The sequence below is a fragment of the Aspergillus pseudodeflectus genome (assembly GCF_044049435.1).
Source record: "Aspergillus pseudodeflectus strain CBS 756.74 chromosome Unknown BJX68scaffold_87, whole genome shotgun sequence".
Lineage (NCBI taxonomy): Eukaryota > Fungi > Ascomycota > Eurotiomycetes > Eurotiales > Aspergillaceae > Aspergillus > Aspergillus pseudodeflectus.
Genome location: NW_027263863.1, coordinates 1 through 56,853, shown reverse-complemented (window position 1 = coordinate 56,853; position 56,853 = coordinate 1). Strand labels below are relative to the sequence as shown.

Here is a 56,853-nt window from a genome sequence, read left to right as displayed (position 1 = left end):
AGGCCGAACATCTCTCTCAACTTGATAGCTGGGTCTCAGGAGATACTACCAAGGATAACTCAATCCTACGAGCCACACCAAGAGCCGCCTGGCGGCTGCGGCAGCAAATTGAGGACTTCTTGTCTCTTCCCACTGCTTACAATAAACCAGGACAGGTCGTTTATCTGAGTGTTGCCCCCAGCAACGTCGACAACGATAGCGCCACTGCATGTGAAGGCTCCACAGCGTCCGCTGGCTGGCTGCTATGTGAAACGCAGGAATCGGTACTTATCTCTCACCGGGGATCACCAATCTTACTGCTTCCCCCAGAATACTTGGAACTCAGGAGCTCATGCTGGTCTGTCTGCACGAGGAGGTCTACCTGCATCGTCAATGCTATCGACATCGACAAGGAGACGACCATGAACGTGCTTAAGAAGATTACCACCGCGAACCACGAAAATGTAGAGGAGATCGTCAACTCTTTTGTCCTTGACTACCCCCGCGCCGTAAACTCTCAGTTTTGCCAATTCGTGACACTATTCGCTTTATTGTAGCACTAATTGAAACGAGAACAGGGAGCATCGCATTCTTCAATATGCACAGATCCCAGCGAGCCTCCAACTGAATACCACACTAACTGACCAAACAAGTTCTCACGACAACTCTCGTAGTCAAAGTCACTGTTAATTGTGCTTAGTATGATCTGGATGACCTTCTATAATGGAGATAGATTAAAATGGCTTTTAATATGTAGACCTCATTATTCTGAATACAAGAAAGAAATTAGTTCCAAGATTGTCCGTAATATTCTTCATCTATTCACCACTGCATACATAATCGCTGGTCCAAGCCAAGAACGATAGTGCTCTACGAGGCTGCGCAGCTCTCGAGTGCTAGCGAGAAGTTGTGTGATAACCTTGCCAGTGACACGTGATGCCTCTAAATTGAGAAGGTTGACATGAAGGCCTCGCCGGACTCGCGCCTGCCCATGCTCTTTCCACTCTTCGCCGACTTCCAGGTTTTGCTTTTGTCTCCTTTTGCCATCAGCTTTGTGTCTCTCATTACTTGCGTCCCGTCCGTTTCTTCTCATCTTTCTCATGCCCTGCGTCTTGTCTTTGCTTCTATACAGCTTCTAAGCATCGTGCTACTTTTCTTTCGCATCCCGAGTTTTGTGTTACTTCCCCATATCTCCATCGGATCGTCTCTTTTCTCCCCCCGTGGGAGTTGCATTTCCTCTCCATAAGTGCCTACGACTGGATGAATCTCATCTCTCTATATCACGTTATCTGCCTACCGTGTTAGCTGTACTACGCGGCTAACACGACCGATTAGCGGATACAACATGGAGCAGACTTCTTCTTCAAACTCGAAGCGACTGAGCACTCACTCCAAGGCACTCGCCGGCAGCCCAAAACGTCAAAGGACCAACGTGGCATCAATGGACCTTATTGCTGATTCAATGTTCGTTAACATTGATGCGTCTGACGACCTTGACTACGTCCCGGGCGAAAGCTCTAATAATGATGAGCTGAGCAGCATTCCCACGGATGAGGTAGATGATCTTGATCATCCCTCACCAAAGCGAAGGGTCTCCTCAAAGGTTAGTCACAACACAATCCTACCTCAGAGACCGTTGATACTAATTATTTATAGTCGAGTAGTAAAACTGCCAAGGCTTCCGAGACTCACCGCGGTACCTCGAAGTTAAATGCCCCCTCGAAGGCTAGTCACCTCAAGATTATGGTTGAATCTTTGCTAATATCCGTCATTTGTAGCCTAGCAATGGACGTCTCAATGCGCCTAGTGTCCGCCCGGCTGGCTCAAAACAGACCACCAGACGTCTCTACGCACCGACTGTTCGCCCTCGTGCCTCAAAGCAGGCAACAGTTTCAGAAGTCTGTCTTGACCCTTTTCCATCTCCAACGTTACTAATACTTGTGTGGTTTATAGCGCTCGACTGAACATTATGACATCCCGAGAACTCCTATCCGCCACACAAAAGACAATACCCTCCCCTCCATTTCTTCTCATTCACATCGAGAAACCACTCGGAATATCGTCACAAAGGTTGGTTATGACCCACAGTGTGCCAAGATATGCTAACAATAAATGTTTATATAGGCAACGGACCAACAGTTGGTCGCTGTGACGAACAATAATAGGGATCATGCGAGTGACGTTTCTACTCTGATTAGGGGTCAACCGAATCCCTCGCATGTGACTATCACGGTGCCGGCAATCCAACAACCCCCTGTCTGCTTCTTGAGCCCATACTACCTGGGTTCCTCAGTATACCCCCCCGCGCATCTCGACGTCGCCAATACTTGGCCGAAGTGCATCACTCTGGAGGACATTCCGACTCGAAATGTGACCCTAGAGATTAGTGGAGGTGTCAGCATCCAGAACATCTGGGCACATTACCCGGAACTACGTGACAATGCAGCCAAGCTTATAGTGAATCAAATCAACATACTGATCGTGTTCTGGATCCGGTCCGGTACGATTGATCAGCAACTTGACTCGTGCGCTACGATAAAAATGTGGTTCGACTTACTCGGGCAACTGGGTAGACCTGTTGATATTCCTGAGGTTATCTGGCATCCTGAAGGACAGCTCGGCTGGGTGAAATGCGGAACGGCCTTGTTTAAATATGGCAACACCTTGATGCAGCTTTATGCAGTATAAGGCTCCCTCAGCGTGACACAAGATGAGTCAAATTCGATCCTATTGCCTCTAAAGTTGTTTCCTTCATTCGAATGAGTTGATCAAGCTGTAGAATTAAACTATAGCAAACTAATGTAGTCTCATGTCCCCTGCTCTCCTCACGGGTGCCTCACCTCTGGTTGCTCCGGTATCCTGGATAGCTTCACAACTAGATCCATCTTCAGCCCCAATAGCAAGTTCATCACTGTCTCATCCCGTCAAGATCCGCTGACAGCTTATGAGCAACTTCATTTCTTCATTTTCAATCTTTTTTTTTTGAGGCTCTTCTAAAGGACCGCATCACCGATGACAGCGGTGAAGACCAACGTCAAGCGCAGTGACACATCTTCCTCTTTGCTATCCAAATAACCTGCAAAGGCTCTAATTTCTCTATTACTTCGAATCCCACGACAGCAACGTCAATTTTTATCTCAATTACCGCGATTGGCTCAAATACTCGTTAATTTTGCCCCACGTCTTTTGATTGTGTCGCTTCATAATGCCTCCGTCGCCCCTTTGGATCGCTTCGGTCGTTTGACCTCTTTCACCTCACGCCCGTTGCTGTCGTTAAATCTCAAAAATCCACATAGGATTATTCTTGCTGCTATTTTCTCTTTGATCTAGGCTCTAATCGAACATCGCTGCCGTTCATCTATGATTTCCTCATTCAGAGATCTGTCGATACGCTTTACAACAACATCAACCGCTGTCAAGTTATTTCAGCAAGCTACCGGATTCGTGTAATCACTTCAAGCTTCATATATCATTGACAACATATCTGCCTGCTTTTAAAAGCTTATGGGACTCCCCGGATCCTAGTAATCTCGAGTATGTGGATCTCTTTTTCCCGTGGCTATCCTGAATCACTATACTGTCTAATTTCCCTATCAATGTCTTTACGACGAACCCACTGTCTTTGTCCAGGACAAAGACCGATAGCGTGAGCTGCGACTCGACCGCATCTGTAATGTGTAGATCTTTCCCAAGAGATGTAAGGGCCGGCGCCACCATAGACGAGCGGGGCCGAGGAGGGGGGCAAGACTGTAGATTGCAATGCTTTTGCCTCGCTCTTCGGGTTTGAAGCAGTCTGATAAGACCGCACCACCGACCTGGTCACGTTAGACTGGGCTCATTGTGAGAGTTGAGTGTACATACCGCTAGCGGAGCACTACCACCCAGCCCCGCAAAGAATCGAAACACAATCATCTGCGCCTTGGTTTGCGAGACACCGCACGCAATGTTAAACACCAAGTAGAACAAGTTTGCCAGCTGGAGAATGATCACTCTCCCGTAGATTTCAGAAAGGGGGCCAAGGAAAAGAGGGCCAACAGCGTACGCCAGGACAAAGACCGATAGCGTGAGCTGCGACTCGACCGCATCTGTAATGTGTAGATCTTTCGCAAGAGATGTAAGGGCCGGCGCCACCATAGACGATGAGACTGGAGAGATAAAGGTAAAGCACGACACCATCAGAACAATCGACCACTTCCTGCGCATCGGCCAATTTTTGGGGTTATCAGGATCATCCGGCCCGTTCCATGTAACCTGCGAAACTTTAGCGAATGCAATCCGGAGAGGTCAGGTCACAACGTACGAGTTTAGGATCTGGTGTAGGCCGCGAACCAGCTGTCTGGGATTTCTCAAGGTCAGTTGGACCAGCCCTGTTCGCCTCCAAATCGAGATCCCGCTCGTTCACAATCCCATCTCGGACTTCGAGCGCCGCATTTACATCCTTCTCGTCGACATCGTCCTGTGACATGCCGATACTGTCATCTTCACCGTGGTAAACGGAGTGGTCATCGAGATGGCGCCCAGAATAGATCCTGCGAATCTCAGTAGATCTCGGTCGAGAGCTCGACCTCGCGCGAAGCGAACTGGCAATCGAGCCAAACCGGGATCGACGGCCAGAGTGTGTCGAGTCCGAATCCGTGCTCAAGGAAGAGAGGGACTCGGGTCTAGCAACTTCGGGTGCATGTTCGTGTTCATGAGGATTGGACATGACCGTGCGATTTCAGGAAAATATTGCCGCTTATCACTTTCGGCGGGGTAAAACACTGGGAGGATCCAAGAGGAGGGGCAACATCTTTATATCAAGGCAAGTCTTGGTGTAGATCGCATAACGCCGACACACACTGACGCATTGCTCGCATAAAAACTGGAAAAGATTCCGGCGATAGAGCCATCTTAACACCGATCAGACTTCAAAGTGGGAATCAAGATGTGGCTCCTGTTTCGATTGGCCAAAGCGAAAGCTTGACTCCTCAAACTGGGTCTTTTCTCCACGCTGGACTAGGTGGACAAGCGGAAAATTCTGTCTGCTGGGCTCTGGCCGCACGCCTGGCCGCTGGCGTGCGGCGGTTTGAGCCGTCATCAGTTGCAGCGCCCCCAGGGTGAATATCGGATTTTAGCATTCTATTGGACAGTTGGGAATGTTGAGGATAAAAAGTTGAAAAGGACCGGATCTTCGGCACAGTGGGATGTGGTCACGTGAGCATATCTGCTGCCATGTGTTTATGTATCTCTCAAGCGTCTACATAGTGGTGATGAGTGAGATTTTTCTATTTCTATCATGGATATGATTCTTGGGTTGTTGCCCCAAAAACTACCCACTTTCGCCGTGAAGAATATACCTAGTAGCAGTTGAAGCCTGCTGAATGCATTGTGTCGCGTGCCGATATCCGGCCCTCGTTTATGTTCGATTTCCAGACAAAGGTCGCTTACGAGTAAAGTTATGCACGGCTTCAACTAAGTGGAGGCGATATGCCAATCGCTTGACATGAACAAGTGTGCCGAGCAACACCAGAAAAGATGCAGGGCCAAGGCATCGCCACCCGACACGGCATAAATGATGCGATCCAGATCCTGCGATACTAATGATCCCACTCCCGAGCTCTTCTGTGTGTTAGGCGAATATCGGCAATCTGATCTCCAGGGTTAGAGTTCTCGAAAGCCGGTTCTTGAGAGTTGGGTTCGGGTATCTTGTTACAGAGGATAGTCAGTAGTTGTAAAAGATCATTGCTCTGATCGGCACTATGTGCCGAGTTGAGATAGGCTGAAGTCCCTGCCTACAAGCACGTTATGCAATAACTAGAGCTTCAGACACATCCAGCACAAGATTGGGGATGGTATCTCGAGGCACAATCGGGTTTTACCATCGTTTTGGACCCGATAGCCCCGGAAGGTGCTTACGCATCCTTGACACATGGCTTACAGTACTCAGATCTACACACAGTTGTGCAGCGAACGGGTAGTACCGATTACCGAGCCTATGAATCATCGGGATTCGGAAGGGGCTGAGGAATATTTATACCCAGGCTCCATCATAAGCTCAAGATGAAAAGGCTTATCTTTAAGCAGACCCACAGTTGGCTTACTCTACGCTGGTGGAGGAACCGAGATTAGATTGCCTTATTGCTGAGTAGTTACCACTAGGTATTATGTGGCTGTAGAGTGACCTGCTATATCCATTTGCAAGTCTATAGATACACCATCTATGCAAATCGACCTAGACGGTCCGAATACACTTTCTCAAATACCCTTCAACCCTCACTACATCATCCAGTGCCGCAATCGTCCCAATATACCCATCAGGCCGTACGACAGCAATCGCACCCTTGCTCTCATCAACACCATAAATCTTATACACATCGTCAGATAACGCGTAGCCGCTGTAAAACCGCATTTCCGATTGCTGTTTCAGTTCGTGCGGGAGGTCTCGCCACATGAAGTTCGTTGTTTCGAGACGCGGGTGGATGACGACTTGTTCTACGACTGTGGGTGGGAATTTGGGGATTATTGAAGAGCCGAGGGTTTTTAGTGTTTGTGCGGAGGTGCCTTGGGGGTTGAGGAGGTCGGAGGATGTGAGGACGAGGATACGGAAGCGGCCGGTTGAGAGGAAGTCTGGACATCGTTAGTGATGGTTGGGTTACAAGGGAGGCGAAGCGTACCATCTTGTAGGTCTCGCCTGTTCCCATCTGCGAATCTCTTGACCCGCACGTTAAGCAAGCGTCTTCCCGGATGGAGGATTCCTTGGAGGTAATCTGTTCCTGTGATGGGGTTTTCTGCTGCGGTCTTGTCGACGGTGATGTTCTCCGGGTACTCGATTCCGCAGCCGCTGGTGAAGCCGTTGCCTGTGCTGAAAACTTCGAGGAACTGCTCGTGCGTCAAGGCCTTGCCGATTCCGTCCTCTGATCCGATCTTGCCAGAGAACATGGATGAAAAGGCGCGGTCGAAGTCGATGAGTTGTTGGGCGATTGTGTGACGTTCTTGATGGTATGTGTCGAGAACCGGGTCGGACTTTGCGGTCTCTAGTGGACCGGGGGTGAGCCCGTGGAGGGAGTATACGAGCTTCCAGGCGAGGTTGTACGAATCCATCATTGAGACGTTCATTCCTTGGCCGGCCTGCGAACTTTGTTAGCATCACTTCGAGAGCCTTTGAAGACGGACATACCTTGGGACTGTGCGTATGGCACGCATCACCGGATATGAACACCCGGTTAATGCCCTTTGAGTCCTTGACAGTAAATTGCCCGGAAACCCGCTGCCCAATCTGGTAAGCCGCCCACCAGTCCACCGCACCATCTTGCTTGGGCTTGATATAGTACGGCTTGAAGGCTTCGGCTGCATGCTGAAAGATCCCATCCAGCGTAACTTGCGCTCTGCGCGCCTTTGCACCCTCCTTCGTCTTCTGGTCTTCACCAGCCTCAATCTCGTCCTCCGGCACTTGAACATACAACCTCGTCAAGTAGTCCCCAGTCACAATCCTCTCGCGCGGAATAACCATAACGGACCCAGCGGGTGAATGAATCGCGCACCGCCGTCGAATATCCGGGAAATCAGTATCGATAACCAGATCGACAACGCCCCAGATGTGATCCGTCGACTCGCCCTCGAGTTCCAGCCCCATACACCGACGGACGTTGGAATGCGCACCATCCGCCCCAACCAGGTATTTTGAACGCACTGAGTACCGCACCTTCCCCCCACGTTCATTCTGAACCTCGACATGCGCAACAACCGGAAACTCTGGATCCCCCTCCTCATCAATCTTCACATCAAGCAGCTTCGTATTCCTCTGCACGCCACGCTTCGAATACCTCAGCAAATCCGTCTCGAGAATCCGCTCAATCCTTCCCTGATGAATCGTAACCTCGTGCTGAAACCGCGCAGGCACACTGACATCCGGCACAATCGACGTCCGCTCAATAACATCGCCCTCGGTCTTCCCCGTCGGATTCCAAAACGCGACCTCCTCCATGTGGCACCCATCATTCAGTATCTCGTCCGCGAGACCCAGCGATTTCAGGACCTCGAGCGTTCGCGGCTGCAGCCCGTCGGCCTGCCCCGATTTCAGTGTTCCTGGCTTCGCGTCGACGCAGAGGAGGGAGGAGTCGTCGAGGCCGTAACGCGCGAGGAGGAGGTTGAGCATGAGTCCGGCGGGGCCGGCGCCCACGATGACGACCTCATATTTCGTTTGTGCCGGCGCGTCGGGGTGTGTGTCGTGTTTTGGGAAGGCGGGGGAAAGGCGGGGTAGAGGGGGTGCGAAGGAAGGCAGGACGCGAAGTTCGCGCGAGGAGGCGGAGAATTCGGTGAAGACGGGCATGCTAAGTAGATAACGGGCAGCCGCCGCGAACCAGACAAAGCTAAGATCGAAGGTTAAAGTTGGAAAAAACAATGATTGTTTGCTCAGGTAATTGATCCTAAATATTTGAAGAGGCTGATATAAGAATAATTATATGGTGATCGACCGGGGCCGGAAAAACCCCCATATATATCCGTAGGGAGGAATTATTGAGGCCTGGCTCGTGAATTCCGCATTTTTATATCCGAATCCGAATCCAAGAATTGCCCAGGTGTTTCCAATGAATCTGCCTTGGTGATTCGGTCTGTTGGGGCTGCATTGCGACTGCCCAGGGGCGCTAGTTGATACTTGCAGGACGGCTAGGAAAGCAATTTCCGGGGTTGGGGCTGCAATGAGCCGCCTATGAGTGTGGAATATCAGCAGTATTCGATGGCTCAGGGTTTCAAAGGATTTGAACTTGGAGTGCATAATTTGCTCAATCAACTCGAATTTGACCTATGTAGATGAACTGTGATTTAAGAATCAATTTCGCCACGGTCTTTATAGCGACCCCTTGCAGCGAAGGGGAACTGTAGATCTCGCCATGTCACTGATATTGAAAACTCGCCTGCATCTCTCAATCGTGGCCTCCATGCCCAGTTCAGGGCTCCATAGGCCTGCAGCTCTGCTCTCGCCAGTTTCAAATACCCTGTGGATCATTTTCGAATGATGATGTTGATTCTGATTCGAAGAATGCCGGATATACGGATATAGTCGGATACTGTGGAACTGCCGGGGAAGGATTGGACAACCCCAGGCCACCTTAGCGAATGCGGGGAGGAGTATAACGTTGTACAACGAGAGCAAAAAAGCCTGACAAGACTGAAATTGTACTTTTTGTTTGGAATAAATAATCCCAGGAAATGTATATCACAATATCTACTAACCCTTTGCCCATCACAGCCAAGGACTACACCTTTCTTCCTTTTTTTGGGTCTCTAGCACATCTGGCTGTGCCTTGTAGACTATATATAGGGAGCTTCCAAGTTTCCCGACGTATACGTGTAGTAGGGTCTTGGACGAGAATATCACATTTACCCAGAATAAACCATGGAAGTAAAGCCACCCCCCCAACGATTCATACTACCATTTTCAAGTCTCTCCCTGAATCGTGATGGGCACTACAGGGTTTCTTCTCCCCTTTGAGGTCATAGTAACTCCCGTCTACCCAACTAACCAACCTCCAACCTCCAACCTCAGCGCATCATACGCACACACGTAGTCCTCGGCAACTCCGCCTCCTCAACACTTGCCGCATCCATCGGTAAACGAAGAACAAATAGATTCTCAGCTAGATGCAGCCTCTCCGCCGTGAACTAAACTTGTGCTCAAAGTTCAAGTAACTTACCGCGCTGCATATCCCGCACGAGGTACCGACGCTCCAGGGGATAACCCACGTCTCTACGCTGTCACCGTTGACTTTGGGTGTATAGGGTAGGTTGACCCAGTCCAGTCCGACTGCCTGTCTTTGCGCCTGCAAAGGAGATTGTTAGAGTGGCGGTCTTGCCCTTTAGGTTCGCTTGGCCGTGCGCGAGCTGGTGGGCGTCGAGGTCGAAGAGGATCGTCCAGTTGTTGATGCTGTAGACGGTCTCGTTGCGGGAGGTGTTTCCGACGTGAGAGAAGACACTCCAGTGGATGTAGTTCCAATCTTGGGATGGGTCGCTTTTGCCGATTCTGTATGTGACGCCGTTGGGGAATTCGGTTGGGAAAGCCCATATTGCCTGCATTGATGATAAGTACTCGTACATGTAGCGGGGGCTTTATGGCTTTCTCTTGTGCTAGGATATCTGAAGGAAGAAATACCCACCCAATACATCCGATACTCCTCGGGTCCCAGAATCTTGCTGGTATACGGCGCCCGCCCGTGCCTGAACTCTGCCGCTGACCTACCTGGAATTCCAATCCTCCATATCTCCTTCCCAACGCTCTCTGCTTGCCAATGGAATCTCAAGAGCTGTCCCCGCCCCTTGTTGTTCCGACGATACAACTCCACATCATCCTCAACAAACGTCCCAAACACCCGGTCCGTACAGACCGCAAGCCGATAAACGTCCTCCTTGACCTTCGGAATCGCCACCAGGCCAGTACTGCAGCGCATCCATCCTCTCGACATTGGATTCGGATAGACTGCCGCCTTTGGTGAAGTGGTGGTATTGTGGCCGTAGGTGCGGTCGAAGCCGTGCGTGACGTTGGGGCGGGTGCTGCTCTGGTGACCGCTGGATATGTAATTGTACTGCTGACGCGTTAGTTGATGGCATCGAACCGGAGAAGATAAGTAATAGGCAGCTCACCAGAATCACATCAACCATGATATCAAAATGAAGCGGCCCGCCATGATACATGACAGTATTATGCACAGGCCCGTACGAATCACCGTCCTGGCTCGTGACCCATCAGAGTACAGCCCATGCGCTTTATGATCGCGGCACTGATCAGTCCTTGACACATCCGCGTTGGAATGCAGGTACGTACCTGAGATTTCCGGCAAAGTCGACCACATCCGAGTACTCGACGAACTGCGCGAGATAGTTGTTGGGCACATATTGAACGTCTTGAGGGGGGGAGGCAGCATTCCCTGCGCCGGAATCATAATGCAGGACACATACACCTCAACCAACCAGTCAATTGAGCAATACTGGTTTCTGCGCGAGGGCGAGGCGAGCCTGCACATGTTCACCCGCGTCTACTACAACAGCGAGTCCCAGCCATTCCTCAACGGAATGGGCGAGACGAGGACTCTATTCCGGCCGAACTTTGCGCTGTGGACGCGTGAATGGCGCGAGTACTCGGATGTAGTCAGCGAGACAATGTCTGAACACACTCCGTGGTTGCAGCAGCCACTGTTTCAGGGCTGCTCGTCCCTAGCACCGGAGGAGATCGGAAAGAACCTCTGGTAGTGGAATGTGGAATCCGCACTGAAGCTGGGGATGGCCGTCGGCGGTAAACTCAAGGCGATTGCTGACTGTAAGGTACGCTTTGCCTTGATGAGATGTCTGCATGACATACTCGTGCATGCTAACTCGACTCGTTCACGAGTATATGGGTTCCGTTTGCTTCGACAGCGACGGAGCACCGCCTACCATAGCCTTCAATCTCCTGAGCCTCACTCATACAGAAGACTTTCTATCCTGCACGACCATATGGGGAACTACGCCTCGTCACAGGGGATTCAGTATGTGCTAGGCGAGACCGGATCCGTATCGGTATGTCTTGATCCCATAGAAACCTTTATACCTCTGCACTCCCGTTTCCTATCATTTCCGGGTCAGACTTTTTAAAGCTCAGCTTGGTTCAGTGCCACGGAGCCGGAGACGTCTCCGACACATACGCCGCCGCCGTCTGGGCAGTCGACTACCTCTTGTACCTCGCAACCCTCAAGGTGTCGCGCGTCTACTTCCACCAGGGAACAGGCTTCCTCTACTCCTCCTGGATGCCAATCACAAGCGAGACGGACGGGACACCGGGATTCCTCCACCCGCAATACTACGGTAACCTGCTGACCGCGCACGCGCTCGCAAGCACTACACAACAGGTTGTCATGCTAGCGAGCGAAACCTCTTTAACGGCATATGGGATCTACACCGCGGACGAGTCTAGCGCGATACAACATCGCACGGCTCATCCGCCTCCGACGCGTCGTCATCGTCAATCTCCAAGAATTCAACGTCACGCAGGGCGCCGATTCGAGACCGTACGTCGAGGTTAACTTGGAGAATCTGATGGGTCCAGCTTGTCGCGCGAGGAACGTCCAGGTCCGTCGGTTGACGGGGCCAGGTGCTGATGCTAAAGGCGGAGCTAGCTTTGCGGGCTTGACGGTGGATAGCAATGGGGCGCTGGCTGGGTGCGAGATAGTTGAGAGGTTAGGACGTGGTGTGAAGATGTTTGTTGGTGACATGGAGGCGGTTCCTATTTCGATTGAGGAGTAGTCTGGGATATTGATATCACGCACGTATATAAAGAGCGAAGGTCTCATTTCTGGAGGCAGGCAAGTGAGCAGTCAGAGTCCTTGGACATTGTTCTGAGTGATTCCAGTATTTTAAACTCTGGTAATAGAAATCCTGGAACATGGGGTTTGCCAACTTGTGACGAGCGCTCAAATCATCCCCGGTAAAGACGGCCTTCGAAAGTTGCTCTCGATGGATAATAACAAAGGTGAGAGTTGGTGTTGACGAGGTGGTGTCTCAGGCTGGTTATTGACCACCACGTGCCCGCTTGCTTGGAGCTTGTGTGGCTATTGTCATAACCACCTTCCGACACGATGTCTCCTTTTTCGCCTGGCCAACGCCTACACTGACAGTGAATCTCTCATTACTCTTAATATGACCACACTCGATCCTTGAATTGACTTTGGTCCTGGAAAGCTCACCGGGAACTGAAGGTCGCCACTTCGTAAGGCTTAAGCGAAAAACGTTTGGTGTGTTTGTGGCGGGGCCCCTCGAGAAAATCAACCAATAAAAGCCGATGAGAGGCATTTTTTTTTCGCAGCGATGGTACTGGCCGACTTCAAGTTGGAGCGACGATAAGGGGTGAGGAAATGCTCGGTTCTCATGACAGTCAGACTTGTTCTCAGCAGCCAATCATTCGTGCTTTCTCCGACTCCAAGCCCTGAAGGATTGTGCACCCCGCCTTTTGCCTCTGGGGTTGGGGGATTTCCGGGTCAGCACCCAATCTGGAAGTCCAAGACAACCGGCAAACTCGATCGAAGTCGTCAATTCTGACATCAAGACTCGGCTGTCATTCCCCTCGCTCATGATAAGCACTAGTCGAATTCGGATGTGAGCTCAAACGTTCATGCTGGGGTTTATCCGGCTGACATTGTGGCTTCGGCGTAATTCCGCGCTTCTGATTACAGTTTGACACCCAGATGAGGTAACCCGAGGTGCAATTCAGTCGATACGTGTCACAAGGTCCTCGTTCTGTCTGGCTTGCCATACGTATCGTATGCTGGGTACGTTTGACAGAAGCACGTTGCCTTCAAACAGGTTCTGCCCTATCACATCAATCGGATTGGGCAGACTTTCGATAGATGTAGCACCGCAGCAGTACCACCCCGTTGGCACGCATATACCCCTCTTTGCTGAAGGACCCGACTGGTCAGTCTTCTTTCACGGATTCCTCCAGCGAGGCAGTTGTTCAATGCCCATCCCTTCCGGAGTACGATTTCAAGTCCAAGCTTCCATCCCTTTTCCCCGCAATGGAGGCAAAAGGGGGATTTCCTGACCTCGGAGCCCTCAAGTTTGGAACCGAGGGTCCACCCTTCAAACCTTCTCAATCGCAGATTCGCATTTCCTTGCGCCTGCTTGACAAGACTCCCCTTCCATCGCTGATAACACTCCAATACATATCCCGCGTAATCGCAGTGGATCGCGCATCCCCCAGACCCAGCTTGCTCTCGGGGAGGTTACCCCTAAGACTCACGGGGAGGAGATTAAAAGGACTTTTGGTGATTTTGGTGCTTGGAAACCCGGAGACTCCGCACTTTTAGCTGGTCCAGGGGTCCACTGTCTCCAGCGAGGGCGCCATTTCGGGACTAGGGGGCAGACTTCGCCATATCTTTCTCGGGGAGGACGCTTCTCTCCGGGGTTCCCAGTTTTTCAACGACATCTCCTGATCCATCTCTCTTCAACACTCTTCCGTTATTTATAACGGGGCTCTTCTTTCGTCGGGACGCTTGTGTTTTGAGTTTGAGCCTTCGTCCACCAACCTTACTCAAGTTTCAAATCGCATATTGCGTACCAGCACAGCCATGATGAAGCGTCTATCTCGCGTTCTGGGCCGAAGCACCTTGGACCCAAAAGTCGAACAGCTGTCTGCAGTGCAGCCCCCTGTCGTATTGAACGGTGTGGAAGTCGCGACAGTGCAAACAGCACCTGCTGAGCCGTGGATTCTGGAGGAGCGCTCCATTGACGCAACTCGCCCCATGAGGGTCGTTGTCATCGGTTCTGGCATTTCAGGAATCATCGCCTCTATCCGTCTCCGACAGAGAATCGGCAAGCTTGATCTATGTGTCTATGAGAAGAATGCCGATATTGGAGGGACGTGGCTTGAGAATAGGTATCCAGGATGCGCTTGTGGTACGTGCTGTCCTTAATCATAGCACGACTGTTAGGAGACTAATTTTCGCAGATATTCCGGCCCACACATACCAGGCTACATTCGAGCCAAACAAGGACTGGTCAACCTTTTATGCCGCCGCGCCAGAAATTCACAAGTATTGGAAGCGCGTGTCGGACAAGTACGGCTGCGAAAAGCACATCCAGTTCAAGCGCCAAGTTGTGGGCGCGACTTGGGATGCCGCAGCATGCAAGTGGAAATTGCAGGTCAAGAACATTGACACTGGAAAGATCCTTGAGGACACCTGCGATGTCGTTGTCTCGGCTAGCGGTGCGCTGAATGAGTGGAAGTGGCCTTCTATCGAGGGTCTGCATGATTTCAAGGGGAAGCTTTTGCACAGTGCATGCTGGGATGAGAGTTATGATTATAGCGTATGTTGCAAGTTATCTATGTGATCACTGATGAGTGCGCTAATACTTGAAATAGGGCAAGCGAGTTGCTGTTATTGGAAATGGGTCCAGTGGAATTCAGATTGTGCCTGGGATGTTGCCCAAGGTCACACATTTGGACCACTATATTCGAGGGAAGACGTGGCTTTCGCCTACCTTTGCGCGCGAGCAGATCGATAAGCGTAATTCGGAGCTTGAGAACTGTGAGTTCCACACTCGGATTTTAACGGACATCTGCGCTAATTCTGTTCAGTCTCATTTACGCCAGAGGAGATCGAAGCGTTCAAGAAAGATCACTCAGTATACCAGAAATTCAGAAAAGGTACGACCCTCATCCAAATCGCAAGCTCGACATTCACTGATCCGATACAGAAATTGAGAAAGAGCTACAATCCGTGCACGGTGCCACGCTTGTGGGAACTCCAGAACAGCTGGGAACCACGGAATTCTTCACAGAGAACATGAAGCGCCGACTACGACGGAAGCCCGAGCTCGCCGACGACCTCATGCCCGCATTCCCACCAATCTGCCGTCGGCTGACTCCCGGCCCTGGCTACCTCGAGGCTCTGACTGACGACAAAGTCGACGTCATCTCAAGCCCCATCGTCAAGATCGTCGAAGATGGCGTCGTCACTGCCGACGGAAAGCACCATCCCACCGATGCTATCGTCTGTGCCACTGGCTTCGACACCACATTCACACCACGATTCCCCATCACCGGTGAGAATGGTCTGTCCCTCGCGAAGCGATGGGAGGAAACGCCGGAGAACTACCTCTCGCTTGCTGTGGATGGGTTCCCCAACTATTTTATCTGTCTTGGACCCAATGCGGCCCTGGGTGAGGGGAACCTGTTGCTTCTTATTGAGAAGGAGATCGACTACGTCACCTTCTGTCTACAGAAGATGCAGCGCGATAACATCCGGGCGATGCAGGTTCGCAAGGAGGCTGTGGAGCGGTTCAGAAGGCACTGCGACCAGTACTTCTCGCGAACGGTGTTTAGCATGGAGTGCCGCAGCTGGTACAAGGGCGGTTCCTTGAATGGGCGAATCACAGCATTGTGGCCTGGTAAGCTGCCCCTGCTGATCTGATTATCGAATTTAAATACTAACAAGGGAACAGGCTCTTCTCTCCATGCAATGAAAGCCCTCGCTTATCCTCGGTGGGAAGACTACACTTATGAGTATGTCAATGACAACCCCAACGGCTGGATTGGTGACGGATGGGCCGAGGACGAGCGGAATAAGATCATCAACGTCGACTACCTGGACGACGACCAGATTGACTTTCCCACGGCTGTGATTGCAAAGGCGAAGGAGAGCGTCATGGAGCATGTCAACGGGGTCAATGGTGTCAACGGTGTCAACGGCGTGGCGCATTGAGTGTGTTTGTCTTTTAGCGTGTATATAAATGTGCTTGGATCTCAATATCAACTATTACCCTGAATGCCAGAGGTGTGAACTTGCAAAGAACTCCCAAACTTCAGTTCAAGTTGGTACGTTGGCCAGATTGAGGCATCCGGTGTGCTGGGCATCAATTACATAATACATACGGTAAAATACCTGACTGTGGGTAACGGGAGTTCGTCCTCCGCAGTGCAGAACCCCTCGGACTCCACCTCCACGCCCCCAATTACGAGTCCGTTACCGCACCCAATGAATAATAATATGCTAGACTGCAGACTTCTGGCGTTTTCTTCCAACTCCGTCGCCAAAGAATCCCCGAGTCGCCACTGACCTGAAGCAGACAACGAGTCGAGTTGGGTCCCATGGATGAAGCACAAGTGTGACAGGCTCAGAGCAAGCCACGGTTCTCCCCCGCTTCCCGACAAGAGACTCGCTCACGTTCCCTCGAGTCTTAATTAATTCCCCCTCCCCGTGGTGGTGTCGGGTTCCCCCTTCTTTACCCCAGAATTTCCGACTCCCCCCAAAAAAGCTCCTCCCCGATGCATCATCTCAGACCCTCATCATGAAGCCAACCAAGCACTTTTGCTGCACAATCTGCCAGCGGGGTTTCACCCGCATTGATCATCTGAAACGGCATCACCTCCGGCGTATGTGGCTGCCGGCTATTGCTTGTCTCGCTCGCGCCCAGGCTAACTCCGAATGCCATCCCGATAGACTCTGGCTTGAAGCCTTATTCATGTGTTTTCTGCAACGAGTCTTTTGCTCGGTGGTATGTTGCCTCGCTGGTGGTTACTTCAAGTAGTGATGTGCTGATGGCTGTAGTGATAATCTTCGCGATCACTATACAGACTGCGCCAAACGTGGCGACCGGGAGATCCCCGAGACCGGCCAACGGGGCCGCAGACGACATGCTTGCCAATCAGTGGGTGTACTCATCCTCGCTCGGATCGCTTACAGACTACTTACTGTCTTAGTGTACGTCGATGAAGCTTCGCTGCGACGGCCAAAGTCCATGCGGTTCATGCGTCAAGAGGAATCTCGACTGTAACAAAGAACGGCAGAAGCCGACCGCGAGTCCTGAAATCGGCTCCGGTAAGTATTTCTTGTCAGTTTTCGGACTCGGTCTGACCCTGCGTAGATACTGCTTCTTCAAAGCATGAAGGATATGATCGTCCTTCGGATCGAGGCTCGATCAAGTTTCTCCTCAATGGAGGTACAGATAGCTTTACGGAGGACTTCCTCCTGCCTCCGCGTAGTGATCGCACTCGTGGACTTGAGTACCATCAGCAGAAAGAAGAGGCCGAGAATTCACTGATGGCGTACCCCGCCGAGGGAGATCCCAATGCTTTCGCGCCGGCATTCGTTGAGCTAGATCCCAACAGTCTGACTTTCTTCCATGATACCTTCCTCGACTTCTTCAACGGGCCTTTTGGGGAAATGCACAAATCAATCGTCGACCCTTACGGTGGGATGATGGACTACCCGACAGTTCCTACTCCTAACACTGATCCCGCTCTCGCCTTCCCCGGACAACAACCGTTCGAGCAGGAAAGGCCGTACGCGACCGCCATGATCCAGGCGATCTTATCGAGGGCATGGTCGGTGCCTCTCGACCCCAAGGTCCACGAAGAAATATCTACCAACCTGACCTTCCTTCTTACAACAGCGCGAATCCAGAAATTCATCAATCTCTACTTCAAATACTGGCACTCGAATTGCTCAATCATACATATGCCGTCTTTCAACCCCGAAGTGGTTGCTCTGCCCTTATTGACGTCGGTCGTGTTCATGGGGGCAATGTACACGAAAGACGAGCGCGAGCTATACGCCGCCAAACGACTTCTTGACTTTGCCGAGCTCTACATTTTTTCTAGCGATATCTTTTCCTGCGAATATGAAGTGGCGGCGACGATCTGCGGGAGCCGGAATGTTGAGAATGAAGCTCACGACTGGCTGCAGTTTCAGAACTTCCAGGCTGGCTTTTTGATGGTCGTGGTGCAGTACTGGGCTGGCGGTCGGAAGTCGACTAGTCGTGCTATGGAGAATCGGTTTAGTGAAGTTGTCAAGGTAACTTCCTCCTTGAACTCGAGTTTTGCTTTTACTGACTAGTTTAGGTCGCACGTCGGATAGGACTCGTCCAGTATCAGCACACCCCCGAGGATGGAATTGACGAAACACTATGGATTCAGAACGAGTGCCGCATTCGGTAAGTAGACCCAACTCCATGTCTTTGATTGTCACCCTGACTATCTAGCAACATGAATATCATCTCTCTCCTCGACTGCGCCTTTTCATTCTACCAAAACTACCCTTGCCGCCTCTCCCATACAGAATTACAATGGGACTTTCCCTGCCAGGAGTCCGTCTTCGCCTCCGAACACCCATTCGCAGAACCCGGGTTCCAAGTCTCACGAGGCCTCACACTAGGCGAGGCATTCAGCAGCCTATTTGAAGAAAACAGCGGTGCTGAATCGTCCGCTGTCCCAGATACAATCGCAAACCTCACAGTACTCGACATGTTTGTCTTAATCCACGGTATCTACTATCCCATTATCCTCTCCCACCTCCAGAAAGCTAATAAATCCAGTATTATACGCCTTTATCAACACGCACATGACTTGCCTCGCTCCTCTCCTCCGCAACACCGTAAGAAAACAATTCCCAACCTCGACCGGCTCAGGGAAACGACGACAGTCTGTCAATCAAGAAGACTCCACATTAATCCCAATCCGCATGGCCTTAACACGGTGGCGAGACCACTGGCTAACACTGCGCAACACAGTATCATCGCATGAATGGGCGTCCATGGGCTTCTTCAAGAACGGGTACAATTTCTGGCTCGTCTCGCAGCTCCTAATTACGAAGAAGGAGAGCGTGGATGTTGTGATGAAGATGGAGGTGCGGTGCGAGGATAAGCTGGAGAAGCTCAAGGTCCTGCTGCAGGATGAGAATGATTGATGATCTATGTATAATGCGTATATCCACTGCGTGACCTTTCTATCTTTCGTCTCTATTTCTTTGTTTCCTTCCTCCTCATCTTTCTTTGCCATTTTGCGAGCGGAATTGAATAGAGTAAGATGGGTTGGCTGGTTATATCACTATTATTGTACGGTATCATATCATTTCAAATCAGACCAAACCCACACATAGACTATGTATACCGCAATACATTGCAGAGTCATCCAAACCTCGTACTTTCAATTTCATACACATTTCATTCATATCCATTCAAGCATACCCCAAGCTCCAAAAATTCTCAATATTCCTCCCCGTATCCTCATCCACGTACGCCGGTGGCTCCGCAAAGGTTACATGCTCCCCATGCAGCTCCGCAATCTTCCCCGTAAGCGAAGGGTCGTCGACAAACTGCTGGGCGGCCCGCTGAGCCGTCGACATGGGCGTCAGCACCATTGTCTTGAAGAGGTCGGAGCTGGGGGCGATGTTTGTCTCAATAACAGCAGGCGCGAACCCGTTGATCTGGATCTGTTCCCTTTCTAGCGGTCGAGCGAGGGAGCGGACGAGTCCGATGACGCCGTGCTTTGTTGCCGAGTAGATGGGTGCCATTGGGAACGGGTAGACGCCGGCGTTTGAGGCGGTGCAGATGACGCTGCCCTTTGAGTTGTTGACCGGGGTGTTTTTTGATATGTAGTGGAGGGCGAGTTTTACACCTGTACTCGGTCAGTCATAATTACCCTCAAGATCACCGATAGTTACTCGTAGTAATGAAAAGAGCAGGAGGAGGAAAGGGAAACCTGGGGAGGAGAAGACATACTATAAACAACCCCGACAAAATTCACATTGATTGTCGCAAGCTCCGGCTTGGTCAACTTCCCATCATTCTCCGGCAAAAGCGATCCCTTCTCCGTAATCCCCGCATTCGCAAAGACGACGTCGACGCGGCCCTGCTGTGCGAACACACGCTCAAATGCCGCCGCCTGGCTCTCCCAGCTCGACACGTCGACTTGCTCGAAACTGAACCCTGTCGAGGGAAACTCGGTCTGCAGTTGCGAGACGATGGCGTCGCCGGTTGTGCTGTTGATGTCGAAGATGGTGATGTGTGTGTTGGGTTGCGGGGCGAATTGGCGCGTGATGCCCAGGCCGATTCCTGAGGCGCCGCCTAGAGAGGGGATTAATTTTCTTTGTCCTTTTGCACATTCCTCTGCTTCTTCCTCCTCACTTTGTTGAGTTTGAGGGTGGAATTACCTGTGACAATGATGCTTCGCTTGGTGGACATTCTGATTGCTCCGATACCGGTACTGACTCGTTTACTTCTAGTAGTGTTACCTGGGCAAGAGTGTTCCCCCAGCAAATGTTATGTATGCAGGACGTGCGCGAAACTGCGGAAATCCTCCGAGTCCGAAGCCCCTCTTCGCTTTTTCAGCAAAATGTGGGATGGGGGAATCCCGATATTGAGTCAGAGCCTTACGAATTGGAGTCGAGGGCAGCAGGAATCATACGGAGGAATGGTCATGCAGCGATTGGATCGACGATTTGCAGCAGGGATCCTGAATAATGGACGCTCGCTTGTTTTCGCTAGATTCATGTCGTCGCCACTTGTCTAGCTGAGTTTGTGGTTTGGCTCGGTCTGTGGAGATGCAGCTGGCGAGTCTGGCTGGGTCCGAGTCTGAGTCCGGGGAGATGAGGGCAGCCCGCGCTCTGGGTCCGGTGGGCCTCGCCGTCCACGTTTTCGAGTCAGAGGTGGCGATGCTGGATTATCTTGAATGATGGATGCAAGTACGTACTCGTCGATAATCGCCAGGGTGGTCAGCGGATTGCATCTCTGATCATCACATCGTCGACGGCTCCCACATCACCCCGGAAATCCTCCTCCCCGTGGGGAATCGGAATCCCCGGGTGTGCTTCTCCGCAGCCCTGTCTCCTATCTTGTCCTGTTCTGGCTCCTCTCCTTAACACTGGGTGAGCTAAAAAGGCAAAAGGGTTTGGAGTCGAGGCTTGACGTTCCCACCTGAGCTCCCCGACCCCCGGCGATCCTATTTTATCCGCCCTCCACCCACCCCGGCCTGTCACTTTCTCCAGCTTGCTGATTTGATTTTTCTTTCTCTATCGATTGGCTTTGCTTGTACAGCTTGGTACAATTCAGAGCAAAATGCCTCTGGGAATCCTCGAAGACACCAAGCTGGAGAACGTTCCGGGCACTGCGCCCCTGAACGAACTCGGCCACGACACCACCTACACCGGCATCGACCCTGCCTTCCTCAAACATGACAAGACCGGCGAGATCGTCCTCGTCCCTCAGCCGTCGGACTCGCCCAATGATCCCTACAACTGGCCGCGCCTGAAGAAGGAGCTCTTCACCATCACCTTTGGCTGGGGCTGCGGTTGTACAGGAGGTGAGCATGACACCAGCATTCGACGCGTCAGCGCGTCCCAACACAAAATCTAACATTCACAGCCGTTGGCCCTCTTCTTGGTGCAGCCTTTGTCCCCCTCGCCGCAGACTTTGGCGTCCCCCTCAACACCTTCGTCTCCGGCGTGCAAGGCGGCATGATCGCCGCCATCGCCGTGGGCAGTCTGATCTTCAACTGCCTGGCCGTCAAGTACGGCAAGCGGCCCGTGTACCTGATCACGACGCTGGGCATGATGGTCTCGTGCTTCTGGGCCGCGGCGGCCAAGAGCTTTGCCTCGCTGGTTGCGGCGCGTGTCGTCTGTGGCCTGTGCATGGGGCCGTTTGAGGCGCTGGTCCCGGCGTCCATTGCGGACGTCTGGTTTGTGCATGAACGTGGGTTTCGCACTGCGGTTTTTAATTTGGGCGTGCTTGGTGGGATTAATCTTGCTACGCCGATTGGTATGTACTTGACTTTCTTGCGCTTGGGGGTGGTTGGTTGACTGACTGCTTGTAGCTGGTGCGGTTATCGAGTACGGAGACTACCAAACCTGCCTCTACGGCATGGGCGGTGCTTTTGGCCTGGCTTTGATCATGGTCATCTTCTGGATGCCTGAGACGGCTTACGAGCGGACAGACGCCCTGAGCATCGACACTGGCCACGATCTGGTACTGTCCTACCTCATACCCATATCAAACTCAGTCACTAACGATTGCAGACAAACCTCGAAAACAAAACCGACACAAAGCACCTCGAAGCAACCAGTCCTCCCATCGTCAACTCCAGCGCCGAAGAACCAATCTCCTACACACGCTCCCTCCTCCCCTACAGCGGCTACGTCAACCACATCTCCTTCTGGAACACGCTCATCCGCCCCTTCTACCTCATCGCCTCCCCCGCCGTCTGCTGGGCCGTCGTCCTCTTCACAACCTGCATCTCCTGGCTCGTCCTCATCTCCCTTACAATCTCGCAAATCTTCTCGGCGCCACCGTACAACTTTTCCGTCGGCGCCGTGGGCGCCACAAACGTTGCCTCGTTTGTTGCTTCATTGATCGGAACCCTCGTCGCAGGGCCCCTCGTCGACGGCGTTGCAACCCGCCTCGCAAAAATGAACAAAGGAATCTTCGAGCCCGAGTTCCGCCTCCCCATCATGATCACCTACCTCCTCTTCACCGCAACCGGCTTCTTCGCCTGGGGCCAGTCCCTCTACAACCTGGACCCCTGGCCCATCCCCGTAATCGTCTGCCAGGGCCTCATCAACCTCGGCGTGCAACTGGGGACCACAGGTGTGGTGACGTACGTCGTCGACTGCCACCGCGAAAAGGCGGGCGAGGCCTTTGCGACGATGAACTTTATCAAGAACCTGTTTGCGTTTGGGCTGACGTTTTATGTTAATGGGTGGATTGAGAGTCAGGGGGTGCGCAATTGCTTCTATACCATTGGTGGCATTACCATTGGGGTCACGCTGCTCACTGTGCCCATGTATATCTGGGGGAAGAGGGCGAGGAGCTGGGTGCATCGGCATCGGATCGCGGACAGGCTGTAGTTTCTCCCTTTGCTCTGGTCCTTGCTTGCTGGCTGTCTATCTGGCCTTGGTAGGTATGTACCTTGGCTTTGGCTTGGCTTTGGCTTTGGCTTGCAAATGGTCGTGGATAGCTAGTTGTCTTGTCCTGATACTTCTACTTTTGGTTTCGGTGGCGTGGAGGGTTGGGTGGTTACTTTCTTTTTCTTCCCTTCTTGTACCTCGCTTACCAGTCTCTGGTATACTAATCAATATAAATACAATTACAACCTGCGAAGCATTGTATCGAAACCTCATCTTCTTGGATTATAGTTCAAGTTGTCGCTATCCTAGCCCTATATAACCACCACCTCCTCCTCCTCCACACCAAAAAAACAACTCTCGCTCCCACTTTCCAACTACCCAGATGTACAGTTCACCTGCAACAAACTCTCATCAACCTATCCCAGCATCATACTCGTTAGCATCAATCCCACGAACCAGTCGGATCAGAATCAGAGAGGAAACCACTTACATTCGTACAAACAAACTCATTCGTCCCACTGGGACTAAGCACATCGATGTTCTCAGCATAGATATTCGAGCAGACCTAGAGTTGTCGGTTAGTGATCTGGCCCTTTTGTTTGCCTCGCTTCCAATGTTGTTCAAGGAAGCGCGACATAATAGGGAACGGACGGGGAAGACATACATCCGGACTCGAACAGACAATTGTTCCCACATTCGGATCATGCTTATCCGAGGTCGTCCCAAAGAGGTTCCGGAAGTGCACGTCGGAGATTGTGAGGTTGCTCTATACGGTTCCATTAGCACGTCACCACTCCACGACGGCTATCCAAAAGCAAAATTGAGGGTGAGGGTGAGGCAACGAACCGGATACTCGTTACACAGCGTCAAATTCTTCTGCCCATAGCACTGCGTGACCTCGATCGCCCAGTCGACGTTCTCGACATACATGGTGTCGTACGTGATGTTGGAGACGGAGCCTGAGCCGCCGCCGCCCTGCAGGTCCTCGGACATGGCGGACGAGACGCCGGGCCAGACCTTGATACGGGCCATGTCCTGTACTCGCTTGTTAGTTGTGGTTCTGGAGGGAAGGAGGGAAGAGAAGGGTTGGGAAAGGAAAGGGAGGTGTGGCGACGTACAGAAGCATTGTACATGGAGATATTGTAGACAAGGATGTTCTTGACGATGTCGACCTCGCCGACGTACTGGCCCAGCGAACCAACAGAGATACCGTGGGAGCCGTTGCAGTGCAGGTTCTGGACGAGGATGTCGGTGCTGTTTGGTTTGAAGGAGACGCAGTCTGTTCATCGCTTCATCAGTCCACTTTCACCACCCAAGAAATAACAGGATAGGGAGAGGAGGAGGAGGAGGACGGAAAGGGCAACGCACCATCCCCATTGTTGATAACCGAATTCTGAATAACAATATTCCTCGACCGATACGTATCCCACCCATCCGTATTCTTCGCCTCATGCTCACTACTGCTATACCCGGAGATATCAATCCCGTCAAAGAGGACATCCGACGAGTTCGCAACGAGCTGGTACCACTGCGGCGAGTACCGCAGCTTCAAGGGCCCAATCGTCCCGCCATGCAATCCAATAACCCCGAACAGGATTGGGCGAAGGATGAGCGGGTCCTCCGCGTACAGGTCGTACCACACCTGCCCGTTCCCGTCGAGGGTGCCCCCGCCGTAGACGTTGACGTCTTCGCCGCCGAGGTTGAAGAAGGTCGTGGCGTTTTGGAATGTGTGCTTGAACGAGTTGGCTTGCCAGTAGTCTGTGTCTGGGGTGAAGGTTATGCGGCCGAGGATTTCTTGTTCCAAGTATTAGCTTGTCCATCCCTACCACATATTCAAGGGAAAAGTCATACCCAAATCAACATTCTTGAGAAAAGTAAGATCCAGCGCCGTGCCAATGGTATACTCCTTATCGGCATCGAAGACGACCTTGCCGCCCCGGTTACACTTGTTCAATGCTGAGAGGATGAACTTCGAGTCGTCGCGCGAGCTGTCGCCGTGGCTGCGAACGTGGCAGACTTTCTTCCTCGGGTGGCTGTGGGGGAGAGGTCGGAAGGGAGGCTTGGGGCCCACGGCGTCGTTGCGCGCGCGTGTGAAGTGGCCGTCGACTGCTGTGCCTAGACTGAGTAGGCTCACCGTCGAGGTGAGGATGTGGGAGAACTTCATTGTTCGGCAGGGCGGGAATTGACACGGCCTGAAGCTGGAATGTTGAGCTGCGCTGCTGGATGGAAAGTGTGGGGATGCAATGCGCCTTTTATATTGCTTCTGCTGGTGCTCCTCCTCTTCCTCCTAGTCAATTGTGCTGCAGCTGCACCATCTCGCAGTACGTAACCGGCGGAGAAATCACCCCCTCATCCGTACTCATTTTATCCGGGGAAAATAGCCAAATCCTCCTCGGTGCCAAAGAGTGTGGGGATTCAAGCTCAGAAGGAAGCTTGGAATTGGTTGTCAAGAAAATGGGGATGGGTTGTAGGAGCTTAGCTGGTCTTTGCTGGACTGTGATAGGAGGGATAATTATGCTCGAAATACCCCGGACGCAGCGGAGAATTCCCCAATGTGTACGCTTTGGGTAGAGAATTGGATGATCGGCGCGCTGAATGTCCGGTTGGTTGGTAATCTACCTGCGACTGCTAACTAGTGTTGGTGCTGCTGTTGGTATGAGTAGGTACGTTGGCCGGGTGGGCCGCCCTATACGGAGTACAATCTAGATGGCTGATAGATACTATGGGTACTCAAGAACAGCTCGCAAAGAGTTATATCACCGCACAAGTCGCAGATAAAGATGGTGAATATATTGACATTGTATACCTCGCACTCTACATCGTACATCTAAGTGTGCTTCTTCACAGCCTCCACAGCATCCTTAGCAACAGCCTTTGCCGAGTCCGCAATCTCGTGCTCTAGATCCTTAGCGGCCTCTTTTGCCGAGCCGCCTTCCAGGCTGCGGCGGTAGTTGAAGATACGCGTGACCTGGACGACACCAACGCATCCGAGGAAGAAGTTTACGGCGGCGAGGCTGACACGATTAGTAACATGCCCGCGAGGGGGGGGGTTGAGGTCGAATAGCACGTACAGGTAGTTCTTGGGCTTGATGATCAAGCACCAGCGGGTCCAGATGGCGCCGGTGGCCGTGAGAGCACCGTTTTGCGTCAGGGAGAGCTTCTCGGCGGGGCGCTGGAAGTCGGAGATACCGGCGATGACGAGAGCCCACTATCCGTTCATCAGTATTGTCCAGGTGGTCTTGTATTCATTCCAATTTGTTGTCCACGCGGTCCATCCAATCGATATCTTCGAGCGTGTTTAATCGGAGTCTGGCAAACGTACCTTCATAACGGGGGCCCTAAGAGTCGGTCGTTAGCACATATCCCCACCAAACGATCAATTGAATCTCGAGAGCATACCAGAAATGCACCGTCTTCAGCCCAACAGGGCTGTTCCACATGCGCTGGAAGGTGCTCTGCTGCTCAGCAGCAGCGGCATCCGAACTCTGAAAGCGGCGACCGTATCCCCCCGGCCGGCGGAAAGCGCTGCGGAAGGCCGCGCGCGAGTTTTGGAAGAAGCGAAGACCAACGCGAGACGTCGACATGGTGAGTGGAGTGGAGAGAGGGACGAGACAAAGTCGGAGTTGTGACGACGGTGACGAAGCAAGCTTTCTTGTTATCAGTCAGAGCCGACGTCGGCGGCTTTGTTCCTCCGCCCGGAGTTTGTCGAGGCGGCGCGGCTGTTGCCGGCTGAGGTAAGCGGTGAACCGCGACTGACAATCCCGCTTGACCACATTGGTTCGTTGCTGCAAAACGACGGGACTTGACCTCGACTGAACCACCAAGCTTCACGCTGCGATCCCAATAAAGTGGCATTGAGTGCCTGGGCTGTTGATTCTTCTTTCTGTGTGCTTTTTGAATTCGGTTGAGATCCCGCCGCCATGTCCTCCAAATACGTTTTCACAAAGGGCCTCAAGGAGCTGCGGTTCCTCTTTTGCCAGACCTCTGAGCACAGCGCTGCGACACGGTGAGTTATTCTTTTTCTTGCTTCGAAAGAAGGCTGGCTAATTGATTTGTTTAGGTCCTTCCTCCTCCGCGCCTATCCCACCATGAAGAAGCACAACCCGCACACCCCGATCCTCGTCCGCGAGGCCTCCGGCACCCTTCCACGTGTCTACGCTCGATACGGTACGTCTGACAAAGCAATTCGAGTTATACGTGTAAAGGAGGCTAATAAGCGACTGCGATAGGTTTCGGAAAGGAAACGGAGGAGGCTCTGAGCGGTAAATGCCCCTCCCCCGATCGGACACAACGTGAGAAATGCATCGCTAATCATCGGTTAGGCCTTTCGGATCAGCAGATTGAAGAAAAGATTACGCAATTGGTCAAGGCATCCTCATAAATAGAATCGACGCGTCGTCTGTCATGTACCGCACCGGCTGTCGCCACTGTATCTATACTATATCCGAATGAATCCGTTGGCCGTCTTTACAAGGGAATGATAATATGATGCGATACCTTGAATATTTACATTGCTATGCTATATATGGATCAAATGGTTGACAGGAGATGGTCGGTTGTTGATGGCTAACGGTCACAGCGCGCTGGCATTGGCGACCTCGCCGAATCTAAACTGCGCCCAGCTCATGCTCCCCTCTTTCAGCGTGAACAGCCGCTTCCCTAGATCATCCCCGGCAGCGCCCGCCCCCACGTGGATAGGCAGGAGGTGGTCAAAGGTCGGGTGCGCCTGTCGGGCATCTCCGCGCTTCAGCAACTCGGTAAGAGCCTGCGCCCTCTCCGTCGGCGAAGTCGTCACAGCATCCTTTAGCGCCTCGTCGAAACTGACGGTATACGGCATCGGCCGTGGGTTCCCAAAGGTGAATCGCAGATCCCGCAGGTTGTGCACGGCCATGCCGGATACGATGATAAGGATGTTTTCCTCGCGGAGTTTCTGGACCGCCTTTCCGAGTCGGAAATGCTGCATGGGATCTTCGCTGTTGAACAGGGAGACCTGCACGATCGGGACATTTAACGGATTGGACTCGGGTTCAAATGCTGCGTGGTCGAGGTTAGCAATCATTCTCGTTCTGTTGCATCTGAACAGGTTGGCGACATACCGCACTTGAAACTGGCCCAGACACCATGGTCCAGCCCCCTCTTGACACCCTCAGCCTTGATCCCCGCCTCCTTGAACGCATCAAGCACCTTGGTCGCAACCTCTTTGCTGCCGACGTTGGGATACTTTTCCTCGTAGTAATGGCTTGGGAAGCCGTAGAAGCTGGCAATGGCAATCGTCAATAAACTGTCTTTCACAGCCACCCTACCCCGAAACCAAAACTCAATTTCGCGAATGTTTTTTACTCACTCGTAAATCAACTCGGTCATCTCCGCCGTATTCACCTGCACCGTATCGCGGCCCGCCTGCCAATGCGCCGAAAACACCACGACGGCCCGCGGCTTGACCTTGGTCGTGATCTCGCGCCCGATCTTGCCCAGCTCCTTGTAAGCCGGGTGATCGACGTCGTACATGATGTTTGGCTAGAAAGCAGTAACAACAAAGTCAGTCGGGTATCTCTAACATGCATAACCAGATCATGGGCCGAGCAATACGTACCCCACCATGGCTGAGGAAATACACCGGGGTCCTCATATTATCTCCCTGAATCCGTACGTCTCGCGCGCTACGCGTAGTATCAAGCCCAGCAACGGAACCCAGCTGCCGACGGGCCCAGGACGTGGGGACGAAGCGTCGAAGCCCGAACAGATTGGCGGTAGGGGTGCTGTGCTCGCTGTCGGTCGCTGTAACCCCGAAGCCGAAGATGAGAGCTAGCGAGATTGCGACTGCTAGGGTTAGGATAGAGAGCAGGGGTATAGACGATCTCTCGGTGTCGGTGTCGCGGTGTGGTGGTGGTGGTGTTGGTGTTGGTGCAGAAGAAGGCATATATATGGTAACCTTGAAGCCGTCACAGGTGAGAGGGAAAGCGAAGGATCTACTAAATACATATATGTACCTCCCGTCCTGGATGCCGAAAAACGTCCAATGTGATTGGTGGACAGTGACTCTGGGAGGAAAAGCTGCAGCCGGAACCACATATATAGTTCCAGTTCCTGAAGTTTCTTCTCTAGCAGGGAATTGTCATCAATTGTCAGACGATTCGGATTTGGCTGGTTCGTGGATTCCTGGACGGCTTCACATTTGTCACAGAGCGGAATGTGCGGAATTGCTCCCTGCATTAGTCATCTGATCCATGAGCCTCAACAGTCAACTTTCGACATCCCCACAACAACCACTTGAACGATCCTGTGATTAGTAGTTGCTTGGGAGCATCAGGCCTCACGACGGAGAAAATCCTCGTCAATGCGCTCATGTCATTGATAGAGCCTTCAAGGCCTGGGAAGCTAGAATCCTGCCTGCTCTCACGGGGCGGACCACACTCGACGTCCAGAGCTCCGTCCACGTTGTCAACCACCGTGCAAACAAACAAGCATCCACGACACCAGCACCAGCAAGAGCACCAGAAACTGGAGTCCACTTGCCCCAAGACCCAGAGCAATCCTGCCAGCTGCGACTGCACGCCTCGGCTTCACCCGCAGATGTTACCCCCGGCGGAGTAGGTATGCATCCCATACTATACGGCGGGGCCATGGCATCGATGGTGTGGCATGGTGTTAACCACCTGCAACACGCTAATTCTGCGGTTTCGGACTCGGGCGGGTGTGCATGTCACAGGTTCTGGTCGAGAGCCCCCTCTCTTTTCGCCGGGGAAGAGGTTAGTTAGGTCTTTCCATATATGACCTGAGCACCTGCCATTGAAACGTCGCGGGATGAAGCCTTTTGGGGTTCCGTTTCAATCTGGGTTATACCCCGTGCTGTCACTGCTGGTTGAGACAGTGCTAGACAGATCAATCCCGTGCCAATCGTGGCAGAGACTGTTCTACTACGTGGTAGAATTGAGGTGGTTCGGTTATTGCACCACCTCGTTTAGGCATTGAAGCAGTTCAGACCTTTCGAGGAGAACCACGGTAGTAGCTATGTTGAACCCGTCGGGGGCTTTCCTCTCAATGATAGCAAGTCTCGTCCCCTCTCGTCTCGGATCAAGATGCGGATGAGGATGAGGATGAGACCGCGACGCGTGCACGGCGCAAATCACTAGAGCCTTCACCCCGGCAAACCAACGTATATAAAGATTGCCTACCAGGCCCCGGGCCTGCCGGGACATATCTTTGCAAGGGATAGCTAGACCAGGAGAGCAGCCCCTGGCCGTTTACGCAAGGAGATCCCTGCTTGCAGGCATCTGTCAACTAGAGCAATACTAGGCAGTACTGACTGTGCAGAGGATCAACAGGTCGCAAATCAATGCGTGTCCTGCCCTACCATATATGCGTACCAACCAGACCAGACCAAAGCAGACCCGTCTTACCCGTCTGCGCGAGACAAGGACATCGTAATGGATAGATAGATAGGGGCATGAGGTGGTACATAGGCAGGCCGGTGCTTGGTTCTTCGAGCGATCGATCGATCCCTCACCGAAATTGCTCCTGCGCACAATGTATGGATATCTATTTGTTTATCAGCATCCGAGTGGGCTCGGTTTCAGCCCTGTACATTAGAAGGGCTCTAAACCGCCTCTCGACCTTGTATACCCTCCCTCGGCTTCGCTATCCCATCCCATCCGCAGCCGCCTGGCCACCGAGGCAGACTCGCAAGCTCTGCCGTCCTATACAGTAACCTGGTTGGACGCCCGTTCCACCACTCCACAAAGGCACGTCATCTTCCGAATAAACGGTGCTAGCTCTGTGGCTCGTGTGTGGCACGGACAAGTCTTTGACTAGATGTGCTTATACTGACAGGGCGCGAAGCAAGATGGCTTCAGTTGGTGTCCTGGACTTGGTCTGTGCCTTGTAAATGATGCATGGCAAGAAAATCAAGGTCTGCAGCAAGGCCTTTAGACTCTATCACCATGGCCAATGGCAATTGCTGGATCGTATTGATTTTGGCTGTGCAGAGTTTAGAAAGAAGACCAGTCAAACCAATGCGATGGTGGGTACGTCAAGACATTAAGGTTCTACCAGGACATCTACCGCGACACGAAGAGTCTACTGGACAAAAGATTTACCAAGATGGAATAGAGTATAAATTAATTCATTCAGCATGAAGCATCAGCATGGTCAGACATGATGGACATGATACATGGCTATGGTATATGTGATATCCTGATAGGTGAAATCAAGACTGTATTAAACTAAAAACCACATTCGACGCGCGAATGGGACAGGTAATTGTCCGGACATCTAAACCTTGTCGGCAACGTCCTCGACGTTGGTGGCAACGCTCTTGTCCGTGAGGCCCATCTCGGCAGCAAAGGTGCCGTGAGGCTTCCACTTGGCAGAAGTGCGGGGGGTGGTCTCCTCCATCATCTTGTCGACCTGCTCGAGGGTGAGACCCTTGGTCTCGGGGATCAGGAAGTAGGTGTAGACGAAAGCGCAGGCGCACAGAGAGCCCCAGATGAAGAAGACACGCGACTTGAGGTTGCCCTTGTCAGAGTCGACCATGTAAGGAGTGATGACGGCGATGATGCAGTTCCAGAGCCAGTTGGAGGCAGTGGAGAGAGCGACACCGCGCGAACGGATGGGAAGAGGGTAAATTTCGCCAATAACGACCCAAGCGCCCGGACCCCAGGTGGAGGCAAAGAAGACTGCAGGGCGGTTAGTCTAGTTCGTGATCAAGAATGGAGGAGTACATACAGATGTAGATACAGATGAAGGAGATCTGAGCCTTGACGGTGTTTTGGTTGTCACCGTCAACGACACCGGCGATGGCGACAATGAACTGGCAGACAACCATGCCGAGGGCACCCCAGAGAAGGAGCGGGCGACGACCGATCTTCTCCATGGTCCAGAAAGAGATGGGGGTGGAGAAGACGTTGACGATGGTGGTGATCATGCTGATCAGGAAGGGGTCGCTGATTGTGCCAAGCTGTGCCACGGGTTAGCAAAAGCGGATGTTCAAACAAACGAAGGATACATACGTTGGTGAAGAAGGTGGTTCCAAAGTAGAAGACAAAGTTGACACCGGTCCACTGCTGCATCATCTGAAGAGAGGTACCGAGAATGGTGCGGCGCAGGTTGCTGTTGGGGGACCAGAGGCTTCCAGTGAAGCAGTTGGCCCAGGACTGGAAGTAACCACCCTGGGGGATGATGGTCATCTCATACTCGTTGTTGGCGACAATCTCAGCGAGCTCCTCCTTGACATAGTCCGAGTCGGTGGGCTGATCACGGACGCGACCAAGCACCTCGGCGGCCTTGGAGAGATCGCCCTTGCGGACGAAGTAACGGGGAGACTCGGGAAGGAAGAAGAGACCAATAGCAAGGATGATGGCCCAGATGAGCTGGATGGCGATGGGAATGCGGTACGAGCCAGAGTCGGTGCGGTTCTCAGTGCCATAGTCGACGCAGGAGGCAGTCATGAGACCAATGGTGACACAGAACTGGTATCCAGAGACGATGGCACCACGGACCTTGCGGGGAGCGATTTCGGACATGTACAGAATAATAATGGCCGAGACGAAACCAACACCGAAACCAGCAATCAGACGGCCAACAACGAGGAGAGCGACAGTGGTAGAGGCGACCTGCAGGGCAACACCCACCATGAAGATACCGCAACCGCTGATGATGGTAGTACGACGACCGAACCAATCGGCAAGATCACCGGCAATGATGGCACCGAAAAAGGTACCGGCAGAGAGAATCGAAGTGATGAGAGACTTGTTGGAGGAAGAGATGACATAGCCTGCCGGGTCGTCGACGTAGTCGGATTTGACCTGCAAGAAGATGAGGGGTCAGCCTGGGAGTAACACAGGGAGCGCACTGGCAGCGGACGAACCTTGCCCGAGAATTCGTGAATGAAATAGTCCATGGCCATGACGCCGTTGATGTAACCCGAATCGTAACCAAAGAAGATACCACCAAAGGCAGCGAAAGCGCACATCAAGTACGTCTTCCAGGTGACAGGGGCCTCGACCCTGGCACCGGCAACAACACCATCGGCCATGATGAATGAAGCAAAAGTCTAAGCAAGTCTAAGCAAAGCAGTGCCTTCTATGACAGAAGAGAAGATGGAGAGGGATCGTCGAGAGTCGAGAGTTGGCGGAGGGACGATCTCGAGAGAAGAGGGGATGAGCAGAGAAAGAAAAGAAAGGAGGGGAAGTGCAGAGACTTTATAGCCCGTGCGAGGAGATGCGTGCAAAAGACAAACCCCCGACGAGTGGATATTTTTTTTTGCTGGACGCGGCTTCCCCATGGCAGCAGCAGACATGAATCAGAGCATCGGATGAGCCGTTGAGGAGCGCAGGCCGGGTCCCCGGGAATCGCCCACGGGGAATGCACCTGACAATTTCGGCTCCACGGCCTCACGACTCACGGCAAGCGCGAGCTGACCAGGCTGGGTTTTTCGCGCCGTCGCTGAATTAGCGGAGCCCCCACTGGGACCAGAGTGGATGGTTTGCCTTCAGGTTTCTGCTGGAACTGGGGCCTTGGAAGCGAGACACCCTCGTCCTGCGGAAACGCGGAGGAGAGGCCAGATTTGGACGACATGACCAATCGAATCGGCGCGCACGAGCCTTTGGTCTGCGCTGATAGGTTACATGCACATGGAAATCAGACACAGCACAGGCTGACTATTGCGCGGGCTGACGGCGCATGGAAGGGCGAAGGAATCAGAGGTGAAGGTGGCGCAAGACAAGCTAAACAGCGCTGGCCATACAGACACTCGGCCCAGCGCCGAAGTCACACTCGGAACGGAGTCCAAACGACGCCAAAAGACTCGCTCAAGGCCAAGAGTTGCAGTCTACACTGATTGGCCAGACCAGACAGGGGGCGGAAAACGAGCCAACCACGTGGTGGACAGCCTCTGCCCTTGGATTCCTCCTGAATCGACTCGGGGCTCGCCGGATCGTGGCCGGCTTGATGCATGGCTGCTCTTTGTTGGCGACCAAATTCTCGCTGCTATTCGGTCCTGGTCGACGTGGTCCACGAAATGGACCCTCTCTTAATGGGCTCGCTATACGAGCCTGCCTGTTTCCGGCAGTGGATGCTACCCTCGCTAACACTGGCCATTGATGTAACCCTGCCAATAACCCCGAGTAATCAAACCAGCAGAATAATAATTGCCACAGTCCGTGTCCAGTGTTCCAGAATTAGCTGAACCGAGGGTTCGCTCGGGCCTGGCCGAATCTAGAGAGGCACGTGAGCCTGTCAACTGAGTCTGGTTTCACTCGACGCCTCTGCCACCAGAATCTGCACCTCACGAGACAAGCAAAAGGCTACTGGATTATGCAATGCTTAGTGGCACTCAAAGCCCTCGGCATGCGGCAACTCGTGGTGTTCTTCAGAGCCGACGACAAGCCGGCAGGAGCTGCCAGCCGCTTGGCGTGCTGGACAAGTCGGTCTTGGCGACCGGGGGAGAGCAAAACAAGATCGCACAAGACGAGTCCTGAGCGCCCCTTCTGTCATGGCAGGGGACCTTTTTCCATGCACGTCTTGATTGCAATTCAAACTAAATCAGGTAGCGAATCCATCGCAACCAACAGGACAAAACCCCGACAGCTGGTTCGCCAGCGCCACCAGGCCAGCCCGCCAGCCTGTCAAGTTGCGGGGAACTCCAGAGAAAAGTCTTGCTCCCCACGGGTTTCGCCCATTCGCCAAATCTCCGATCTCATCTCACTCCCGGTGAGTCCTTTGCGTTAGCAGCGCCCGACTCGCCCTCGGTCTGGGGTCAGCAAGAATGCGGGATAATGGATTCCTCCAGATTATAGGCGCACAGTAATCTCACCCTTGACATGAAACTGCAGTCTGCCAGGGCACAAAACACCGCTGCTTACGACCCGTCGACCATGCCACCGCGAAGCCAGCGCCAGCTCGCCGCCGCCGATTCGCCCATTTTTCCGTGTCTAGTAAATCTAGTGCCTCGTAATTTCCGTGCTCCACTTGCAGAGAATTCTGCTGGGCTCGACTCGACAAGACTGGTTCCCCGGATAAACATTTCTATTCGCAGGTGGACTGACTCGGCCGCTCGCCCAAACATCACCGTCAGCAGCGACAATGTCTGTGCCACCGAAGCGAGGATTGGGGTTCCACGATTCTTCGAGAACACGCTGTGCAACTCTAGAATCTCGATTTTCGGATCCTCGCATGTGGTTGACATTCCTCCTCCCGCTCGACGATCTGAAACTCTCCTAGCGAAACCCAGTCTCGACTCATCACTCGGGAGTTCTTCGGGAAAACAAAAGTCGGATCTCTTCCGAGTTTTCACACTTCTCTCTCCAACGGCCTCCGACCTCGACAGTCTCGCCGTCTCGGGAGGCAGAACTCGGGAGCTAAGACTTCAGAGAACTGGGTCTGCGGCCAGGACAGTTGGCAGGAATGCCGTGGTGCTCCTTGATTTGAGGATCCGTAATCGATCTGTCATCCCGATGTTTGCTGTTCGCTGTCCGGGAAATCTCCAGGTCCCGGAGTCTCTCCTAGATGCCGGGTCCTCAGTCCAAAAGACTTGAGGTTGGAGATGTCGCTGCCCATGAGTCATGTTGTCATTCATGAAGTGCTCAAGCAACCACTACTGCTTACAAACAGGGTCTAAACGCTTAACGCCTTCTTCTGCTTTGCAGGACGAAGCTAGAGCGCAACCCGAGTCAGTTTGCGCACTAATCTAACCATCTTCCCCAGTAAAGCCAATGGGACGGGACGTGGAGCCTTGGCAAGCCAGGTATGTAAGTTGCTTACGAAGGATGGCAGGGAGGTCAAAGCCCAGACCACAGATGCATCAACCAAGCCCGGTATCGTCTCTGTGCATACTCGCTCAGCATACACTGGACATCTTCGAGGAGCGCTGGCCCATGCCAGGTGCACCCCACCGATGATTCCATGAACTGTATCAAGTAGCCATTGTTATCGCTCTCGAGTCTCGTCCTTTTCTTTTAAGCTGTCCACAGCCTGTCGTGGCTCCTCGGCGGCTGCTGACACCCGCATTTCCGCGGGCATATAGTCAACTCGGCTATATGGGCTTGATTAATTAAAGTAGCCGGTGCCAACTCCCTGAACTGGCAAGCAAGACCGCTAGTATACAAACGGGACTCCATTCTTGCATCCATGTGCGAGTTATGGAAGCGCTGAATCGTAACCGAAACCCAGAGAAAAAGATTATCATCAAGACACTATCTCCGCAAAATCCGGGGTAAAACTCTCTGTCGGAATTTGATGACAGGGCCTACTTTTATCGCACCGCTTGAGCAGCTTAGAATCAGATCAAAAGTCTTCTGTCATAATGAGTCAGCGACAGCGTCTTGGAATCCGGGATTAAGTTTTGGCTCTCAGTAGGTGTCAGCTGGAATCCCGGGGTAGAAGGATCTTTGACGGGATTCGATGACAGGGCTCATGGTGTTTTTATCGCACCCTCTCAGCGTATGAGAACTCCGTTTGGGCTCTTCCTCGTCATAATGACTGTAGTAGCTCAGAGTCCACGAGATTCGGGGATAGGACGCTGCTGGCGCTTGGGTGTCAGCTGAAATCCGGGGCTCAAACAATATATATAGTTTCACCATAGGTTTGCATAGTACCTACATGCACCCACAACGCAGCGACAATCAGACCCATCAAACGCTCCCTTTATAGCCTGCTGATCTCTTGCAATGTCCTCCTCCTTCGACATCAACACCCTCTTCGGAGTCAAAGATCTTGTCGCTGTTGTAACCGGTGGCGGCTCAGGTGCGTCCATTGTCAGCCCTTACCTGCCCAACCACGACGCCGCTCAGCAACTCGCCTCATCAACACCATATATAAATATCTCTAACCCGTCTCCAGGCCTCGGCAGTGTAATATCCCGCGCCCTCGCCACAAACGGCGCGAAACGAGTCTACATCCTCGGCCGACGGCTCAACGCACTGCACGAAACCGCCTCGACACACCCAGAGATCATCGTCCCCATCGTCGCAGATGTCACGGACCCGACCTCTCTAACCGCCGCAGCAGACCGGATCCGAGAGGAGATTGGGTATGTGGATTTCTTGGTTGCGGGGGCGGGGATGGTTTATCTACACCCGCCGGCGGCGCCGGCGCCGGGTCCAGCTCCAGCTCCCACTACTAGTACTGCGGATGCGAGTGACGGCTCTGGTGATGGTGCTGGCCAAGGCACGGGAGGCCTCTCCCTCTCCTCGGGCAAAATCCAAGTCGGGCGCACCCTCCCCCCGTCTCCAACAGCGCCGCAAGTCGAGTCCTTCCTCCTCGCCACAACCCCCGACGAATTCCTAACGAGCTACCGCGTCAACACCATGGGCGTATTCTACACAATCGCCGCATTCACCTCGCTCCTCGACGCAGGTAACAACCGACAGGGGGAGCACGACCCCGTCTGCGCGTCCGCCACGACACAAAGAGAACAGAAGGAACCGACAGCAATAAACGTGCAGCGCAAAAGCCACGTCGTGGCTATCGCCAGCGTCTCCGGGCAGAATAACAACGCCACGGGTGGCTGTGCGTATGGGATGTCCAAGGCCGCGGTCATCCAGCTTATGGGCCAGATGATGCGTGTTTTGGCGCCGTTGGGGATCCGGGTGAATACGTTGTCGCCGGGGGGTTTGTTGCCTTTTTCTTTTCTTTTTCTTCTCTTTCCCTTTCTACACTCTTTCTATCGCTGCTGAGCCTCTTTACGCTCTCTTTCTGGAATGAGTGCGCTGTTTATATTTTTTTTTTTCTGGGATTCGTGCTAACAAACTTTGGTTCCGGTGTAGTCTTCCCGAGTAACCTCGCCGGAACGCCCGCAAACTACGCCATGACGGCCGAGGGCACGTTTCCGACGGAACTGATCCCGCTTCGCCGCGCAGGAACAGATCAGGAGATGGCGGGAACGATCTTGTATCTTGCTAGTCGTGCCGGTGGGTATGTCAATGGGCATGTGCTTGTCGTTGATGGCGGGAATCTGGGGTATCGGTAGGGGTTTATTAAGTTCTTTGTTCTCGGCAGGGTGGCAGTGGATGAAAAGAGGCGAGAGGGATTCAAGATGTTGCCAGTGGTATGGTAGTTCAAGAATCCAGCAGCAACAGTGATGGATCTTGGCGAGATGAGGCTACTTGATAGTAATGCCGAGTTACTTTGGAAATCCTCAAGCATTGAGCCTTGAATCACACATCTCCTTTCCATATGGAGAGCCAAGAGCCAGAGCATAAACCTTGGGGAGTTCCACTATGGCTGAAGTCTCGTGAACCGAGATAAAGGCGTCCTTTTGTTATATCGGAGCCAGATCTATCCTCGGGTATTTAACAAAGAGCGGCCGCGATCTATGTTGCTGCCAGAAAAGAATGCGGCGGGCAGACTTGGTTGACAAAGGATCTATTCCAAGGTTGAACAATGTTCGTTCCTCTTTGTTACGCGATCGACTCGAAACGATTCAAGGAATTTGGCTGACCAAAGACTGGTTCTTCGGCTCAGCCCCTTCGTGTCTGGAACGTTGTCTTTGTTACACCTCACCAAAGGAGACTTGAAGATTCCTGTGAGATCGTGCATTTGTGGACGGTAATAGAGTTATGAGTGATCTTGACTCTCTTGACGGTGTATCCTGCTGTGGGTGTGTAGTATCTGGAGCTCCGCTGATTGATACTGTTTGGGAAAGAGTGCTAATGACCCCCGGATAAACCTCGCCACTCTCCCTCGATCTCTCCTTTACTGACATCGGCTGTGAACCTGCATGCACCTCTACCAACGACTCTGTATCGTGAATCCCGAAGCAACTATTGTCCGCTTGACAAGGGATTTGAGTAGAGTGTCTGCCCTGAAACAGCAGTTGAAAGACGCGCCAGATTCTTCGGATATGGCTGGATACACAACGGTTTTTCGGCCTGTTATTTTTAACCATCTCCAAAGAAACTATTTTGATACCCCCGTCACAACGACGACCAGCGTGACGGCCGTGATGCATACTTATTCGGATTGCTGGCCTCATCGGCCTCTTGAGACTCGAGAAACTACACTTGAACATATCGTCATACATCAATACACTTCGCCATGGCCCTGGACATGGACATCGACCCCCCAACCTACCAATTCGGTAACCTCCCCAAACTGCCCCTCGAGGTCCTCGACCAGATCAACGAGTACATCACCGGCGGCAACCCCCACAAGCCCTACTACTTTGGCTCTGTCGACCCGGCCCTCTGCTGCGTCAACTCGCTCTGGAACCGCATCTTCACCCCACTCCTCTACACGCAGTTCAGCTACCACGGCAACATCAACAACGTCTGGTCCCTCTGGGGCTTCCTGCGCACCCTCTCCGAGCGGCCCGATCTCGCCGCCCAGGTCAACGAGCTCACCATCACGACATGGGACATCTACGAGCCATTTGTACCAGAGGACATGGCGTGGGAATCGAACTTTATCTCGCAATGCTCCCACCTCTTTCTTGCCGAGGCTGAATCCTCGCAGGGGGGTTTGCGCGCGTACCTCACGCAGGCGGGGCATATCCGCGCCGCGTACAGAGAGCACATGAAGGCGTGGCATGCGAATGCGCACTACATGTGGAATCAGCAATGGATCGCGCCTTTGCTCCTCGCCTTTGCGATGCCGCAGATGCCAAATACGCTGCCGGACAGTATCCTCACCAACGCAGATCGCACGCTGTACAATGGGCAAATGCATACGGGCTACCAGGGACCCCTCGCGGCACTGACTGTCGCGCTCTGCCCGAACCTGCGCCGCCTGAACATGGACCTGTGGGACCTCGGCCAGGATCTCTGGTTCAGCCGCGTCCTGGGGTATGCGACGGGTCGCAACCCCGTCCCGCCTGCCCTGGCAAATCACCGGCCCATGCAGAACCTCGAGGTCGTCCGCCTCGCCGCGCGCATGATCAAGCCAATCGGCTCCCCGGTCCAGCGCGGCTCTGCGGACATTGCGGATTTCTACAAGTTACCCGCCATCCGCGAGCTCACCTGGTTGAACTCGGTGATGCCGAGACTCTACGACCCCCCGAAGCCAGGCACGGAAACCACCAGCCCCATCCAAAGCTTGACCATAACCGGCGACATACGGCCGGGGCCCCAGATCCCCTCGCTGCTCCCCTGGATGCAGAACCTTCGCCAATTGTCGCTCAAATTGACCGGCCGGTACATGCAGACCATCCACGACCCCACAGAGGGACCCATCCTCTGGTCCTGGCTCTGGAAGCGGCTCTACGCTTTCAAAGACCAGCTCGAGTTCCTCGATCTGTACCAGCGCCCGTTCCCGCTTACCGGGAGTGAGCCCTTTGTCTTTGAGACGATGGTCAAGGGTGGGAAGGATGGCAAGGGCGGAAAGGATGGGAAGGAGATGGTGGAGATGGACGGCTTTTGTCCGCCGCTTGCCGAGTTTACCAAACTCGTGCAGTTGAATATCACCCCGCTGGGCCTGTACGGATACAACTGCCAGCATGCCGAGGGGAAGAGATTCCGCGCACACCTGCCCCCCAAACTCATCTCCCTCGGCCTGTATACCGACGACGACGGCTACTGGGTGGAGACATACATGCCGTTACTCGCAACCGAACTCGAAAACATCGCACTCGGGAGCTCCGAGGTCGAGGGCGGGACGCTGAAAGCAATCGTCGTCGACGATCCCAAGAGCGGAGAAAACATCCCCAGCGGCAAATTGCAGGCTGCGGCGCGGCGGCTGGGCATGTTCTACAGTGGGGAGGCGCGGACCTTCCTGTTCTTTGCGGGGGCGGAGACCATTTGGGGGGATATGAATGATGACGTGTATCGGAAGATCGTTTTGGAGAGTGGTGGCGAGGAGAGGCAGCCAAAGCGGGTGATTCCCAAGGGGATGGTTGTGCATGATGTCAGGGGGGTGTTGAGGTTTTGATACATGGATTGTTGATTTGCCTTTTTTTTCATTTTGTCATGGTTCTGTTGGCGTTGATGAAAATATACTAGTCTGGTTGGAGTTAGAGTTGATCTCTTGATAATATAGATGCATATAGATGTGATGTTTTCAAGGTAATACCAAACCTGGTCTCACCTACTATTTGCCCGTAGTCTACTATAGCTATTCCGATGACATGTCCAGGACTGCGAATGAGAAACCAACCTCACTCAAGGAGGGCAGATTAGCATGACCTTGGCACTAACCTTGATCAAATTAATCTCCAAGAGTTATCCCCAATTGCTTGTTACCACCAAGAAAAGAACAGCCGCGTAGATCGATCTGCTCTGGAAAACCCCTTCCATCACTGTGTGGCGTACTACCATCCCCAAGATGGTCAAACTGTACCATTTCGCGAGCCATTGATTCCGCTCGCCATGCGCATGGCCGTTGGAAACATGTCTACGCCAGACTGAACTGTACTCTACATGAAGAGCATGTTGATGTGCCCCAAGTTCGGGTCATCTCTGATGGTATACGTCTCAGCGATGTATACGAGTAGTAATACCAGATAGACTCGTCAAATCATAGCATTGAATAAAACATCCTGAACGTAATCTTGCTACAAGAATAACGATACCAGTGGAGCCCTAGTTGGCAGCAGCGGCAACCGTCGCGCGCGCGCTCTTTGCACCCCGCTGCCATGGCGAGTACACGGTTGTCTCGGACTGCGACTGCGGGACCGAGGCGTACTTCTTCCGACGATAGACGAACCACCTAGAAGACATTATCTAGTCAGTAAAATGTCCTTGCTGCAGCTATATGATGGTCGAGGGTAGACATACCAAACCCCAGCAGCCACACCGATCAAAACTGGCGCACCCAACCCCACACTCAGCCCGATAATCAGCTTCTCGTCATTCCCACTTCCATCACCATCACCATCATCCATGTCCTCGTCCCCGCTCGAGTTTCCACTCACCCCCGCATCCCCCGTCTCCCTCGGCGGCACATACGAAACTGGCGGCCCACTAACCGCCGGGAGCTTGCGCACATTGGCTCCAAACGGAATCGCCTCAGAAAGCGTACTAAACGTCTTCTCCGGAAAGCTCGGGGTAACCCCCGACTCAACGGTGACCACCGCCGTCATCGTGCGCTCCGTCGCTGTCGTCGTCTGCAGCGATGCCGGACAGATCGCCTGCCCAGTCTCCCGGCATCCGACCACCGTGTATTTTGTCGAGCTTGTGAGTGTGGTTGTGGTCAATTCTTCATGGGTCTCGTTGTTGTTTCTCTGGCGCTCTTCGAGGAGGCCTTGCGTCGGACTCGGCGAAGCAGCAGAAGTGATGGTGGTGCTGCTCTTCTCCCCGGCACAAACACTCGCCAACGTCGTATACCAGATGGGCACAGTCGTGGTCGGCGCCGGGCCCCAATTATACGTATCCACAGCAACTGTCGCGCCCGCCGCAGCGCCCACGGCAAGCGTATACGCGGCAACAGCCTCGAGCGCACACTCCGCCTCGTCATCTGTGGTTGCATCGACGCTGAGATGCAGGTCTGCGACGTACGCAAAGACCTCCGCGCTAACACCTGTGCTGAAGTCGATCCCTGGGATGTTGTCGAGCGTCGCGAGCTCAAAGCCGATGCTTGCGGTGATTTGGAGCAGGGCGCGGAGACTTCCGGCGCCGGTTATTGTTACCGGAAGGAATTCGAGGAGGCCGCCGGGGCTGCGAGCGAGTATTTAGTAACCATTCATTTCTCTCTTAGTCCCAGAGCATTTAGGTGAATGGGTAGAAGGGTAGGTAGAACTCACAGCGTAACCCCCCCGACATCTTCATCAAAGAGCGCAAAATCGAGCAGGAGGCCCTGATCAAGTTTCACATGGAACCCCGAAGAGATGTCAATCTCGGCCTCGGCGATAAGCACCAGGTCAACCTTGAACAGCGCACCGGCCTCGAGCCCCGGAATCTTGATCCCGGCTACACTCTGCGACGTGAAGAGATTGAGCGTGTACGTTGCGCCCGCAGACAAGATCACGTCGAGCTCGAGGTACAGCTCGAGATCCGTAAACTCGAACTGCGCATGGACGTCGGGGAGCCCCTCTGTGTCGTTGAGATTGAATTCCAGATTGAGGGTTGGCCAGGCGGGGAGGTCAATGCCGTCGAAATCAAAGTCGGTTACTGCGTCCAGGACCTGGTCGGTTGTGTTGGTTACGAAGTCGGACAGTTCCCCAAGGACTAGGGAGGTCATGTCCAAGACTTCCTCGCTGAGGCTCGAGACTGCGTCGGTCACATTGAAGTCGTTGGTGATGTTGACCGTCCCCGTCACGGAGCCGTTGATGTAGCATGCTGTGCATGTGACTGTCAGGGCGCCTTCAAGGTCAAGGGATTGTTCGGTTCCCGTTGAGTTGTTTGTTGTCGATGAGCTGGTGCTGCGATCAGATACCTTATCAGTAGGTTACTTTGGAGAGCGAGGGGATGGAATCTTGGTGGACGTACCCAATTCCAAGCGAGAACAGCGTCGCATCGGCCCAGCTCTTCGTTAGATGGGTCTGATTGAGTGTATACGTCGTTCCCGCCGCAGAATTCAGCGCGCGTTTAACAGCGACAGCCGTATCATCTGCTGCACGCACAGTCCGCAAGGGGGGATACCCGACAGCAGAAGCAGAAGCAGAAGCTGCACCGAGCAACTGCCCCGCAAGCAAGAAAAAGATACATGGACCCATCATGACCGTAGTAAATCGAGTATCTAGCTCACTCTGGAATCTGAAATCCGCGCTGACATCTCACCCACTCGCTTCCTGGGGCAGAAGCGCGCAGATAAAATACCCCGTCGCAGAAACCCAGCCTTGCTGTGCCGCAGACTACGGTGCGGCGAGCTCACCAAAAGAGGACTAGGATGTGTCTTAGCCTGTGTTATGTACGCGACATCGATGAGAAATTGTGTGACGCTACTGCAGCTCTTCTGACTCGGTCCCAGTCCTCGGCCTTGTCTTCCTGCAAGGCGTTGGGGGCGGAATTTGGATTTATGGGGCGGGCCTGTTGCTGTTGTGATTACGAGGGATTGCTCCGTGCGAGAGGCTCATGTTAATTTTGGATTGTACGTATGACCCTCAAGTGATAATGCGCACTTTTAAACCATCTCCATCGCCCCAAAGTCGAGAGAAAATGGGCGAGGCCGCGTAGTGGTTTTGAGATTGTAATCTGCGCCGCAGCCTTGGCGGCTGAGGAGCGGTTCGTCTCACGTTCACCCCAAAGTCTATCTTTGACTCGCGCTAGCCGGGGGTCTCAGGTAAATTGGTTCGTTTCAAACGTTATCTCTTTGTCTCGACTGTGTCAGGGGCTGAGCACGGGGGGGCACTGCTGGCTGTGGACAAAATCTTGTGAACAGACCCCTGAGAGTCAATGAGTCAGTCTTTAGTCCATCTGTTCTAGAGGACGGTATTATCTCGAGACAACAGTATCTCCAGGTGGAGTGGACCTCCCGACCCGTGCGGCGCGCCCCGAGGAGTGGATCCGACAGCCTGGGCGGGTGTGTCTGAGGCCAATAAAATGACAATTATTAATGAGGCGTGTGGGCAACCCTCGAGACCCTGAATCATCCCAGATGTCATTTCCCGGACATATCGGCTGACGGTTCCCAGACAATCTCCCAGGTTGCATTCTTGTGTCACAGGTGATATCCAAAAATGGAAAGGAAATGTGCATAACAGAGTCAATACTCAACGTGTCGGCATTTCATTCGACTACCTCACAGCGTCCGGCGTTTAGATATCTGGTATCAAGATACGCGCTCAAGCGCCAACCACTCGAGATGACGAGATCAATGATCAAGATTCCCAATCGTCATCGTCTTGACCACCTGGTACTCCGCCATCCCATACTTGCTCCCTTCCAGGCCATATCCGCTCTCCTTGACCCCCCCAAACGGCGCCTCGGCCGCACTGATCTTACCCGTATTCACACCACACATGCCCACCTGCAGCTTCTGCGCAACTCGCATCACCCGCGCGACATCCCGCGAATAGAAATACCCCGCAAGCCCAAACTCGGTCTGATTAGCCAGCGCAATCACTTCGTCTTCGCTATCAAAGGCGAAGATCGGTGCCAGGGGGCCAAACGTTTCCTCGCGCGCAACGGCCATTTCGCTCGTCGCCCCGGAGAGAACGGTGGGTTCGATGAAGAAGCCCTCGCCGAGTGCCGTGGGGACACCACCCCCGATCTCGATGGATGCACCTTTGCTCACCGCGTCGGCAATGTGCTCTTTGACTTTGTCCACTGCGGCCCGGTTAATCAGCGGTCCCTGCGTCGTCGGCTCTTCAAGACCAGCGCCACACTTTAGTTGGCTCCGGACTTTCTCCACGAGCTTCTCCGTAAACTCCTTGAGAACCTCCCGCGCCACATAAACCCGATTCGTACACACGCACGTCTGCCCCGAGCACCGAAATTTACTCGCGACGCAGCCCTCGACAGCAAGATCCAAATCCGCGTCGGCAAACACGATAAAGGGTGCATTCCCGCCAAGCTCAAGCGAGACCTTTTTCAGCGTCCCCGCTGCAAGTTTCGCGAGTCCCTTGCCCACGCCCGTCGAGCCCGTGAAGCTGATTTTCCGTACCAGCGGGTTTACCGCAAGTTCACTCCCGACCTCCCTGTTCCTAGTCGGGACAACCTGCACCACCTTTGGTGGGACCCCCGCGGCAACCGCCAATCTGGCCAGCGCCAGCGCAGTAAACGGCGTCTCGCTCGGCGGCTTGATAACAACCGCGCACCCGGCCCCGAGGGCCGGCGCAATCTTGCGCGTGATCATGGCCGCGGGGAAATTCCAGGGCGTGATGATTCCGCAGACGCCGACGGGTTCCTTGAGCGTGAGCACGAGGGTATTCGGCATCGAGCTGGGGATCGTGTCGCCGTAGGAGCGCGGGGCCTCGGCCGCGAACCAGGCGATGAAGGAGGCGGCGTAAGTTATCTCTGTTCGGGCTTCGAGGAGAGTTTTGCCGTTTTCAAGGGTTAGGAGGCTTGATACTATACGTCCGCCCCCGAGGGGGTTGGGTTAGTTTTTTTTTTTTTCTTGGGGTTGTCGGGGTGGGATAGGCCCAGTGGGTTGGCGTACAATCATTGATATTCTCCATGACAAGATCATGCCACTTCTGTAGCACCTTCCCACGGGCGGCAGCCGTTGTCGAGGCAAAGTACTTGGCTTGCGCGGTGTGCGCGCTCTCAATGGCTCTTTGCATTTCTGCGAGGGTACAGTTTGCGGTGCGGCCGAGGACCTGCGCGGTTGAGGGGTCTACGCCATTTGAGGATAAATCAGTATACGATTAGATGAGCAGCAAACGGCAAGCGAGGGAGAAATACGCACCGTAGACGTCAAACGTCCTTTCGCTGGTTACCCACTCGCCATCGATGAATGCCGAGTCCTGGATGAAGAGGCCGGATGCGCCGAGTTTTTCGAGGGCGGATGCGTAAGATGACATTGTGATGAGGTGATGAAGGGAACAATCACTGAAATGCAACAGAAGGTAACAGATGGGCGTGGTATATACTCTTGTCTCTACACCTCACGGGGACAGAGGCAGGACCTCGGCAGAGCGTGCAGATGCCGGGATCCAAGTCCCGTGGAACTCGAGTCCCGGATCGTCCAATCCGGCCGGGGTTGGCAGCCCTCACGACGAATAGCATTCTAGTGATTCTGGTAGTGCAGTCAGTTTTCGATCAGGAACCTCCGAAGCACCTCAACTGCCGATGCGCCGGTGCGCTACCCCACACCCCACATACTCGACTGGAGGGAGGCCTTGAGTCGGCCCACTGAAAAGATATCTGTAAACAAAGCGATGGCAGTTTTGATCATGTTGTCCACGCTCGCCTCATCGCTCGTGTCCACCTGGACGGTGATGGTTTGAAAGTTCGGGGTTTGCGACAGCTTACAGCGACGCCGCCGAAGCTTGTTCCTGCGAGGGGCATTGTTGTTGAACTAGCTATGCTTCGGAAAGTAATGGGAATCCCGCCCCCGTGTCTCCCGAAAGAGGATGAAATAGATAGTTTTATTATCGCAGCTGCGACGCAGCCGACAGAGGCTTGCTAAACTCCTGGCTCGCACTCACCACGTGTCAGTAGGAGCGATAGCCGGCAGACAGGCGAGATTTACTGGAGGAAGCAGGCAGAGGGAGCTGATGGGCCTCATTTGTTAGCATTTTCTTTGTCAGGACAGCTGCTTTATTTGAGTGTTGCTTCGTGCATGCACTAATAAGCCGTCATGGTTCGCGGTCCAGAAGAAATGGCCGTGCCTGGAGCAAGTCAATTGGTGAATGGGTCTGAGGAAGCATGCTGGTTCAGGCTCGTGCTCTGGTGCTTTGCACAGGCGGCGCAGGCAATTGCTGGCGAGTGACTGAGGGGTCAGGCCTGTGGCTGACAGTCTTGTTTCCACGTATACAAGAGTACACAGGGCACATTCCACGTGCTGATTTGAAAGAGACGAGTTGATATCTCACATGGTCATGTGCTCCTGTCGCCTTGTCGACTCGAAACATACAAAGTAACTTGGGGCTAAAAATGGATGCTAGCCGTGTTTTCTTTGTGGCCAGCGATGACCACCAGTTTTTTTTTGGCATGTGTGGCTGGATCAGCCTTTGTCGGTCCTTTGCCATCGCCTTGAAAGGCGCTTTATCAGCTTCCACCACCATGTTACAGATTCGGGACAAGGGATGCCCGGCCCAGATCTCGAGAGGGTTTCGAGTCATTATCTCGACATTCGAACTGGCAACGACGGTGCAATATATATTTGAGTCAGTCCCTGATTCATCTCATCATACCTTGATTATCTTCAACGCAGACTATACCCATACCTTCACCAACCATGTCAGACTCTGAAATCGACAGTGCCCTCGCCTTGAGCTTCGAACAGCTTGAACTTGCCCCTTACCAGTTTGGCAGAGTGCCACCGTACCTTCGACTCCCGCAGGAGCTCATTGACCTGATCAACGTATACGTCACTGGAGGCAGGCCCGACAGGCCGCACTACTTTGGTTCTGTGGACCCGGGGCTATGCCTTGTCAACAAGCAATGGAATCGGATTTTCGCGCCTCTGCTCTACACGCAGTTTCAATACCACGGCAATATCAACAAGCTGCACACTCTCTGGAGGTTCCTCCGTACGCTCGTCGAGTCTCCCAGGCTCGCGGGCTACGTCCAGGAGCTCTGGCTCACCACCTCTGAGATCCTCGAGCCATTCCACCCGGCGGACACAGAGGAGGCCAACAAGTTTATCGCGCAATATTTCCAGATGCCTATTCCGGACGACTTGCCAATCGACCATCCGCCGGCGGATAAAAGGTTGAGAGCCTTCTGGACTAGATTTTGGAAGGCCGCTTATGGCAGGTGCCTCTTATCACCAGAATCAGACGTGGATCACCGATACACTGCAGCGCGCGATAGCGGACGACCGCGCTTGGTATGACATGCACCAGGGCAACAACAACAACAGGACCCTTGCTGAATACCAGAGAGGCTTGAGCGTGGGGGAACGAGCAAGGGTGTACCTGGACCCACTAACCGCCCTTGTCATCGGTCACTGCCCGAATCTGCGACGGCTCAGCTACGATATCTTGAATGTCTCGGACGATACACCCGATGCCTTGGACAGAATGGTCAGCTGTGCCACTGGATTCCACACGTCAGCCTGGACGCTCCGCAGGCGAGGCGAAGAAACCCCAATCAAGCCGCTGCAGAAGCTGCAAGTTCTTTCGCCTCGCCGGGGCCCGATACAGACCGGATTTCAACAGCCCGGGCGCGGGACAGGCGCGTCGGGTCAACACCTATGCATGGGACTGGTGTAATTACTTCAACCTACCACACGTGCAAGAGTTGACTGTTCTCAACGACGACACCACCGGGCTGCTGTCGGCCCCTAAACATCGCGCACGCGCAATCGAGCGGCTGACCATAACCGGCACCTACCTCTACCGCAGCAAGATCATCTCCGACTACACCCGAAACCTTCGCCAGCTGAGTCTGAACCTCGTGAACGGATTCGCCCGTGAAGCCGAACACAAGGGGGGTCCGAACGGACCACGGGTCTGGAAAGAAGCCTGGGAAATGCTCCGTCGTTTCAAGGACACGCTTGAGTATCTCGACCTCTACCAGCCGCCGTTCAAGATGAAACCCTGTGCCCCGGCCTTGTTCGATCATTCTTGCGCGGGCAGGTACGGCCGCGAGCTGATGCCATTCTGCCCTCCCCTGGCCGAGTTCAAGAATCTGCGCCAACTCAACCTCCCCCCGCTGGGACTTCACGGATACCAATGCGACCACCCCGACGGCCAGAAATTCCGAAACCATCTCCCGCCGAACCTGGAGTCTATCGGAATCTACACGGACCGCGGGAAGTGGGTCCAGCAGTACTTTCACTACCTGGACACGGAGCTTGAAGGGATCGCCCTGGAGGGATCGCGAGCCGGGGGCAGGCTGCGGGCGGTGGTCTGCGACTCTACACATGCTGGAAGGATCGACACGCACGGGTTGCAGGCGGCTTGTGCGGCCAATGGCATCTTCTACAGCGGTGAGGGAGATAAGTATCTATCCTACTGCGGTAGGGAGAGCCTTTGGAGGGACATTGTTGATTCGGAGTTGTGCGGCGACCCAAAGGAGCGCTTTGAGAAGCGAGACCCCGGTCGAGTGATTCCGCGGGGGATGGTGGTGAATGATATTCCAGGGCGGTTGCGTGAGGAGGTTCCATTCTATTTGTAGGTTGTATTGTTGAAAGGGGAGTCAAGTTTGGGATACCATATGTACATTTTGAAAGTTTGGACTGAGTGTTCTCTACTCGAGTATATACTAGGCATGGCAAGAGCAGTTGAAATCAGCCATCTCGCTACATCTAGACAAACGCCCCGACCATAGCCCAGTGGATCTATTCGACCCCAAGAAAACAAGCCCTCTAGTCAACACCATGGGTGAAGCCCAGTCCCATGGAGAGGATTACACTCGCCACGCGCATCGACCCTCGTTGCAAGATTCTGCATAGCTGGATTCACTCCTGGTACGTTTAATCCTTATGGCCAATAAGACCGAACTGCCGCCTCTTGAATAGCCGATAGGAGAGCCCTAGACATGTGCTTCCGATGTGCTTCCGAACCCGGAACAGGCACGAGGCTCGGAGAGTCATCCATGCTCAACTGTAGGAAAAGCAAACCCGAAAACCATTATTCACTTCAGCAGCTCCGGTGCCCTCGGGCTAATACGGGGACGTTGCCACCCCGACCTTTGCACCCTGAGGCGCACCTCCGCCACGCTCCACCATTTTCTCTCGGCATTCTAGAAGACAGGCCACCTCATTATTGGGCAAAGAAAATGATATTCCTCAGTGGCCCCTAAATAATCTCTTGGCAGACCCCAACCAGCTCTTCCTGCTCACTCCCTCATTCCCAGCCGCGTCTATCCTTCGCAACCGCCATAGCATCGCCAACACACTGGCAACATAGACCGCTTCCGCTCTAGGATCAGTCCCCGGCGACAACAGCAATACACCCTCACTGTACGCCTGTGAGAGCGAGAGGCCCAATCCAACGTGGTGGTAGATGGCTTCTATCTTTGCGCCACTAAGCCCAGGCTCCCCGCCGTATTGCTCGAAGACGGCGGACGGACCCAACGCCGAGCGGGTCAGGGTATACCGCAGGGGGCCGTCTTCCACGGGGTGGATTTCCCAGCGGAGCTGCGCGAGGCTGGAGCCGGATGAGAGGGGATAGTGGAAGTATGGATGGGAGATTGTGCCGAACTTGGTGCGTGAGGGTGGGATCGGGTATGTTGTTTCTAGGGAGATGGGGTTGGTTTTGCCCGCGACGCTGAGAGTGATTTCCTCTTCGTTTGCGTTCCTGATGTCGACCCCATTAGCCGTACAAATCGTTTCTTCGCCAGACGAGAACAGAACTCTGGATACAGAATGAGAAGACTCACAGTTCAACTTCAACATCCCCCCTCTGCCCCAACAGACCACGACGCCTAACCCTCGCAGTAACCCCGTCCCCACGGATATCCAAAAAATCAACCAGATACGCCACAACCCCATCATCGCCTCCATCTCCACCGGGCTTTGCCATAATCCCCAACGCAACTGTATACTTCCCGGACCCCATGGCCGTATCGCCCACGACATCCACATATCGCGAGCTAACATCATACAGGGGGAGATGGGGTGTCTTTGCATCGTGCCGGGGGATATACAGCACGCGCGAGAGGTGCTGAGGTGTTGGTTCGAGTTTCCGCCCGAGCGCGCGTGCGGTTCCGTCTGCGCCCCGGCGGGCGTCTGCTTCGGCTGCGGCGGTTTCCCAGGACATTTTTTCGTCTTGTGGAGAGGATTTCAAGATGGGGATCGGAGGTTGTGACGTGCCGGTTTGGCTGATCTGAGATGAAGCGCTTCGTGGTTGCTTTATATCGATAATGATCGCTACTCACACCGGACCCTTGCGAAACAAGCCCTGGGAAAGTGTGGGGCGCAGTCTGTTGCCCATGCTCAGCCCCCACATGCGAGAGGCGGAGTCCGCCACTGGCGCCAATCGTGCACGATGATACGATCTTTTCGAGATCGGGCTGGCTGTGTCTATTGGCCTGGGATGGCGAGTGGGGATGATACTGAGTGTCCTGTTAGTCTCGTGGTCAAGTTGGCACGTGCGTCTCATCCTCATGCAGGCTCGCTAACGCTCTGTCTGACGGACTTTTGGCTCGACGCGACGTGGAGTTTGATGTGCTCTGTCAGGGGTCTCGAGGTTGTTGTCTGCTTTTTCCTTTCGACTACTAAAGACATGGCATGTTGCGCCTTTCTATGGTATCTGCAGCACTTTGGTTTTGCTCTCCCTTTTCGTTCATGTTTCTAACCATTTCCACGACAAACCTATTGCTGGTAGGACTATCCTCATATTATCGAGTCGGTCCAACGGCTGATCACATCGCCCGGAAATGTACTAGACGGGATACTAAGGTGAATACCCTCCAGGACACTGTACATTATATCCGACTCTCGCCGAGCAGCAGTTTCATCTCCCCCAGCCTCGAGTCTTGACGGGTGCGCCCGTGAGATACGTTTTCAGTATTTTTCTGGATATCAGCTTCGAGCTGACCAGTCTTCTTTGTTTCTACGCAGAGTGCGGTATGTATATCCTGATAGACAACTCAATGTTACAAGACCGGCCTGGGCACCTCTTTCTGATACAGCGATGGGCCATTGGATAGATTTCTACGACAAAAGTGGTGTGCCTTTCACTCATCCTCCTGCTACCCAGCCTTGTTGAACGGAACAACTTCTCGCAAGTAAATCTGTAATGTCCATGAAACGAGTACACAAAACAAGCAAATTGCTTAGACAGCCCGCATATGTTGCAACATCGACGATTATGTCTCGGGTGGTCTGAGGTGGGCTACCCTCAATCGTTTTGCGGATTATGCGGTCGGGGAGCTCGTCGGGAGGCCCAGGATGCAGGGCTCTTTGGGAGTGGCCATGTTGATGCAGAGTAGTGTGTCTCCAGGTTTCGTGGGTAGCATCCCGGATTTGCAGAGCCTTGTCTTGGCCCCTGTCTCCAGAGATGGATCCCATCGGTGCCTGAAAGGATTCAGGTGGAGATCAGAGTGCTAAAGTACACATGGTTGGTCCATCCGAGGACAGAAAGGGATGACGAAATAAGCTGCATGACCTTAACTACGAGTACTGTGGATCTGGTATCAGATGACAACTCTAATTCTGCGATTGTTACGGTTAGTAGTTCTTGTACAGGACCAATAGCTGATCATGGCATAATCTCAATGGGCAGACAAGATACAGCATGCAGAACAGGAGGTGCTAGGGCGTTTTAGACACAGAAGTAGATGATCCAACACATCTAAACAATCACCTGCAATCTTGTTTATACTCACGTCCACTAAAGAGTAATTTTGAATGAAAGAAGTACAGGAGGACATGAACAGTTAGAGCCTCATCCAGTCTGTGTACGTAACCCACTTTATCCCCGGCCTCTAATATCTCACGACGGCCTGCTGCGCCTCGGAAGCCATGAGGCGCTAGTTTTAGACTGTCGCCTGGCTTCATTCAACCGTTTATATGGATCTCTTCAACCCCGCTTCCTCTCTCCGTCTGACTGATTTTTCACTAAACTTGGAGTTCGCCACAACAATAGAGATTCTTAGCCCTTCCACAACTCGAACCATGTCAGGGCAAACACTCAGCATCGACATCTGGCGTCTCATCCTCGAGCAGGTCGAGAGGGAAGATCTCTACGAACTCTGCCTAACCTCCAAAATCTTCAATTCCGTCGCAACCCCCCTGCTCTATCGCACTATTCCCCTCGTCGCCCTCGAGCCAGACCCACTGGGAACCCTACCATGGCACAAGCGAGAGGAGCCCGTCTTCACATCCAAGGGGTTCCCGCTCAGACGACAGTGGCACCTTCTCTCGCGGCTCGAGGACGAGCGTAACGACACGCTGAGGAACTACGTGCAGGAGCTGGATCTCTCTACCAATTTTGGTCCTGGGCAGCTCGATCACCGGTTCTTGAAACACCTGCTTGAAGATGATCGGCTCCCGAAATTGATCGGGCGACTGCCGAATCTCCGCAGGGTCAAGCTCGATGTGGAAGAGCTTCAAACCGAGGACGTCATTCGCGCAATAGCACAGCATCCCAGGAACCCCGAGCTGAGTCTGCAGACCTACATTAGCGGCGAAAAGACGTTCTACACTCAAGCGCAAGCAGCCCGACCCCTCCCCTGCGTAACAAGTCTCCAAGTCTCCGTCAGCCCCTTCGACCAGCGCAACGCCGAAAACCAGTATGTCCTCGCCGCCCAAAGGCTCATCTTCAACTGCCCGAACCTGCGCTCATTGTCACTCACGCTCTGGTGGCAATACGGCGGCTGCGTCATCTCCGCGCCACGATACCCGATCACGACGTCGTTCCAGTTTACCGGTAACGAAGTCTTCCCACCCATCGAGTCGCTCGCCCTCGATGGATACGGGAATAGAATGAGCGAGGGCGAGTGGACGCACTGGCGCGATCGGTTCAACTGGTCGAAGCTGTCGAGCCTTACGCTGGGACCGCAGGATGCCTCTGGGATTTTGGACCGCGTTGGGGGGTACGCGACGGCGCTTACGTCGCTTGAGGTCAGTGCGTATGTAGATGAGAGGACTCAGAATCGCGCGGGGCTTGAGGCGCTTCTGCAGGCCTTTGGGTCGTTGAAAACGCTCAAGCTTGACGGGTATATTTGTTCCGTTAAGGCAATTGCTCAGCATAAGGATTTGGAAGAGCTTTGGTTACATGAGGATGAGTCGGCTGCGGCTGGGAGGGAGCGGATGGTCTTAACGGTGGTTGATCTTGAGTATCTCGATAATGAGTGCCCGAGATTGAAGACGTTGAAAGTCGATATCAAGCGCGGCGACGATAAACTGGTAAGCTCACGCCGGAATTTATCCATCTCGCTCGTATTAACAATGACCAGCCCACGGACGTCCTGTCAAAGCTTGCAACTGGGTTCAAGAACCTACAATCGCTCTCGCTCCACTTTGAGCTCGGCCTCCCAGACACAAAACATCCTATAACCCCGACAATAAACTACACCTCCGTCCGCAGCATCGCGCAATCGTTCTTCGCCGAGCGCAAACAAGCCGCCCTCAACACGGACACATTCACCCTAACCCTCTGGACCGGAAGTTCCCACCGCCGCTGGCCGCAATGAGAACCGGGCTACGTGTCCTTCGAAAAGCTGTATACCGCGACGTACGAGATCCGCCTCCCTGGGGGGAAAGACAGCGGCGAGGTGCATGTGCGGCACTTGGAGAAGGAGGAGCTGGGATCCCCGGAATCCAGGCCCTGTCAGAGGAAGCGCAATGCTCTTGGGGTCTTTGGGAATCAGGTGTTTTGGGTTACGGAGCTCCGCAAGCGGGTTGAGGCTGCGGTTGAGGGGCCGCCGAGGGAGTAGGTTACCGTTAAACTGAAAGGGTACTTGATGCGTTTAGACTGGTCACGTATACAGGCCTCTTGCGGTTATCAAGGGCTCACCATTCGGGAATTAGTGATCTAAGAGCCGCACAAAGTAGAGAAGGGGCACGTTCAGCTTGGCCGGGTATGTCGGAGTATTCTAGAGCCGAAATTGGAAGGGGACAGCGTTTCCCAAGGTTCACTTTGTTCATCCTCCAATGCCCAAGTATAGCCTCAGAGACGTCTAGCGGCTGCTCTTGCGCTACCTCGATGCCGGAGATTCAGTGACAATGTTTTTCCGTGTGTTTTTCTGAGCGTCAAGCCGTTCTGACTTGGCGATAACAAATATCAATAGATGGTAATGACAGGCAGAGCGGCACATCGCGCCCCATGTAACCCCCAACCCAACCGCGCTCATAACATGTACGAGCGACCCCTGGGCACTAGATCAGGAGCCTATTTGATCTCCCGAAACGCACCCAACTCATCAAACACCCTCCCAAACACGCCCCCATGCCACTCCCTCACCTCCTCCCACTCCTCCGGGTGCAAACAAACCTGCGCGAACCGCAACCAACCCCCCACAATAAAATCCGCATGACACGCCCTCGCACCCAGAATAAACGGACCAGAGATATCCCTATTAAAGACCCGCGCAAGATCGCCCAGCGCCGTCTTGAACGACTCCATAATCACCCGCCGGGGTTCTCCCTCGACTTTGAAGGCGTCGAAACTAGGCATCGACGCGCGGCGCGCGAATTCCGCCTTGGTGATTTCGGCCGTCTCGGGGACAAATTTCATTCCGTAGGCCATGAGCAGTGTGTGTGCTGTAAAGGCTGCGTCGACGTGGCGGTTGAAGTGCGCGTAGGGCGCGTACTTTGGTTGCGACCCTGCGGCGCTGATAGCGGAGAGCGGGACGAGGATGTCTGTATCCTTGTAGCTGTACTCGAGCAGAAACTCCATGTTCTCCTCCGGGAGGAGGCGGCCCCTGCCGGAATCAGGATACTTTTCATCGAGATAAATCGCGATATCAAGTGAGTCTCCGATCTTCTCCCCGGTCTCCTCGTTAACAAGGATTGGCAGCGTATGGAAGTCCGTCCCGTCGGCGAATTGGCGGCCGGCGGGGACGCCGAGGCCAATTCGGGTTTTGGTGATGTCCGGCAAGTCGATCCAGGTTGTTTTGAAAGAGACCGACTTGAAGTTCAGCGCCTGGCGCGCTTTCCAGGGGTTCGGGGCGCAGGAGCTGGTTGTTATGGGCGGGGCCATTTTGATGTCGTAGAGGGTGAGTGCGGGGTTCGATGGTTGGGAGGACATTTTGGTTCCCAGGGTTGGTTTGCTTGATTAAGAAGTAGTCTTGAAAAGAATCAATTGGTGTAGATACCTTGTGATATCTGTAGACTGGTAGGACAGAAGTTGTTGCAATGGCAGGTACCGACGATCGCTTCCAAGCTCAGCCGCTCAGCTCTGGAGGGGTAACGAGGGGTACACATCACGTGCAGTCAAGTCTTAACTGAGTGGGCCCTTCCAGCCTCCAGCTGCATGTCTTGGATCTTTACATTGACAGAGTGTCTCGGAACAAAACGTAGAAATCATTCTAGAACACCATGTCTCGTCTTACTTTATGATATCTATACTTTATATGCGGAGGCCAGTGAGAATCATCCATTGGCACGCTAGCCGAAGCCTAAAGATGACGTGACACCCCCCATGAATAGCAGCATCCGATCTATATCCGAGCCGATTAATGATCTGCAAATCCCGTATCCATCTGCGATTGGCTGAGGTTTTCTGAAATCTGTTCATGTGCGTCACCAACCTTTTGCCCTCGCGAGGTTCTAGCCATAATTTTTGTTTAAATACATATACTATTGCATAATAACTTTCTTAACCCCTGTGTCAGAGAACGCGGGCATTGACAGCCAATGAATCCGTTGTGCCGCAGCCTAGCGC

At 53.4% G+C, this 56,853-nt stretch overlaps 22 protein-coding genes across 22 annotated transcripts; 10 read left to right on the top strand and 12 right to left on the bottom strand.

Annotated features, from left to right (window-relative positions):
- Nucleotides 1-3,432: 3,432 nt before the first annotated feature.
- BJX68DRAFT_249135 (major facilitator superfamily domain-containing protein) lies at nt 3,433-5,172 on the bottom strand. The gene is made up of 3 exons (XM_071042054.1): nt 4,280-5,172; nt 3,841-4,230; nt 3,433-3,794 (listed from the first exon to the last, which is right to left on the bottom strand). Exons 1-3 carry the CDS (start codon nt 4,682-4,684, stop codon nt 3,582-3,584), a joined length of 1,008 nt encoding a protein of 335 aa, XP_070892916.1. The 5' UTR covers nt 4,685-5,172; the 3' UTR covers nt 3,433-3,581.
- A 1,018-nt stretch (nt 5,173-6,190) lies between these two features.
- BJX68DRAFT_259309 (putative phenol monooxygenase) lies at nt 6,191-8,287 on the bottom strand (the record flags this gene model as incomplete). The annotated part of the gene is made up of 3 exons (XM_071043676.1): nt 6,191-6,585; nt 6,633-7,086; nt 7,136-8,287. The coding sequence occupies 3 exons, from the start codon at nt 8,285-8,287 to the stop codon at nt 6,191-6,193; spliced, it is 2,001 nt and encodes a 666-aa protein (XP_070892915.1).
- Nucleotides 8,288-9,714: 1,427 nt separating this feature from the next.
- Nucleotides 9,715-10,614, bottom strand: BJX68DRAFT_272708 (uncharacterized protein; the record flags this gene model as incomplete). Its single annotated transcript, XM_071047263.1, has 3 exons — nt 9,715-10,026; nt 10,113-10,538; nt 10,597-10,614. The coding sequence occupies 3 exons, from the start codon at nt 10,612-10,614 to the stop codon at nt 9,715-9,717; spliced, it is 756 nt and encodes a 251-aa protein (XP_070892914.1).
- Nucleotides 10,615-10,896: 282 nt separating this feature from the next.
- BJX68DRAFT_272707 (uncharacterized protein) lies at nt 10,897-12,231 on the top strand (the record flags this gene model as incomplete). The annotated part of the gene is made up of 5 exons (XM_071047262.1): nt 10,897-11,097; nt 11,203-11,269; nt 11,342-11,508; nt 11,601-11,793; nt 11,903-12,231. 5 exons carry the CDS (start codon nt 10,897-10,899, stop codon nt 12,229-12,231), a joined length of 957 nt encoding a protein of 318 aa, XP_070892913.1.
- A 1,820-nt stretch (nt 12,232-14,051) lies between these two features.
- On the top strand, nt 14,052-16,231 carry BJX68DRAFT_279881 (flavin-containing monooxygenase; the record flags this gene model as incomplete). The annotated part of the gene is made up of 6 exons (XM_071048823.1): nt 14,052-14,379; nt 14,432-14,790; nt 14,846-15,011; nt 15,062-15,130; nt 15,181-15,873; nt 15,928-16,231. The coding sequence occupies 6 exons, from the start codon at nt 14,052-14,054 to the stop codon at nt 16,185-16,187; spliced, it is 1,875 nt and encodes a 624-aa protein (XP_070892912.1). The 3' UTR covers nt 16,188-16,231.
- A 284-nt stretch (nt 16,232-16,515) lies between these two features.
- Nucleotides 16,516-19,267, top strand: BJX68DRAFT_214098 (uncharacterized protein). The gene is made up of 8 exons (XM_071037772.1): nt 16,516-16,858; nt 16,926-16,980; nt 17,034-17,133; nt 17,186-17,303; nt 17,350-18,278; nt 18,326-18,417; nt 18,466-18,746; nt 18,799-19,267. The coding sequence occupies exons 1-8, from the start codon at nt 16,774-16,776 to the stop codon at nt 19,167-19,169; spliced, it is 2,031 nt and encodes a 676-aa protein (XP_070892911.1). The 5' UTR covers nt 16,516-16,773; the 3' UTR covers nt 19,170-19,267.
- BJX68DRAFT_279875 (putative short chain dehydrogenase/reductase) lies at nt 19,164-20,445 on the bottom strand (the record flags this gene model as incomplete). Its single annotated transcript, XM_071048822.1, has 3 exons — nt 19,164-19,879; nt 19,984-20,328; nt 20,415-20,445. The coding sequence occupies 3 exons, from the start codon at nt 20,443-20,445 to the stop codon at nt 19,440-19,442; spliced, it is 816 nt and encodes a 271-aa protein (XP_070892910.1). The 3' UTR covers nt 19,164-19,439.
- An 873-nt stretch (nt 20,446-21,318) lies between these two features.
- On the top strand, nt 21,319-23,102 carry BJX68DRAFT_272703 (major facilitator superfamily domain-containing protein; the record flags this gene model as incomplete). The annotated part of the gene is made up of 4 exons (XM_071047261.1): nt 21,319-21,562; nt 21,625-22,017; nt 22,073-22,224; nt 22,275-23,102. 4 exons carry the CDS (start codon nt 21,319-21,321, stop codon nt 23,100-23,102), a joined length of 1,617 nt encoding a protein of 538 aa, XP_070892909.1.
- Nucleotides 23,103-23,476: 374 nt separating this feature from the next.
- BJX68DRAFT_272702 (putative extracellular exo-polygalacturonase) lies at nt 23,477-25,266 on the bottom strand (the record flags this gene model as incomplete). Its single annotated transcript, XM_071047260.1, has 7 exons — nt 23,477-23,518; nt 23,593-23,667; nt 23,767-23,868; nt 23,949-24,137; nt 24,221-24,381; nt 24,471-24,896; nt 24,954-25,266. The coding sequence occupies 7 exons, from the start codon at nt 25,264-25,266 to the stop codon at nt 23,477-23,479; spliced, it is 1,308 nt and encodes a 435-aa protein (XP_070892908.1).
- Nucleotides 25,267-25,710: 444 nt separating this feature from the next.
- BJX68DRAFT_249123 (mitochondrial pyruvate carrier family protein) lies at nt 25,711-26,828 on the bottom strand. The gene is made up of 4 exons (XM_071042053.1): nt 26,502-26,828; nt 26,425-26,440; nt 26,174-26,310; nt 25,711-26,116 (listed from the first exon to the last, which is right to left on the bottom strand). Exons 1-4 carry the CDS (start codon nt 26,684-26,686, stop codon nt 25,930-25,932), a joined length of 525 nt encoding a protein of 174 aa, XP_070892907.1. The 5' UTR covers nt 26,687-26,828; the 3' UTR covers nt 25,711-25,929.
- A 54-nt stretch (nt 26,829-26,882) lies between these two features.
- Nucleotides 26,883-27,577, top strand: BJX68DRAFT_249119 (L51/S25/CI-B8 domain-containing protein). Its single transcript, XM_071042052.1, has 4 exons — nt 26,883-27,108; nt 27,163-27,269; nt 27,332-27,364; nt 27,425-27,577. Exons 1-4 carry the CDS (start codon nt 27,023-27,025, stop codon nt 27,481-27,483), a joined length of 285 nt encoding a protein of 94 aa, XP_070892906.1. The 5' UTR covers nt 26,883-27,022; the 3' UTR covers nt 27,484-27,577.
- On the bottom strand, nt 27,578-29,227 carry BJX68DRAFT_249112 (DODA-type extradiol aromatic ring-opening family dioxygenase). Its single transcript, XM_071042051.1, has 4 exons — nt 28,696-29,227; nt 28,447-28,619; nt 28,199-28,359; nt 27,578-28,136 (listed from the first exon to the last, which is right to left on the bottom strand). Exons 1-4 carry the CDS (start codon nt 29,020-29,022, stop codon nt 27,676-27,678), a joined length of 1,122 nt encoding a protein of 373 aa, XP_070892905.1. The 5' UTR covers nt 29,023-29,227; the 3' UTR covers nt 27,578-27,675.
- A 2,031-nt stretch (nt 29,228-31,258) lies between these two features.
- Nucleotides 31,259-33,317, bottom strand: BJX68DRAFT_214015 (sugar porter family MFS transporter). The gene is made up of 4 exons (XM_071037771.1): nt 32,968-33,317; nt 32,111-32,905; nt 31,827-32,058; nt 31,259-31,777 (listed from the first exon to the last, which is right to left on the bottom strand). The coding sequence occupies exons 1-4, from the start codon at nt 33,133-33,135 to the stop codon at nt 31,374-31,376; spliced, it is 1,599 nt and encodes a 532-aa protein (XP_070892904.1). The 5' UTR covers nt 33,136-33,317; the 3' UTR covers nt 31,259-31,373.
- Nucleotides 33,318-34,391: 1,074 nt separating this feature from the next.
- On the top strand, nt 34,392-36,186 carry BJX68DRAFT_249104 (uncharacterized protein). The gene has a single exon (XM_071042050.1). The coding sequence runs from the start codon at nt 34,922-34,924 to the stop codon at nt 35,633-35,635; it is 714 nt and encodes a 237-aa protein (XP_070892903.1). The 5' UTR covers nt 34,392-34,921; the 3' UTR covers nt 35,636-36,186.
- Nucleotides 36,187-36,667: 481 nt separating this feature from the next.
- BJX68DRAFT_279866 (SDR family NAD(P)-dependent oxidoreductase) lies at nt 36,668-38,604 on the top strand. Its single transcript, XM_071048821.1, has 3 exons — nt 36,668-36,842; nt 36,939-37,709; nt 37,865-38,604. The coding sequence occupies exons 1-3, from the start codon at nt 36,767-36,769 to the stop codon at nt 38,065-38,067; spliced, it is 1,050 nt and encodes a 349-aa protein (XP_070892902.1). The 5' UTR covers nt 36,668-36,766; the 3' UTR covers nt 38,068-38,604.
- Nucleotides 38,605-39,134: 530 nt separating this feature from the next.
- BJX68DRAFT_272696 (uncharacterized protein) lies at nt 39,135-40,961 on the top strand (the record flags this gene model as incomplete). The annotated part of the gene is made up of 1 exon (XM_071047259.1): nt 39,135-40,961. One exon carries the CDS (start codon nt 39,135-39,137, stop codon nt 40,959-40,961), a length of 1,827 nt encoding a protein of 608 aa, XP_070892901.1.
- Nucleotides 40,962-41,611: 650 nt separating this feature from the next.
- Nucleotides 41,612-43,683, bottom strand: BJX68DRAFT_279863 (uncharacterized protein; the record flags this gene model as incomplete). The annotated part of the gene is made up of 4 exons (XM_071048820.1): nt 41,612-41,738; nt 41,807-42,685; nt 42,772-43,383; nt 43,457-43,683. The coding sequence occupies 4 exons, from the start codon at nt 43,681-43,683 to the stop codon at nt 41,612-41,614; spliced, it is 1,845 nt and encodes a 614-aa protein (XP_070892900.1).
- A 1,097-nt stretch (nt 43,684-44,780) lies between these two features.
- Nucleotides 44,781-46,481, bottom strand: BJX68DRAFT_279861 (NAD-dependent succinate-semialdehyde dehydrogenase; the record flags this gene model as incomplete). The annotated part of the gene is made up of 3 exons (XM_071048819.1): nt 46,317-46,481; nt 46,068-46,244; nt 44,781-45,979 (listed from the first exon to the last, which is right to left on the bottom strand). Exons 1-3 carry the CDS (start codon nt 46,429-46,431, stop codon nt 44,781-44,783), a joined length of 1,491 nt encoding a protein of 496 aa, XP_070892899.1. The 5' UTR covers nt 46,432-46,481.
- A 1,329-nt stretch (nt 46,482-47,810) lies between these two features.
- On the top strand, nt 47,811-49,696 carry BJX68DRAFT_272693 (uncharacterized protein; the record flags this gene model as incomplete). Its single annotated transcript, XM_071047258.1, has 3 exons — nt 47,811-48,404; nt 48,457-48,760; nt 48,816-49,696. 3 exons carry the CDS (start codon nt 47,811-47,813, stop codon nt 49,694-49,696), a joined length of 1,779 nt encoding a protein of 592 aa, XP_070892898.1.
- A 95-nt stretch (nt 49,697-49,791) lies between these two features.
- BJX68DRAFT_249099 (uncharacterized protein) lies at nt 49,792-51,526 on the bottom strand. Its single transcript, XM_071042049.1, has 2 exons — nt 50,903-51,526; nt 49,792-50,820 (listed from the first exon to the last, which is right to left on the bottom strand). Exons 1-2 carry the CDS (start codon nt 51,280-51,282, stop codon nt 50,310-50,312), a joined length of 891 nt encoding a protein of 296 aa, XP_070892897.1. The 5' UTR covers nt 51,283-51,526; the 3' UTR covers nt 49,792-50,309.
- A 1,615-nt stretch (nt 51,527-53,141) lies between these two features.
- Nucleotides 53,142-54,904, top strand: BJX68DRAFT_272691 (uncharacterized protein; the record flags this gene model as incomplete). Its single annotated transcript, XM_071047257.1, has 3 exons — nt 53,142-54,374; nt 54,425-54,635; nt 54,663-54,904. 3 exons carry the CDS (start codon nt 53,142-53,144, stop codon nt 54,902-54,904), a joined length of 1,686 nt encoding a protein of 561 aa, XP_070892896.1.
- A 106-nt stretch (nt 54,905-55,010) lies between these two features.
- On the bottom strand, nt 55,011-56,336 carry BJX68DRAFT_213916 (uncharacterized protein). The gene has a single exon (XM_071037770.1). The coding sequence runs from the start codon at nt 56,215-56,217 to the stop codon at nt 55,360-55,362; it is 858 nt and encodes a 285-aa protein (XP_070892895.1). The 5' UTR covers nt 56,218-56,336; the 3' UTR covers nt 55,011-55,359.
- Nucleotides 56,337-56,853: the final 517 nt, after the last annotated feature.

Bases quoted from the DNA above. Each gene is read 5' to 3' on its own strand.
- BJX68DRAFT_249119 (XM_071042052.1), top strand. From the start codon at position 27,023: ATGTCCTCCAAATACGTTTTCACAAAGGGCCTCAAGGAGCTGCGGTTC. The intron at 27,270-27,331 runs GTACGTCTGACA...CGACTGCGATAG, and splicing joins ACGTGTCTACGCTCGATACG to GTTTCGGAAAGGAAACGGAG. The intron at 27,365-27,424 runs GTAAATGCCCCT...ATCATCGGTTAG, and splicing joins AACGGAGGAGGCTCTGAGCG to GCCTTTCGGATCAGCAGATT.
- BJX68DRAFT_249112 (XM_071042051.1), bottom strand. From the start codon at position 29,022: ATGCCTTCTTCTGCACCAACACCAACACCACCACCACCACACCGCGAC. The intron at 28,360-28,446 runs GTGAGTAAAAAA...TGCCATTGCCAG, and splicing joins ATGACCGAGTTGATTTACGA to CTTCTACGGCTTCCCAAGCC. The intron at 28,137-28,198 runs GTATGTCGCCAA...TCGACCACGCAG, and splicing joins CTGGGCCAGTTTCAAGTGCG to CATTTGAACCCGAGTCCAAT.
- BJX68DRAFT_249135 (XM_071042054.1), bottom strand. From the start codon at position 4,684: ATGTCCAATCCTCATGAACACGAACATGCACCCGAAGTTGCTAGACCC. The intron at 4,231-4,279 runs GTACGTTGTGAC...AAAGTTTCGCAG, and splicing joins CTACACCAGATCCTAAACTC to GTTACATGGAACGGGCCGGA. The intron at 3,795-3,840 runs GTATGTACACTC...TAACGTGACCAG, and splicing joins GTGGTAGTGCTCCGCTAGCG to GTCGGTGGTGCGGTCTTATC.
- BJX68DRAFT_214015 (XM_071037771.1), bottom strand. From the start codon at position 33,135: ATGGCCGATGGTGTTGTTGCCGGTGCCAGGGTCGAGGCCCCTGTCACC. The intron at 32,906-32,967 runs GTTCGTCCGCTG...ATCTTCTTGCAG, and splicing joins TTCACGAATTCTCGGGCAAG to GTCAAATCCGACTACGTCGA. The intron at 32,059-32,110 runs GTATGTATCCTT...CCCGTGGCACAG, and splicing joins GAACCACCTTCTTCACCAAC to CTTGGCACAATCAGCGACCC.
- BJX68DRAFT_249104 (XM_071042050.1), top strand. From the start codon at position 34,922: ATGAAACTGCAGTCTGCCAGGGCACAAAACACCGCTGCTTACGACCCG.
- BJX68DRAFT_213916 (XM_071037770.1), bottom strand. From the start codon at position 56,217: ATGTCCTCCCAACCATCGAACCCCGCACTCACCCTCTACGACATCAAA.
- BJX68DRAFT_214098 (XM_071037772.1), top strand. From the start codon at position 16,774: ATGAAGCCAACCAAGCACTTTTGCTGCACAATCTGCCAGCGGGGTTTC. The intron at 16,981-17,033 runs GTATGTTGCCTC...TGATGGCTGTAG, and splicing joins AACGAGTCTTTTGCTCGGTG to TGATAATCTTCGCGATCACT. The intron at 18,279-18,325 runs GTAACTTCCTCC...TGACTAGTTTAG, and splicing joins GGTTTAGTGAAGTTGTCAAG to GTCGCACGTCGGATAGGACT.
- BJX68DRAFT_249123 (XM_071042053.1), bottom strand. From the start codon at position 26,686: ATGTCGACGTCTCGCGTTGGTCTTCGCTTCTTCCAAAACTCGCGCGCG. The intron at 26,117-26,173 runs GTACGTGCTATT...TAATCGTGTCAG, and splicing joins ATCAAGCCCAAGAACTACCT to CCTCGCCGCCGTAAACTTCT.
- BJX68DRAFT_249099 (XM_071042049.1), bottom strand. From the start codon at position 51,282: ATGTCCTGGGAAACCGCCGCAGCCGAAGCAGACGCCCGCCGGGGCGCA. The intron at 50,821-50,902 runs GTGAGTCTTCTC...GGTCGACATCAG, and splicing joins GGGGATGTTGAAGTTGAACT to GAACGCAAACGAAGAGGAAA.
- BJX68DRAFT_279866 (XM_071048821.1), top strand. From the start codon at position 36,767: ATGTCCTCCTCCTTCGACATCAACACCCTCTTCGGAGTCAAAGATCTT. The intron at 36,843-36,938 runs GTGCGTCCATTG...ACCCGTCTCCAG, and splicing joins TGTAACCGGTGGCGGCTCAG to GCCTCGGCAGTGTAATATCC. The intron at 37,710-37,864 runs GTTTGTTGCCTT...GTTCCGGTGTAG, and splicing joins GAATACGTTGTCGCCGGGGG to TCTTCCCGAGTAACCTCGCC.